General features: G+C 37.4%; 6 protein-coding genes and 1 non-coding gene across 9 annotated transcripts; 3 read left to right on the top strand and 4 right to left on the bottom strand.

The window, feature by feature from the left end:
• Window positions 1-423: 423 nt before the first annotated feature.
• LOC121782279 (DExH-box ATP-dependent RNA helicase DExH9-like) lies at window positions 424-9,544 on the top strand. The gene is made up of 14 exons (XM_042180041.1): window positions 424-854; window positions 1,446-1,646; window positions 1,743-1,961; window positions 2,413-2,748; window positions 3,302-3,406; window positions 3,513-3,623; window positions 4,073-4,323; window positions 4,986-5,109; window positions 5,190-5,472; window positions 5,546-5,700; window positions 6,123-6,272; window positions 6,374-6,606; window positions 7,697-7,961; window positions 8,706-9,544. Exons 1-14 carry the CDS (start codon window positions 579-581, stop codon window positions 8,982-8,984), a joined length of 2,988 nt encoding a protein of 995 aa, XP_042035975.1. The 5' UTR covers window positions 424-578; the 3' UTR covers window positions 8,985-9,544.
• A 2,418-nt stretch (window positions 9,545-11,962) lies between these two features.
• On the bottom strand, window positions 11,963-13,851 carry LOC121781864 (transcription factor MYB90-like). Its single transcript, XM_042179566.1, has 3 exons — window positions 13,383-13,851; window positions 13,157-13,286; window positions 11,963-12,524 (listed from the first exon to the last, which is right to left on the bottom strand). Exons 1-3 carry the CDS (start codon window positions 13,489-13,491, stop codon window positions 12,104-12,106), a joined length of 660 nt encoding a protein of 219 aa, XP_042035500.1. The 5' UTR covers window positions 13,492-13,851; the 3' UTR covers window positions 11,963-12,103.
• Window positions 13,852-13,899: 48 nt separating this feature from the next.
• On the bottom strand, window positions 13,900-18,969 carry LOC121781863 (glutamate receptor 3.2-like). The gene is made up of 6 exons (XM_042179565.1): window positions 18,071-18,969; window positions 16,489-17,831; window positions 16,126-16,403; window positions 15,951-15,982; window positions 15,473-15,867; window positions 13,900-14,589 (listed from the first exon to the last, which is right to left on the bottom strand). The coding sequence occupies exons 1-6, from the start codon at window positions 18,315-18,317 to the stop codon at window positions 14,116-14,118; spliced, it is 2,769 nt and encodes a 922-aa protein (XP_042035499.1). The 5' UTR covers window positions 18,318-18,969; the 3' UTR covers window positions 13,900-14,115.
• Window positions 18,970-19,415: 446 nt separating this feature from the next.
• Window positions 19,416-19,487, top strand: TRNAE-UUC. Its single transcript has one exon. It is a non-coding gene; the product is annotated as a tRNA-Glu (tRNA).
• A 1,044-nt stretch (window positions 19,488-20,531) lies between these two features.
• Window positions 20,532-24,407, bottom strand: LOC121781676. Its single transcript, XM_042179387.1, has 2 exons — window positions 23,494-24,407; window positions 20,532-21,274 (listed from the first exon to the last, which is right to left on the bottom strand). The coding sequence occupies exons 1-2, from the start codon at window positions 24,082-24,084 to the stop codon at window positions 20,912-20,914; spliced, it is 954 nt and encodes a 317-aa protein (XP_042035321.1). The 5' UTR covers window positions 24,085-24,407; the 3' UTR covers window positions 20,532-20,911.
• Window positions 24,408-36,380: 11,973 nt separating this feature from the next.
• On the top strand, window positions 36,381-40,773 carry LOC121781604 (putative late blight resistance protein homolog R1B-16). Its single transcript, XM_042179330.1, has 4 exons — window positions 36,381-36,519; window positions 36,574-36,734; window positions 38,308-40,518; window positions 40,605-40,773. The coding sequence occupies exons 1-3, from the start codon at window positions 36,381-36,383 to the stop codon at window positions 40,510-40,512; spliced, it is 2,505 nt and encodes an 834-aa protein (XP_042035264.1). The 3' UTR covers window positions 40,513-40,518; window positions 40,605-40,773.
• A 1,267-nt stretch (window positions 40,774-42,040) lies between these two features.
• On the bottom strand, window positions 42,041-64,422 carry LOC121782887 (nuclear pore complex protein NUP205-like). 3 transcript variants are annotated; one of them, XM_042180874.1, is made up of 45 exons: window positions 64,160-64,422; window positions 63,741-63,836; window positions 62,526-62,600; window positions 61,885-61,989; window positions 61,687-61,806; window positions 60,561-60,720; window positions 59,838-59,923; window positions 59,602-59,724; window positions 59,298-59,525; window positions 58,087-58,176; window positions 57,764-57,925; window positions 55,789-55,905; window positions 55,487-55,693; window positions 54,758-54,859; window positions 54,521-54,664; window positions 54,104-54,234; window positions 53,909-54,028; window positions 53,623-53,746; window positions 52,704-52,901; window positions 51,685-51,803; window positions 51,436-51,586; window positions 50,310-50,422; window positions 50,114-50,195; window positions 49,915-50,001; window positions 49,743-49,820; window positions 49,348-49,515; window positions 49,075-49,167; window positions 48,902-49,012; window positions 48,637-48,807; window positions 48,268-48,323; window positions 48,119-48,191; window positions 47,846-48,036; window positions 47,614-47,740; window positions 47,466-47,543; window positions 46,197-46,361; window positions 45,471-45,641; window positions 45,249-45,383; window positions 44,546-44,689; window positions 43,922-44,041; window positions 43,714-43,809; window positions 43,495-43,620; window positions 43,313-43,413; window positions 42,813-42,932; window positions 42,604-42,736; window positions 42,041-42,334 (listed from the first exon to the last, which is right to left on the bottom strand). In XM_042180874.1, the coding sequence occupies exons 1-45, from the start codon at window positions 64,298-64,300 to the stop codon at window positions 42,242-42,244; spliced, it is 5,631 nt and encodes a 1,876-aa protein (XP_042036808.1). In that variant the 5' UTR covers window positions 64,301-64,422; the 3' UTR covers window positions 42,041-42,241. The 3 variants fall into 3 exon arrangements, with proteins under 3 accessions (XP_042036808.1, XP_042036809.1, XP_042036810.1); XM_042180875.1 differs by having other exon boundaries at window positions 43,714-43,800; XM_042180876.1 differs by lacking the exons at window positions 61,687-61,806; window positions 61,885-61,989; window positions 62,526-62,600; window positions 63,741-63,836; window positions 64,160-64,422 and having other exon boundaries at window positions 59,838-60,026; window positions 60,561-60,682.
• Between the last annotated feature and the right edge of the window lie 845 nt (window positions 64,423-65,267).

The following is a 65,267-nucleotide window of genomic DNA, read 5'->3' as shown; positions in this document are numbered from 1 at the left end:
TAATTTTAAGTTGTATTTTTATTTTATGTTGTAATTTTATTTTATTTAATGAAATGTGTTTTTATTAATTGAATTTGTTGGAAATAAAAATAAAAATGAAATTGAATGAATAGTAAGTTAAGAGATGATTAAGAGACGGATAAGAGATGGAGGGTTGCAAGTTCTGTCTCTTAGTTAAGAGATGGAGTGAAAAATACAGTGGGACCCATGAATAGTTAAGGAATAAGACGGTTAAGAGACGGCGTTGCAAATAGCCTAACGGGGGTGCTGTCAAAACTTAGCATAGTAGTAATATCGTTAACGAATTCATAATTAAATTTGAATGTAATTACTAATAAGTTATAACAACTCAATCCACGTAATTAGTATACCTAGACTAGGCTAGGTATACTAAGTATACCTAGACTAGGCTAGGTCCAATACCACCAAACGTCGTCGTCACCTATAATTCTCCAACAGCAGAGGGCAAAAAACCAATTCAACGAATTTCTCCGCCGCCGCCCCTCAGCCACCGTCGCTAGAACTCCTCGCTTCAACACCTTCTTTCTCCTATCGCGGCTTCGACTACTAGTAATTATATGGGTTCAGTGAAGAGAAGGACGTTGGAGGAGGCGACGGAGGGCTGCGACACTCCGCCGCTGAAGCAGCGGAGAGAGAATGGGAATCGTGATGAGAATGGTTTGATAGATGAACCTGTAGCTTGCCTTCACGAAGTATCGTATCCAGAGGGGTACCAGCCGCTCGCTTCAAATAATCAGCAGCGTGAAGCAAAGCCTGCCAAGGAATTCCCCTTTTCTCTTGATCCTTTTCAGCTGGAAGCTATCAAGTGTCTCGACAATGGAGAATCCGTCATGGTATTAAACACGCCGCTATATGGTTCATTATTTTTTTTTGTTTCATGGAAGGAGGGGAGCAGCAAATATGAACTGAAGTAATTGATGGAAATCATTTTTTCTTGAACCAATAAGTGTTGATTGCTTTGTTGTTTGGCCAAGCTTAGTTTAGAGAGCTTATTATAAGCTCCTAATACTTTCTATAAGATGTTTCATGAGTTTTATCAGACGTAACGTTGTTAGAGCTTATATTGTCAAAGTGTTTGGATAATCTAGCTAATAGAGTTGTGAGTTAGAGAGATGAAATTGGAAAGGTGTATATTGAAAGTAATAAACTTTAGTATGATTGTTTTTGTAAAATGACTGTCAGTTAGTATATAAGATTATGAAAATATAAGTTGTGATTGTGGAACTTTTTTTGGGGAGCTTATAAGTTTTTGGAGCTTATTTTTACGGCTTATACCTGTTTAGGAGCTTATTTTTCCAAACACTTCTCAAGAGTTTATAATCTTAGCCAAACACCCTCTATATCTATTGTATTGACAACATGTGTTATATTGTGTGAGAGGTCCGTTTTTTATGGGACAGAATGTGGTTGTGAAATGTTTGTAGGTCTCTGCACATACATCTGCTGGTAAGACAGTTGTGGGCTTGTATGCCATAGCGATGTCGTTGCGCAACAAGCAACGTGTGATATATACATCTCCAATTAAAGCTCTTAGCAACCAGAAATATAGAGAGTTTAAAGAAGAGTTTTCGGATGTTGGGTTGATGACAGGTGACGTCACTATCGACCCCAATGCGTCTTGCTTGGTGAGTTTGCTGATACTTACATATGCAGATATGCTTAGTTGTCTATGTGTTCTTTCTTGTAGTTTGCATAGATTTGATTTTGGAATCTCGTTTCAGGTTATGACCACTGAGATCTGGCGAAGCATGCAATACAAAGGATCAGAAATTACTAGGGAGGTGGCCTGGATTATTTTTGATGAAGTACATTACATGAGAGACAGAGAGAGAGGTGTTGTGTGGGAAGAGAGTATTGTTATGGCCCCGAGGAACTCCCGATTTGTGTTTCTGTCTGCCACAGTGCCCAATGCAAGGGAGTTTGCTGATTGGGTTGCAAAGGTACTTGACTTGATTCACCACTTTGCTTAATGGAGTATTTAACAAATGCTGTGCTTCCAAACACATAAATCACAAACATGTTAATATTAAGTCTTATCATATTCATGTCATTTTGTGTTTTGTATCAACCTGTCAAAAATAATAAAACAGTAACCTGCTAAAAACTCAATAACCTGGTAGTGAATGATAACCTGCTAACAATCTAATAATTTTGATAAAGACTAGTTCGTGACACATGACATGATTGCACAAATTCCTAGCCCTACTCAAAATTATAAGAAAACTATGAGTCTATCTATGCTCATCTATTATATTTGCATGGGGATGGAGGTTCCTTTGAGATTCCTGCATATGTATGATAGAGATAGAAATACCTTTTTTCAACGCATTGATTATGTTGCAATGTTTTCTCTCTTGCATTGTTGTGCTAATATCCTCATTTATAATCCAGGTGCATCAGCAACCATGTCATATTGTTTACACAGATTATCGGCCAACACCCCTTCAGCATTACGTCTTTCCTTGTGGAGGTGATGGTCTCTACTTAGTGGTTGATGAAAAGGGTAAGTTTCGTGAGGACAGCTTTCAGAAAGCTCTTAATGCTCTGATTCCGGCCAATGAGGACAGAAGGAAAGAGAATGGGAAAGGTCCGAAAGGTTTAGTTGCGGGTAAAGCTGGTGAAGATAGTGATATATTTAAGATGATCAAAATGATCATTTTGCGCCAGTATGACCCTGTCATATGTTTCAGTTTTAGCAAAAGAGAATGTGAATTTCTTGCTATGCAGGTAGCATTCTTTCTTTACATTCTTTTGAGGCTGAATAAGATGGATTAGTACTACCTTTTAAGAGTAACCAGTCACCTTTATAATTTCATGAACAGCATATTTCTCTTAAATGTGCAATCGTAATGTCAGTTCATATTATAAGAAATAGCTGAGCCACTCCTGACTTAAATTCAACCTAAATTATCCTTGCCGTACAGAGTGCTATTGTAAGACTGCCAACTCTTTTATCACATCATCAGAAATATAATGCTAGATTTTTAATACCATTTTAATTATATCTAGCTTGTAGACCGGTGCTGTAAAGATATACGTAGTTATTATTGCGCCGTTCTAGTCAGTAGATACTTACTAAGTCCCATTCAAAGTGACACATTTCCTTTTTTGGATATCCCATTCAAAGCGACACATTTCTATAAATAAAAACATCTCTCTACTTTATTCTCTCTCCACTTAACAGTTATCACACAATAAAATCTGCATAAAATCATGTGCCCAAAAAGAAATGCTTCACATTGTTTGGGATGGAGGGAGTAACATATTCTATTTCTAATAGATGGCAAAAATGGATCTAAGTGATGAGGATGAGAAAGTAAACATTGAAACTATTTTCTGGAGTGCTATGGATATGCTGTCGGATGATGATAAGAAGCTGCCACAGGTTAGATTATTTCATATCACATCCAATATAAGACGTATTAACCATTATAATGAACATACTTCTTACTATGTTCTTGTTCATGTCTTCGTATGTTGACCAATCCTAGGTTTCAAATATGCTGCCCTTGTTGAAACGAGGCATAGGTGTACATCACTCTGGTTTACTGCCCATACTGAAGGAAGTCATTGAAATCTTGTTCCAGGAAGGATTTATCAAGGTCAGTTACTCGATAGGTGTTTATGATACTTCAAATCACTCGTTTGTCTAACTTCACTTCTTTGCTCAGAAATAGTGTTTGAGCCTGTCCGTAATATTGGCTCAAGTTTGTGTTTTCTTGGGTCTGGAAATTGAAAAGGCAAGCATTATCTCAATAAGTTTTTTAATGTACAATTCTATAGTGGTACAGGACCCACCTTCTGTATGTTGCATACTTCCTGTAACCTATATAGTTTTCTCTGATATGACGCAAAAAAAATCTATATGGTCATACGTATGTTGTAAAGGTGCATATTTTCTAGTAATGGCTGTGAGATGTTGATTACCTAAATTACTTATGAATTTTCTCTTGCACATTGTATGCATTGCAGCAATAATTTAACTGGCGCTGTGTGTTGTTTTTCTCTCATGCATTACTTCTGATTAAGCCTTTTTACCTTCTGTCTTCAGTGCTTGTTTGCCACAGAGACCTTCACCATTGGGCTAAATATGCCTGCAAAAACTGTTGTCTTCACTAATGTTCGGAAATTTGATGGAGATAAGTTTAGGTGGATATCCAGTGGGGAGTATATACAAATGAGTGGCCGAGCTGGTCGTCGTGGAATTGATGATCGGGGTATTTGCATCCTTATGGTTGATGAGAAGCTAGAGCCTTCAACAGTGAAATTTATGTTGAAAGGAAGTGCAGATTCTTTGAACAGGTGCTTTATCGGAATTGTTATTCAGTGACATGGTTATGGTATAATTATTAGTTAAAAGCAACAATATATTTGGAGTATTGCATGAAGTAGGCTTCATTTTGAACCATCTTCTCGAGCTGTCTTTTGCTGTGTATTAAAATGAATGTCTTTCAAGAAACTGTTATAATTAACCTGTCCTGAGTTCTCCTGATCATGCGAATCGCCTATAATTAACCTGCTATAAATTCTTATAGTTAGGGATATTCCAGTTCGAACACATTAGCTGCATACTTTAAGGTGCATAACTACACATTAATAAGTATTAATCTATGTTCTAAATACAGATTTAGACACTGCTGTAAATTAATGGCTACGACAAATTTGTTTATTGTATAGATGTATAAATTTGTCTCATTTGTACATTACAGTTAATTAGTTATTGCTCAGACAAATAGTCTGATTGATTTTAAATTGAGAATGGTTTTATATCGTGTGATTGCTTTTAACTACTTCTTAATGATGAAAATATATACTGGTATTCACTTGCTTCAATAATTCTTGATCTGGATACTGACTTTAACATTAGTCATTGAAAACACTCAAGATTGCTTTTGCAATTAAAATTCGTTGCTTGGATATAGATCTAATTGCTTATATTATGGATTCCTTCTCTTAATATGCAGTGCGTTCCACTTAAGCTACAATATGCTTTTAAATCAAATACGAGCTGCAGATGCGGATCCTGAGAATTTGCTTCGTAATTCTTTCTATCAGTTTCAGGCTGATCGTGCCATTCCCGATCTTGAGGTCAGTTGGTATATATGCTCTTTTTAAATTTTAGTCTCATATGTGCAATCATATTCTAAGCATATAACTTTTCCTTGCAGAAACAAGCAAAGATCCTTGAAGCAGAGAGGGATTCTATTGTAATAGAAGAAGAAGATAGCGTGGAAAACTACTATTCTCTTCTAAAACAATACAAAAGTCTGAAAAAGGAAATACGTGATATAGTTTTTTCTCCAAAAAATTGTTTGCCTTTTCTGCAGCCTGGAAGACTTGTTTCTATACAATGCACAAAGAATGATGATGACTCCCCATCATTCTCTATGCAGGATGAGGTCACATGGGGAGTAATCATAAATTTTGAGAGGGTTAAAGTAGCCTCTGAAGGTAAGATGGATTTAAGTTATTTGTGGTCTTTATGTGTATTCGCTCACTCACTAGCCTTACTCTTGTGACCCAGATGATGCAAACAAGAAGCCCGAAGATGCAAGCTATACAGTGGATATTCTCACAAGGTGTAGAGTGCATAAGGATGAAATTGCTAAAAAAACAATTAGAATCGTTCCCTTAAAGGAGTCTGGAGAGCCTGCTGTCATTTCGATCCCTATTTCACAGGCAAATTATTTTCTATCCCATAACTCTTACATATCTTGTGGTGGAATTTGTTTTTCACATTATGTGATGTGATTTATTTTGGCATTTACTTTTTTACCTGATGCTGCTGAACTTAAATAGAGGGTGGTGTTACAGTGGATCTGAGGAAAGATTTATGAAGAATTATAAATTGGTCAATGACCTTAATTTTTAGTTTGGAAGCTTTTTAATTCAGTTAACTTGTTCTTTCCTTGCTAGGAAAGTATTTATATTTTCCATAGCACTCCAATATGCAGATCAAACTTTAAGTGATTTGTAGTTTATGATGTTATAGAATAAAATACAATGTTTTTTCTTTTATTTTATTGTATTTATTTTGTTGATTTTGCAAGTAATTTGTACTTTTCCTTGTGATGACATTTCATATGATGTCTTTTCATCAGATTGATAGCTTAAGTAGTGTCCGGCTAATAATACCGAGGGATCTTCTTCCATTAGAGGCTCGAGAAAATACTTTGAAGAAAGTGTCTGAAGTTCTGGTAAGATTTGCAAAAGAAGGTGTACCTATTCTAGATCCTGAAGATGACATGAAGGCAAGTCAGGAATTCAGTTTTACATTATGGTTCTGATACTCAAGTATTTAGAAGTTTTTAATCTAAATTAATCTGGTCAATTAATGTTCTAAAATCTCCAGGTTCAAAGCAGCTCTTACAGGAAGGCGACACGAAGGACAGAAGCACTGGAGAATCTTTTTGAGAAGCATGAAGTTGCTAAATCTCCTCTGATTGAGCAGAAGCTGAAAGTCCTGCACACGAAGAAGGAACTTACAGCAAAAATTAGATCTCTTAAGAAAGCAATGAAATCTTCATCTGTGTTGGCATTCAAAGATGAATTAAAAGCCAGGAAAAGAACTCTTAGGAGACTGGGGTAAATATGACTTAACATCTATGTCTCTTTTTTAAAACAAAAATCTGCTATTTTCACCTTTATCTGGCTGATGTGGACATATATCTAGGGAGAACGATTGTCCTTTCCAGATTGATATTGTTTTGGACTTTGTTACAATGCTGTGCTAGCTAAACTAGTTCAGTCTTTTCTTTGTTCTCTAAAATATTTGCCTTATGATTTTACACCTCAACCAAAATTAAAATACTACTGATTTATGAATATAGAATGTCTTGATAAACATCTCCTAGAAACATTGCCATTCTTCTCTATCTGCATCTGTTATATTGTTTCTCAGAAATTGGCTTCAAAATCTGTGTAAAATCATTTTTTAGAACATAACAGCTTGGGAGTTTGCTTTCAAATTTCTCCTATTCTAGTGACATACGTACTAATGAAATCTGGCAATAATCTGACACTGAATTACCATAATAAATGGTGGAAGGACGATACATTAGCTTTAAGAGTTTATCATGAAAATGCAATTGTTTCACTGTGGAATATTTTCATTAACACGCCTATTGTATATTGTTTTTGTCTATGCTGTTCAATGTTGTTCTATGGCAACAAAGTTGGAGCCACGTGTTGTACTTATTTATATCATGCTCCTTGTGCGTCATGTGAATTCAATAAGGTTTCATTTGAATGAATTAGATATCCATTGCAAAAATTATATTGATTAGTCTGTTTTGGATCTAATATTAACCACTCTCATTTTTAAACTATTTCTGAGTTGTTTGTCTGGGTGGGTTTGATTTAACTAACTGGGTAGAGCTAAAACCCGTCTCCAATTCCTTTTCCCACATCAAATCCCTTGAGTTCCATGCAATCTAACTGTTCACTGAAACTATAATATTATGCTTGAACAAAAGCTTGTTAATTTATAAACAATCTATTCTGTGTTTGCAGTGCATAAATTGCTATGAAGTTATTACATGCCTAAAAACCCTTTGTGCTATGGTTACTCTTGAATCTTGATTCTTTCTTAGTGATAAGTTCTTCATATACTGCTATTGCTATAAATAATGATTATCTATATCAGTCTTAATCTGAAGATCTTTCAAATACACAGGTATATTACTAGTGATGATGTTGTTGAACTAAAGGGTAAAGTTGCTTGTGAAATCAGCAGTGCGGAAGAGTTGACATTGACAGAACTCATGTTCAATGGGGTTCTAAAGGATATAAGGGTGGAGGAGATGATATCTCTTCTGTCATGTTTTGTTTGGCAAGAAAAACTGCAGGAAGCTCAAAAGCCGCGGGATGAGCTTGAGTTGCTTTTTATGCAACTACAGGAGACAGCACGTAAGGTGGCTAAGGTTCAGCTTGAGTGCAAGGTACCTGTTCACTTTATTCGTAGTTCTCCTAGAGATTGATTCTAGTATTAGTTTCTGTAGTTTCTTTTATGCTAACTCCTTTTTTCATACTTAATAGATTGTCTAGAGTTGTTCTTAGAAAGCATAGAAACTTTATTTTGTTAAAAAATATTAGTCCGTGTGCCCACAAGGAATTGAATTTTGATAGGAGTAGGATTATCTAACTAGTGGGAAAGAGGGCAGTGACTCGATTATGGTCTAGTTGGTGACTTGGAGTCAAACTCCATATGCATAAAGCCATAAATTGATAACCTTTACCTCCCTAATCAGTGGCTGTGGTTTTACTTGGTTTACAAGGTGTAATGGTTACAACACGATGACCATTGCTCTAACTAATTGTTGGCTTTGTTTTGTTTTGTTTTACTCACTAATTTATGGGCCATTGTCAACTTTCTGTGGAAGGTATATGCTCCTGCTTTTATGATAGTCAAATACCTAGTTTAATCTTTGGATGGCAGGTCAATTTTTTTTGTAACAGCTTTACATTTCGAGGGCCTCCAGTATAAAATAGGAAATGACTCAACTTAGTTGGGACATCCCAAAGAGGAATACGATTCAACTTAGTTGGGACGGAGGGAGTACTCTTTTTTAATGAGTGAAATGGTGGAAACAGAATTTCAATTTCATGCTGATGGTTTCTGTGACTGTTTAAATTTGAATAAGATTACCTTCACCTGTGTCATCTCAAATTTTTATTTACCCCAGGTACAGATTGATGTTGAGAATTTTGTGAGTTCTTTCAGACCAGACATCATGGAAGCTGTCTATGCTTGGGCCAGAGGATCTAAATTCTATGAAATTATGGAGATGACACCTGTTTTTGAGGGCAGCTTGATCCGAGCAATCAGGAGACTGGAAGAACTCCTTCAGCAGCTCATACTAGCTGCAAAATCAATTGGTGAGACAGATCTTGAAGTTAAATTCGAGGATGCTGTCACCAAGATCAAGAGAGATATCGTTTTTGCTGCATCTTTGTACTTATAGACTATAGACGACTTGGAGTAATTTTTATGCCATGATTCAGCGGGAGAGCGAGTGTTCAGTGTCGTGTGGGGAAGAGAACAAATGGTAGTTCCTCGGCTCTGGAATATAACCAACTTGTTGAATGAAAAGGAAAATGAATAATCTGATGGACCAAAAAGTTGGGGAGAATCTTCATTGTTGGCATTGGGGACAAGCCGGCGTAAGTTCCCCATATTCCAGAGGAAGGTGCTATGTTCCAGTCTGCAGAAGGAAGAGAAATGCTTGCTGCAAAGTTGGGAAGAAAGCTGTTGCCATATAAGTTAAGCAATTTACCTGAATCTTGTTGTACTTGTCCTGTTTCACTATAGGTTTAAATTAATAGTAGCTGCTTCCTGTTCCATAGATTATAAGTGGTTTTGTTATTTTTTGTTTTCATGTTTCTCCACATCTTCTGTTGCTGTTAAATGCTGTTAGAAAAGGAATCAATTGTTAGAGTTTGATGGTAGATTTTCCCATTGTGCTAGATATGACATAATATAAACTGGTCCAGTTTCATCCAAATTCATTATGTTTCTTGGGCTGATTGTTGTAGTCGAGCAGAGAATATTCTGGTAGAGAAACGAAACTAACAAAACTTTCATAAAAACTAATCTACTAGTAGAATAAAAGGCATGTATAGTCTATCTGAAGTTACAATTTGTAATGTATTAAAATCAAATTAGTGCATAAAATAAAACAAATAACGCTCTAATGTATTAAAATCAAATTAGTGCATAAAATAAAACAAACAATGCTAAACATGCATCAAACGAGCATGCTGCTCACAAATGATGCTCATATAAGGCATGTGTACTGATAGCTTTGTATATAGTTATAATTTAATAAATACTTTTATATGTTTAATTATAAATGACAATTGAAATTTAAAATAAAGAAATTATAATTCAAAATATAGCATTAAAAGAAGAAAAAGAAAATGAAATACTCCAAAAGTTTATTTCAAATTCAACTTCATATGAGAATAACTTTGTAGTAAATAGTTCACACGAGTAGAAATTAGCTGCAATAACTTTTTTTTTTATAAACTAACTCCAAAAGTTTATTTCAAATTCAACTTCTTATTTTATATGGGAATAACTTTATAATTTAAAATCTCCTTTTTTACAAATCATATAATCAAAATAGAGTTCTCGTTATGCTCTTTGTCTTGATATGCGTATTATATATTCTTGTTTTTTAAATATATAATATTTGAATAGAGAAAAATAGAGAATGAAAATTGTTTTCATTTGAAATTAGCATTTCACACTCCTTGTGTATAAACTCACAAAAGAATATGCATGTAATGGCGGGAGTTTCAGTTAAATTGTATAATTAAACTGTTTAGATATTATTACATTAGAAACCAATTTATAAATATTAATTAATTTAAAATGAATCAATATTAATCAGTCTGCAACAACTTAGAAACATATAAATTTTAAATTAAATATATGTAGACTTATGAAAAAAATATTTTTTTATGAATATTGTATAATTATTCAAATCAAGCTCCAAATAATGTGAAAAAATTCGTCATTAATTTTTCATATAAATTTTTATTGCTATAGAACTATAAATAAAACTAAAACAAATCGTTAGTTTAACTCAATTTAATTTTAAAATTTAAAGGCATTACATGTAAATACAATCTATGCACAATTATTTTTACTATTTTCACCAAATAACTATATATACTCTCCTAGTCTCTCTACAGGTTTGAAGATTTTATGGTTCGTAATGTCAACGAGGGATAAAGAAACGATTGTAGTATTATTAGTGAATAATGTGGCTCAAGAAGAAAAACTCATTGAAAATATTTTCAAAGTGGACTATTTTTTCTGGGAATCAAAATGAAAAAAAAGGACTATTTATGGGAAGCAGGAAGTATATGGTAATATCAGATATAGCTTGTTTTCATTATAGTAATATTCTCTCTATCAGATTTTAAGATGAGTGAATGAGATTAAACCTTACTAATTTCAATAAATAGTAGACAAAATATCAACAAAGGGGTAAAATCGTCATTCTGTTATCATATCATAATTTTCTTGTTTTTTATATCAAGATAGTGTATACAAATATCAACACAATGACATGAGTCTTTCAATGCAAGTACACGAAAATATCAACACAGTTTTATTGAGATTTTACATGCATTATATTGAAATTTTTTGATGTATTTATTGATAAAAAAATCTATTTATCAACATATACGAAAACTTAAATAAAAATTATCAAATTCCGTCATCCGAACATTGTCGTAACATATGCAATTGAGATCTCGTTAGAATCCTTATAAAATTATCTTTAATTTGATATATTTTTTGCGAAAAAAATAATTTAAATCGAGAGAGTTACGTAAATTTAAAGTTTTGATATAATTTTAATAAGAGATAATTGACATTAATACATTTTAATTTTATTTAATAATTAATTTAAATTTAAAATATAATTTGGCATTATATCAACTAAATCTCCTAATGGTAAGAATTGATCTTGGATTGACAATTGAATACGTCCCTTCTGTCTATATATCTCTATATATAGTTTGGTGACTCTCAATCACATCAATAACTGAGTTTACAATATTCTCTTCTTTGGTCTTGTGCTACAATATTCACATCAAAATTCACTTATAACATCCTCACATGTAAATCTAAATTAAGTAGCATGACAAATTTTAATTTTCGTTGTAGATTGGTCGTGCCTATGCTACATAAAAAGGGTGTAACATTCCCATAAAGATGGCCGCTTCCTAATGATACAATACTATACATATTTCACCATTAGTTCCTGCACGCATTTACTTCATACTCCATCTGTCCCGTTAAAAATGAAACGTTTTCCTTTTTGGATTGTTTTATTAAAAATGAAACGTTTCCTAAAATAGAAACAATGCCATCCCTACTTTTTTCCTCTCTTCATTAACTCACAAAATAACACCGCATAAAATCACGTGACGAAAACCAAATGTTTCGTATTTATTGGGATGGAAATAACTAAAAAATACAAAGTAGTTTAATTTATCACGTAGCAGCTCACTAGCCTGAATTAGAAAAATTGAAACCCTAATCAACATTAATCTAAAAGGAAATGAATCATTGATCCTCTCCAAAGTTGAGAAGCTTCCAAATATCAACGTCAATGGAGAAATCATAGAAATCCTCCTTTACATCATCACCTTCATCTTGTTGTTTGTTGCAAGCATCATGCATTAATCCCTTCTCGCCGTCGTCGTCGTTATCAGCGGCTATTTCGAGCAAGTTGCTCCACCACCTCGTGCACTCATCTGCGTCGTGGCTTTGAGATGTATCCGCGGTGACTAGGCCCGTCTCGGGGCGTAGGGCTGAGAAGGTCCGGGGTCGGGGGCGCAAGATGTTGCTGCGGGTGATGGATTTTTGGCCTCTGGCCCGACCCGTTAAGGCCTCTGCTGCGACCCTCTTCTCGATATGGCTGTTCCAGAAGTTCTTGATGTCGTTCGCTGTCCTTCCCGGTAGCCTACCCGCAATGAGAGACCATCTGAAATATGAAGTATACAAATTGAAATATTCTAGTAAAAATTACTATGAAATATACATAATGATTTCTTCCATTTTGGAAATAAATTTTTAATGTAACATGTCTTGTTTAGCCAGGAAAAGGAAAAGTTTGTTTTAAATGGTGCATCACATGATATTCTTTCCTAAATCGGATATCCTATTGGATTTGGATACTAGTCTACAATCAATGAAAAAAACTCAACCAATGTTAAATTTGCATTTAAGACAATTTTAAGGGCTATTATCTAACTTGTTGGGCTCCCGAACATGCGTGCATTTATGATCATCACATTGTATATATTAAACCCCTTTTTTTAACGTCGAAGATTAAAAAAATTGTCGGATTTAGAAATTCTTTTAGTTTCACACAAAGTGCAAAATTTCAAGGCGTTTATGATTTTTAAAGATCTGAAAATTATTAGTACGTGTGAAATGTTCATAAAATAAATTAAAAGTTGACATCAAATTAAACTTGTCTTCCATAAAATTAAGTACAACTAAATGTAATTCTACTTATAATTTTATGGAAAACTTCTATGTAGAGAGAGAGAGAGAGAGAGATTAAAAGTTACTCAAACAAAACAAAAAAAAAACAAAGTGAGCATAGCATGCCTGTTGCCTAAGAGCTTGTGAAGCCTAACAATGAGATCGACTTCGGCATTCGAAAATTGGCCTCTTTTGATATTAGGCTTCAAATAATTCAACCATCTTAACCTACAACTCTTCCTGCATCTGTTCAGCCCTGATACATACATTCAAAAATAAAACAAATTTGCATTTCACATATACATATAGTTCTCCAAAAAGTGAAAGAAACAATACAATCTAATCTAATCACCTGCTCTAAGAGGAACAAGATGCCACTTCCCTTGGCCATAAGTCTCAATGCATTTCCTAAGGAGAATATCTTCCTCAGGGGTCCACATGCCTTTCCTCACTCCCTCCATTGATTCACTTCTCCTCCTCCTCCTCTTCTCTCCAACCTATGTTATATAGCTTTAGCACGTGATGACACAATTTATGGAGCATCTACCCTATCTGCTCTCCCCCTTCGGTGTTTTATGACTTGCACATATCACCCCAGACCATTTCCGAATTTCTGGTAACTGCTGAAAACGACATCGCACTCATCCTTCTTTGCTTCATCAAACTCTCCGTCACTGAATCCATCAATAAATGCCTTCCTCCTCGACAAACTATGCAAATCGGTAATAGCTTTGATGGTAAAAAATATTTACTCCACCAACGACTTTTGGCCGTTGGTAAGTTTTACCGACAGATTATTATCCATTCGTCACATTAGTATGTTTGTATGACCATATAGATTGTCGAGGGAGGTAATTAGAAGCTTATAATTTTAGCCAAACAAGTAATTATATTACTAAACCATACAACAGTGTAAAAATTATAGATTTTGCATTGAAGCAAAGAGTAATAAAGCACCATACATATATACCTATAGGGTTGCATTTTACTTACTTTCCCTGCATTTTACTTATTTCCAGTGTAGTTTAGCTAGAGATCAGGCTGTTGTTGGTTTCACAGAAAACTGTTGAAACAAATTCCAACGCTCAACGGAAGTAGCCATTGCCGTTGTGCCCCTCGTCCAATTCTTCCTCCCGAACCTCGTTGTGCGATTGCTGTTCCTCTCGACTACTCCTGGATAGCATTTCGATGTGCTTTCTTTTCATTCTGCTCTTCAACGAGTCTTCTTTCTCATCGACAAAAGACAAGAATCTTCTTATTCGTACGGACGGTGAACTGGCTTGCGCGGAGGATTCTGACAATTTAGGAGAATGCCGCCGGAACTTACTGCAAATCAAGCAGAAATAGATGAAGACGGCAGCTAAGCAGGTGATTCCACATATTAGGAAAAGCCCCCTGAAGCTCTTCAGGTGAAGCTGATCAGTGTTATCAGAGCTTTTCTGACCGCAAGTTCTTGTATTCAGCCACCTGTCGTGTATCGTTTGAAGCTCGCCACTCTCTGACAGAGATAAAATTGCAGTGGACATGTCCATAGCTAGAGGAGAGTCTCTTGGAAATGCCTACAAAAGGAAGCATGCACAAACCAAATGGGAAAAGAACGAGACAAGAAAATTTCCATCATATATGTTGCGCAAACTTATAACGAAAACAGTTGGTCATACATACATGTTTGGAGAGGGATCAGACACCGACACCAATTACAAGATCAAGTATCGATAGCTAAATTACAATTCGAGTTCCCAAGATGCTAAACCGTAGAAAGAACACGTGTATACATACTAGAGCGTTTTCCAGATAATGTTTTCACTTCAAAAACCTTCAAACTTAGGAAAAAGTTTCATTTATGCCCTGCTTTACAGAATCCGGTGACAGTTACCAGTCAATTTGCCAGAATCTACATTATCCAATACAAATTGTACAATGTGACGGCTATCTAAGAAGCTAGCAAGGTGACTCATAAATCAAACTTTTTTTCCAAAATCGAGGGTTTTTAAATTAAAAACCTAAGTTGGAGACCCAAACTATAATGAACCCTGATTCGTATGTGCAGAAAGATCAGAGGATCGCTTCTTTCAGAACTCCGGGAAATATTTTTAGTTAGCAACAAGGAATTAAGTGCTAGCTCTACAACTTAAATCAATGAAAACAGTCCTAAACCATTTCCATTCTCTTTTTTTTCCAAGTTACCAAATGATTTATTTTGAAAGAGTTCAAGAGAAGTAAGTAATTTTTCTCTGCTAATTGTTAACAATCATGTATGCACGGTTCAACCGATTGAACTGGAATGTTTTCTTATATTGATGAAAGCTACAAGAATGCACGCTTCCACGTTGGCATCAGTTAGTGATATCTTTATGTGACATTAACCTACAAGAATGCACGCTTCCACGTTGGCATCAGTTAGTGATATCTTTGTGTGACATTAAGGTTAGAAATACTCACAAATCCCCAACCGCTTTTTGTGAACTCTTGTCCAACAGTTTGGAACATGCAGTAGTTTGAGAGGAACAAGTCCACGTATGGACGCTCATCGACGACTGCAGCAACTCTTCCTCTGGTAAGTGCATCTGCGTATTCTTCCGGCGAACCGAGAGGTACAAGTCTAGATTTGGCAATGTTTAGCTCGTCGCTAAGATAACTTTCGGCAAAGGACCCCACTTGAAACCCAATATGGTCATTGCTTGTGGTCAAGGACTCAATCCCCCTAATGGATGGGGCTAATTGTTGAACGGTGAGAATCGAAGTCAAGCTTGCAGTGTAGCTTGATGTAATTATCAAGACCACAAAAAGCCAGAGGATTAAAACCATACGACCAAGAGTACTCGTCGTATTTTCTCCTGAAAATGCAAACGTCATCGAATGTCAGTGAAAAAAATTATGCTACTGCCAAGATATTAGCCTAAACACTGTTGATACTTACTGTGTGCAAAAAACATAGTTGAAAAGCCAAACCTGCAAGGTGAAGATAGAATAATACTGAGTGTTTAAACTACCAAAAATAAATAAACATAGCTTAGAAGCACGCTCATCGAGGACTCGTGTAAGAAATAGATTGTCTCTCCTAGAGACGATGTTATATTGGCTTATATTCTCACCATAAAATTGTGAGGAACTGTTTCTTTGGAGGACCACGAAATTCGTCATTTATTCTGTGTTCGAGGATCCAAATCACCACTGCAACAATGACGAAAAATGCCGCTGTAACAACCCACATCAAGGGACTGAAAGGGCGCATGAAAGCCCAAGGGCTGGAGTTCATTTTCCTGACTGGCGCCACAACAACCAGCCCAGACTCTATATAAGGCTGAGTGAAGTCCACTATCTTGGTACGGTTGGTAACGATTGCTATATCACCAACGACTGCATCAAAGACCTGCACAGAAGCAGTTGTAGAACACAAATTCAAGTTCATTTTCGAGGATTAGCACCAGATAACATCAGTTACAAGTTACACTTACATTGGATGTGACCAGCCTCACGAGCTCTGCATAATTAGGATTCTTGTGTCCATCCCCATATAAGACAAACTTATGAGGGACCGCATATGAAAGCAAGTTTATGGCAGCAACGAATACATCTATGCAGTATCCACGAATCTCATTGGTTTTTTCATCCTCCGAGACAAAAGCTTTGTAACTGACCCTCTTTGGAATTCCAATTCTTAACTGCCTCCCATTATGTGGGAAAACCCACCCTCGTGGCTTGTCCACTGTTTGCCCTGGCCACACCGTGAGGTCTAATTGTTGGCTAGAACTTGAATGATTACGTTCTTTGGTGTAAAGAACCTCTGGAGGCACAACCGAAAGGCCAGAATAGTTAGACCAGTAACCTATTTGCTTGTAACTCCTCCCAACAACATTAAGTATATCAAACGCAGGATGCAATACGGATTTATTATCCATATCAAAGGCAATCGGACCAGTTAAACCTGTCATATTGATATGTAATATGTTATGAAGCAGTTGACTCCCTCCATCAAATGTGCTTAATGCACCAAGGTTTAGGGTCCCTCCTCCCAAATGACTCAAGTGTGAGTCATTTGAGAAAGAGACGGTACCACCATGATCCAGCAACGTTTTTACCGCATTAGCAACCATCCAAACAGTATCATAAGCATATAAGCCATAAGGATTGAAGCCAATAGAACCATTGCTTAATGTTTTCCACCTAGACAAGAATTCACTTTTCCTCTTAGAATCTACAGTATGGGGCCGGAGTGTGAGCGCTCCTTGAATGGATTTAGCGGCTTCTCCAGAAACAGGCCTTGAATCCAACACAGTGGACATCCAAGCAGTAGCAATCCAAACATATCCCTTTCCCATCATGCCAAGTTTATTGGCCAGATCAAAAACTTGAAGTCCAATTATAGAGTAGGCATGCACAACAATCACTCGGGACTCCATCACTGAAACCTCAACTAAAGCATCCCTGATCTCTCTGCGAGTTGCTAAGGCCTCCGGGGGAAGCACTGCTTTGTAAGAGATTTTGCAACGCCTCTCGGCAAGCTTATCCCCTAGAGCTATGATACTTCCACGGCTCTGCTCATCATCTGTATAAATAGTTACCACCTCTCTGTAACCAAAGTAACTAATCATATCGGCTATGGCTGTCATTTGGAAAAGATCATTTGGTGCTGTTTGTATGAAGTAGGGGTATTGAAGCGACGAAAGGCTGGGGTCCAATGCTGTAAACGACAACATTGGCACATGGAGTTCGTTTGCAAGATGTGATAGAATATGTGCCATCCCAGAGGTTTGTGGTCCAATAATTGCAACCTTATTAGTCTCCATGTACTCCAGTCCTGTGTTTAGATTCGCATATAATCTTAACTCCGTTATACACTTCAAAAAATTCTCATCGCAAGAACATAAGAGTAACATTAATTAACTCATAAACAATAAGGTAAACACGCTTTCATCCACATATTCATAGAAACTCAAACACACATATATGTGGATTGAACATAAGAGAAACATTAATTAGTTCATAGAGATTCAGATAAACATACTCACACAAACACAGCCTTATCCATATATGTACCTCCAATAATACCAAGGAAGCCACTGAAATTTGAATCATGATATGAAAGAACAAGTTTTCTTCCTCCAAGAATGGTAGGGTCTGAATTGACATCCTCAACAGCAGCCTCCATTCCAATCTTTGACACCCCCCCATTAATAGTATTGAACGAGAAAATGGCACCTATATTCACGTCATCTGGATTCAATTCCTCCTCTGAAAACCCCCCAACACAAAGCAGAGCTAAAAGCACAACCCACAAATTCATCTTCAGTGGTATAAAACCAAACAACTACCAAGCCTAAAATGGAGCCATCATAACAAACCACAAAAACAAGTGCCAAAATTCAAGAATTTTGTTCGAAAAAGCATGTTAGGCCCACCCCACCCAACACAAAGAACTAACTTTAGAGATGGAAATGAAGGAATAATATAATTGACACATTTTATAACATAGCTATTTAGAATCCTCAGACTGGGGCCATGGCAAAGCTAAATTTAGATTCCTCAGAAGTCAGAAACAGTCCACAAAATCACTTTTTTACACAAAAAGAAGGGGCAAGGCTCTACACGAAGAAAAGCATAAACAGAAGCAGAGCTAAAAGGGCATGTGTTTCGACGGGAAAAAGAGAGAATTGGCACATGGTGATGCAATGAAGAGTGGGATTTGAGTTAATTTTGTTATATTTAGAGATATTGATGGAGTTTGCTGTGCTACTAAACTGACATTTCAACTTTTGGCCGAGGGTGTTGCGCGCACTCATCGATGATGCATGCCCAATTCCCACCAAAAATTTGTCTGTCATGATTCCAGTCCCACTCCATTGCAAGGGAATGATGATATCATGTATCATCAACCATCCATTTTTTCAGCGAATACCAGATTTTTTTTTCATTCGTTGGTTCTTTCTTTTTGATTAAGCACGTTTGTTTTCTTTCTATTTTAGAGCATCCACGATGGAGCGCCATAAAAGGGCGTCCTAAAGCCCGCCCTATGCACCGCCACGTCAACATTTTATCCTTCTATCATTTCACCTGCAGTAGGGCATCGTCCTAAAGGGCGCCCTAAGCATTTTCTTTTATTTAAATATTTAAATAACTATAAAAATTGGGAAAAACCTTCATTTCATTTATAAAATTAATCATCTTAATAACTCGAAGAAGCAAATTCTCGTTTCACCGAATTCTACTTTTTAATCATAATTTTATTTATTCATTTTCTCAATCATACTAATTAAATATAACCTTATTGCGAATAAATTCGTGTAAATCTAAAACTATTTAGGGGCCTACTTTAATGAAGCTAACAAATAATTAGTAAGGCACTAAGCATTTTTAATAATTAGTTTTCAAAATATCTCAACTAGTGTTTGTAGTCCAATGGTTAGGATAATTGCCTTTCAAGCAATAGACCCAGGTTTGACTCCCGGCAAATGCATTTTTTTAAGGAAAATGCGTTGCATCGTCTACATCGTCCGCGTCACCCACAGTGACGGACGATGGCGCGCCCGAGGCATCGGGCGGCCTATTGTCCACCCCACTGTGATGCTCTTAGGCGCTTTCACCATTTCATTCATTAAATTTACGACTAATATTTTTTAATTATTAAAAATATCTTTATTTCGCAATTGTCACTTTTGATAAGAATGGTCATTCTGAACATCTTCTTGTTTAATCAATTTTTTACAAACTCAGAAAATTTTTACTCCCTTCCTCCTCAAAAAATAATCTTATTTTATCATTTTAGAATTTCCACCTAAAGTTTCTCTCTCATACTTTACTCACATTTTCTCATCTTTCTCATAACTTTAATTATCTTTATTTCCATATCTCTCTTACTTTACTTTTTATCCTCTTTCACTTTACCAATTTCTTATTAAAATCTATGTCGTCTACAAATGAGACTATTTTTTGTGGGCAGAGGGAGTATATACAACCCCGGGCCACAAAAAATAGACAAAGTTATGACATGGGTTTTATGCATTAATTAGTAAAGTAAGAGAAAGAGAAAGGGAAAAAGTTGTGGAAGTAGTGTTAATGGAGTGTGAGGTCCACATTTAGAATGACGTGCAAAGTTAGTATTTGTTTAGAACTTTACATATCTGGAATTGATCTAAGTTTTGTTGACATCCCAAAATAATAAAGTAGTCTATTTTGTGGACCGAAGTAGTAATATTTTTTTATGTGTTTGCTTTTTTACCTTACAAATAAATAGTCATTCTTCATCAATTTTAGATTCATACGGATGCGTGGAAACATGAATTAATTATTCTAAGATCAACAACAGAATTAAACAGATAAGAAACGTTTTAGTAATTAAAAGCTGCACTTAGACATACAATAATAACAAGTTGCATAAGAAAATGACAACACCCTAGGAATCTAGTTATTAGTCATCACAGAAAAAAAAATGCATTATTTCAATAACAAGTTGCATATGAAAATGACAGCATGCTAAGAACCTAGGTTGTTAGTAATCACAGAAAAAAAAGTTGCATTTGCAACACTTAATCCATTGCCCAAGAGTTCTGTTTTGACTTCAACAAAAGCAATAGACTGAAAAAAAATTTAAGATCAAAATTAAACTGAAATGAAATTCTCACTCTAAACGATTACAAGCATGAAAATCTCAACTGGCCTTTGCAGAGCTTCATTTGGAACCCAGGCAATATCATAATGTCTACAGATAACTGAGAACCTGGAAACCGAGTCTCATCAGGGGTCGTTCAAAGGCATAACATCTGTTCGAACACAGGACTCGGTCGATTGCTTATCACCACGCACATATTCTAAGTAAGTGCATCATGCTTGCTCAATCACTGTTACTTCTTGTGCGAATTGATAGACAGACAAATGAAGATTTCAATCTGTTTTCGTGCAGTGTGCATCTGTTCCATGCTGTGTGCATTGCCGGTAGCCCATTGTGCGAAGGAACTCCCGTATCTCATGTGCACTACTGTTGCTCGCTTGTAATAAACGCTCGTCTTCTTCATATATCAGGTGTGGAGCTTCACTCTTCTTTCTCGATAGTAATTTTGAAGCGCCCTTGAGGACTTGATACTCCCAACCCTGAACGTCTATTTTAAGCAAGAGGACATGCTCAGAGTCTCGGATTACATCATCGAGAGGAATGGACCTCAGTTGAAGTGCAATCTCTTCATTGGACTTGAAAGCCATCTTGGCACCAGCGGCTGAGACTGCACTGTTGTCAAGCCGACCAACCAACTAATAATTTACATGTTGACAAGAAGGATGTGATTATCAGCAACAAAGACCACCGACTGACACGTGAATGAAGAAAACTTGATTTATATAATTTTCAGACTTATAACATGTATAGGACAACACTCAGTAAGAAAATTATGACTTCTATATTCAAAAGAGACAGCTAATCAGGGAAAAAAACGCAGTTGAAACAGATAGGCAGAGCCGCCTCAATGCCAAATATGATACATCACTCACGAAAAAAACATGCTAAGGAAAAATGAAGCCTAATCAGCGTAGTAAGAAATCCCACCTAGCTCAAATATAGTCCCCTCTAAGCCACAAGATGAGCTCCTGATATAGGGATCCCTGCTTTTCTCCCGAGCACCTAACCCTAGTTTGGCGCCTGACCACGCCGTGGTGTGCTACTAGCTATCTAATTTCTCACGTCTTTGACAAAATTGATCTTAGAACTATTTAATACTACTACAAGAGAGTGGTAGACTGTCATAACTGGTGCCCTGAGCCCAACCAATCAGGATTATTGGTCGTCACCAAACACGGGATATGTTGCCCTTAATAACAAAGCCATAAGAAACTAAGGTTCGAATTAGAGATCACCATTGACACAGACCCTATAACTAAACCCATGTCTCTCACTTTCTTGCATCCATCTCCACCACACTATATCTTGAACATGCTATGCCAGGAAAAGGATTCACTTTGCTACCATGTCATTATATCTCTTAGCATCAAGACATAGGAGCCATATCTAATTTATAAACACAGAGTACAACACACATGTAGAGCATCGACAGTCAACACCATAGCGAAGGATAGAGCATACATAAAAATCTATGCGTAAGACAAGCTTAACATATCAAACAAACAAAATTCCAAGAACATAGATATTCTACAGTTCCCCATAAGAAGGTACCGGCTAAACCTCGTAATTACATAGCAACTTCCTAGAAAATTCAGAAACCTACCAAATCTCACAACTTCAGCATATGAAACTCACACAAGAATAGCGTTCCTTACGGAGAAATTTCGAAATATGGGTTTAAATTCGCTGACCTTTCGAGATAAGGGATTCAATTCGCTTACTTTTCGAAATATGGGTCCGAGACATGCGAATTATTCAGAATAAGGGTTTTACACCTTTTTATATTTATTCTCTTCATTTTTCTTATTATTTCCCTTCCAATAATTGTAGATTTACTAAACTATCCTTTAACTCATCTCTCAAAAAATTCATTTTACCTCCCTCCAAATGATTTGCGCTCCACTCTTAAAAGTCAATCTTCTCTCTCAAATTCTCACGTTCACGCCGCCTCCGCCTCCGCCTCCACCTCCACCCTCCACTTCGCCGCCACCTCTTCCTGGCGCCTCTTCACCGTCTTTGCCTCCACCATTCACCACCTCCGCTTCCACTCTTCGCCGCTCTAATGGCCAGCGCCTCGATGCAAGACGTGTCCAGCGCTAGGGCTCTGTTGCAATCGGCGATGGCCTCTACGATTCGTCCGGCCGATCGGAAGGCCGAGGCGCGGTGGACGTAGCACTCTGACAGAAACACATGCGGCGCGCCCCGATGCCCGTCAAGGATTTTCGTGAAGTGTCTAACGGCTTCGGAGTAGAGTCCTGCGTCGAGGGCGGCGATTGCGGCCGTCTTGCGGCGGATGAGGAGCTGGATGCGAGATGCTCTCGAATTCGGTCTTCGGAGGCCTCTTCGGCTGGTGATTCTCCACCTCCGCTTCCACTTCCACACATAAATGATGAAGAGCGGCGAAGAGTAGAAGCAAAGGTGGCGAAGGGTGGAGGCAGAGACGGTGAAGAGGCGGCGGCGAAGTGGAGGGTGGAGGCGGAGGCGGCGTGCGCAAATCGTTTGGAGGGAGGTAAAATGAAATTTTTTTGAGATGGGTTAAAGGATAGTTTAGTAAATCTATAATTATTGGAAGGGAAATAATAAGAAAAATGAAGAGAATATATATAAAAAGGTGTAAAAACCTTATTCCGAAAAATTCGCATGTCTCGAAACCATATTTCGAAAGGTAAGCAAATTGAATCCCTTATCTCGAAAGGTCAGCGAATTTAAACTCATATTCCGAAAATTCTCTTAAATTACCAATCTAATCCATTCTAATCCAGAACAAGCTAGCTCTAAATCCAAACCGTATTGTTACAAAAGCAATCAAACACATTTGACAATTAGAAGAAGAAAATACACGTAGAATAAATACCTTGTGGAACGTGATGTTGCCGGAGTGATCAGACGCAGCGGCTTCAAACAGCTCAACCAAATCCCCAACTCGATTGAAATAAATCCCCTCACAAAGCTTCTGCAAATTCTCAAAAACCGGCTCAAACGCCACCACTTTAAACCCCATAACCGCAGCGGCAAAGCTGGCCATCCCGACATTAGCCCCAACGTCGACGAAAATCCCCTGCCGATTGCGCGCCTTCATCTCCCCGAGAAGCTCCTGCACGGTGGCCGAAATGTCGGGGCGGCGGAAGGGCTTCCCCTTGAGGATGCGGACGATGTTCTTGTGGGGCTTATCGGGCAAGGTTCCGAAGTCGGAGAGCGAGTAGAGGAAGGGGAACTTGAGCCCCTCGACGGTGTTGGCCACCACGGGGTGGGCCTGCGGGGCGGCGAGGCAGTCGAAGGGGTTGATGGCTCGATCTGAGAGGGAGTGGATGGGGGATTTGGGGGTGGGGGTTTGGGAGGAGAGGTAGAGGAATGTGAGGAGGACGAGGGAGGTGGAGATGAAGAGGAGGAGGTTTTTGGGGGTTAGGATTATGGTGGATTGGGTTCGTCTCCACGCATTCGCCATGAATCGGATCTTGCGCAATCGAACTGGAATCTAATCTCAATTCGGTAAAAACGGAGAAACGGATCATGAACTACACTCAATTAGTTGTGGGGAAACTCGAGTAATTGAAATGTAGCCGATCTCAGGAGATGCCGGAGTCTTGCTCGCTCGGCGATTTTATGTTCGTGATTCAAATCAAGCTTCGAAATGGATTATTAATTCTTTTTTTATCATTTAATACTCTAATAAATTCGAATTTAAGTATGTAGTTGAAGAAGATGATATGTTTGTGACTACAAACGATGATGTAATTTGGGGATTTGATGATTTAGATGATTAACAGTGTGCACTATCAAAGGTTCATTGGAATTGGATTATGTATATCCACAACCTACCTTATTACACTAAAGTCTCAATTTGGTCTTTAATATATTGCGTTTTTTTATTTTGGTCAAAAACATTATCTTTTGAATTATTCGGTCTCTCACATTTGAAATCGGATCACATTTGGTCCATTTTGGACGATTCCGTCAATTTTTTGATGGTTTTAATTATCGGGTCACAAATCCGTCGCTAATCCGTCACTAACTGGGAGAAACTGATCCGTCACAAATCCGTCACAAATCTCAGTGATAATCATCAATTGCGTATATAAGAATGATACCATCAATTGCGTATATAAGAATGATAATCCCAATGAGAAACTAACAAAAACACTAATCATCAATGGACGAAATTCTCCATGAACTCTTCCCTTCCATCGCAGTCGGCAAAGATGTCGCTTCCCCTTCACTAGATCCAGCCACGGGCGTCCAATCCAAGGACGTCGAAATCGCGGCGGATATCAACTCTCCGCCCGGATTTACCTCCCGCCCAACGCCGATCCAACCAAAAAGCTCCCGCTTCTCGTCTACTACCACGGCGGCGGCTTCATCGTCGAATCCACCTTCTCCCCGCTCTATCATAAGCACCTCAATCACTTAGTCACTCAAGCCAACGTCGTCGCCGTCTCGGTAAATTACCGATTAGCCCCTGAATTCCCGCTCCCGATCGCGTTCGAGGATTCATGGCGTGCTCTCAAGTGGATCGCCGAGGGCAAGGAGGAATGGATCAAGGAATACGCCGATCTGAAGTGTGTGTATTTACGCGGGGACGGCGCTGGCGGGAATATAGCACACAATATCGCAATGCGGGTTGGAGAATCCGAAGGGTTTCAATTTGGAAGGGATGTTCCTGAATTGCCCCGCCTTTGGGGCGTTGATCCGATTGGGCGCGAAACGGCTGAGGAGTTCAAGAAGTGGCTGGATTAGTGACGGATTTTGTGACGGATTACTGACGGATCAGTTTCTCCCAGTTAGTGACGGATTAGTGACGGATTTGTGACCCGGTACTTGAAACCGTCAAAAATTTGACGGAACCGTCCAAAATGGATCAAATGTGATCCGATTTCAAATGTGAGAGACCGAATAATTCAAAAAATAATGTTTTGGACCAAAATCAAAAAAACGTAATATGTTAAGGACCATTTTGGGACTTTAGTCACCTTATTATAGAAGCATGGTGAAGTGATTTTAAATTATGACCCACCTTGTGTAGTGGCTCAGATCCGCATATAATAAGGATCCTCGGCAAGGAGGTTAAAATAACATGAGCGCAGCGCAACTACTAGAGTAGAGGCCAGTTCGACTTCGACATACTGCACTGCAGTTAGGCCATCCACAATAGGAATAGCCCAGCAATAGCCCAGCCATAGCCTAGCCACAAACTCCTCCTGCCACATCATCAACACTAAAAATCCTCCTGCCACATCATCAAAACAAGCAAATAACCCAGTCATAGCCCAGCCATAGCCTAGCCACATCACTAGCCACATCACTAATAACAATTATATAAAAATGAAATAATTAACAATCACACAATATACGGAATTTAATTTACGAGACATATACGGGAAACATTAATAATACTATTAAAATTTAAAAAAGTACAATAATTTAAAAAAATTATAATAATTAAAAAAAGTACAATAATTCACTCCTCGTCTCCGTCGTCGTCTCCTCCGTCGCTGTCTCCTCCGTCGCCTCCGCATGCTTAAAAAAATTACAATAATTAAAAATAAAAATTCCGCTCAGCTGTGCGCTAGGCGATCCGGGCGCTGCAATAGCGCCGAGCGGATCGCCCAGCGCACCGCCTAGCGCCGCGAAACTACCGAACGCTCGGTGGTTTTTAATTCCGAAATCCGTTGGGCGGTTGCAATGGACCGCCTAGCGCCGGCGCTCGACTAGGCGGTGCGCTAGGCGCCCTTGCGGATGGCCTTATGTTGGATCTATCCAAAAAGTTAAAATCTCGTATTTGGGTTAGTGGCGAGTCGTATGCCGTATAGTATGAATCTCTTTCGCTAATATGATGTTATGGTTGTGGTATTTATGGGGCTAATTACATTTTCGTACAAAATGTTTCACCTTTATTTCAATTTAATACAAAAATTACATACAAAATTTTTTTACTAAGTTATACAAAATAATACATTCCGTCAAGTCCACACTAACACCATTACTTCTAATTATATCATACATACAAAAAGTTTCATCAGTGTTTCAGATTTGTACAAAAACAATTTAATTAAAATATTCAATTAATTATATCAAAAAGTTATTTTTATTACTCACAAAAACACATAGAAAATATTCACCACTCTTCACCATCAAATTAGCAAATTGCATTTTATTGTCTAAGGTTTCTCATATAACAATGGAGAATACAACTAAAAAATATTAAACCTTTTTTTTAAAAAATAAATATTTAACGGAATGTATTAACTTAAAACACTTAGTAAACTTTTTGTATATAATATGTAAACTTAATAATTTTTGTACTAAATTGAAACAAAGGTAAAACATTTTGTATAAAATATGTAATTACCCCTCTTTATGGGCACCTTAAAATCGAAAGACCAAAATTGGTCTTGAACATATGCTCATTTTACGATTTTGGTCATAAACATTATCTTTTGAATTTTCGCATCTCAAACATTTCAACTCGGATCACAATCGGTCCAGAACTAACTTTTCTGTCAAATTTAACAATCAACGTTTTTATTTCTGATTTTGACCAAATGAAGTCGTCAAGTATGATTATTAACTCCCTAATTATATCATTAATTATTTTAAAATGGAAATCATTTAAAATACAAAACAAATTACAAAACAAATAAATATTAAAAAGGGAAATGAAAAGAAAATGGAACGATTTTCCAGTGGACGGAGGTCTTGGCGGGGAGGGCGGGGGGAGCGGGAGGCGACGTCGTCGGCGACCTCATGCCAGTGGTTGCCGCGGAGGTTGCCGCGGCGGAGGGAGTACCACTTGTCCTTGTAGGCATTGATGAGGGCGACGGTCTCCTCGGGGTGATCCGAGTTGAAATGCTTGAGATGCGAAAATTCAGAAGATAATGTCTATGATCAAAATCGTAAAATGTCTATATGTTTATGACCAATTTTGACATTTACTCTAAGAAAGAGATGAAGAATGAAGAAGCTAAAAGTATCAACTGTGTGGAATAAATTCCCAATGGATGAGTTGGATGTCAATTAATCCCTTCAATCTTGTTATTGTAGTGAAATCTTGTGATTTTTTATCTACTTCACTCATTAATTATGAGACTATGAGGTCATTTTTATAGTACGCAGAGTTGGATTAGGATTCGAAAAATCTTAGTTGGTAACCAAGACTTATAGACTCACTATTGCCGCGGATAGTTCATGCTAAGTGTTTTCCTTAGGCACGGGCCTTGCAACCCTTTTCGCTCTATGGTCTTGAAAAAATGAGCACGGGACGTGTACTCATGTCATGACACACACGGTCCATGCACTCATGTCATGACACGCACGGTTCATGCATAAGTTGCACTGAGCCTGGGTCACTGAAATGAGCACGGTTCTTGTGCTCCAAACTTAGGGACACCTGTATATTCATTGAATATGGGGCTGGGGGTGGATCGGTATGGTATACCATACCGAGAACGTCATATTGTACATCGTACCAAAAACTACGGTATGACAGAATATCATATTGTTACCTGTTAGAAATAATGGGATGAAATTCCCAAGCCGTGTACAGGAGGTACTCTAACTATTACAATTGAAAGGAAACTTGCAACAAAAAGATGAATGAAAATTACAACGGAAATAAAGCAAACCAAATTTATAAGTCGAGTCGAGAAAAGCCCTCTTTCCGCAAGACAAATTACGCCCCGGCTAGTGCTCACGTAATGGCGTATTGCCCCCAAAGATAAAACGACTTCCTCCTAGCGTGTAGAAGCACCTCAAACCCGCTAGGCACCGGCGAACTTGATTGAGTTCCGAGAATCGAGCTAGACAATGCTCCTATATGTGAACTAGGATGTAGAGAGCTAGAGAAGAGAGAATGCTTGTTGTGGTGTTCGTATTTCTCATCTATCAAACCCACCTATTTATAGGTAAGGAGAGACCACTTCAAAAGTCTTGGCATTAAGGATCCCCATAAACTACATGGAGGTTACCTTAAGTTGAAAAGCCAAAAGACTTAAGAAAATGAAAGGCTTTGAGACCCTTCCAATTTCTCACATTTTCCACATGATTCCAACAATCCCCCACATTGGTTAGAGCGCTGCAAGCTCAAACCAACACCAGACACAAATGCATGCATGCAGACTCTTTTGCTCAATTCTCGAGAAACAATATTGCATTTGGAATAGTAGCTTGGGGCTTTGAACTTTCCATAGTCAACACTATCGGGCATACCGGCGGCCTGGTGGACGTGATGCCTTGAACCATTCCTCCTTGGTGTATACCGAGACAATAATATTGACACAATATTATTTACAAACTCACCAGTTCTCACGTTTGTGTCCTTTACTGACCATGGAACACCACTTTGGATTCATAAGTGATTCGCATGTTGAAGCGGCTCACACTTCTTCACTTACATAGGTGATTCTTTTCTAGGTATCCTGCAATACCCCACCTCCTCGAGGTTTCTAAGAATCATTAAAAGTCAAAACTTAGCCTCTTACCACAAGCAGGTTACAACACTCAATGCTTTCTAAAGAATGGGCGAAGATTAAAAATCTTCCGAGTGTTACAACTAGATTCATATAGCTTCGTTTTCCCATTGAACCAAGCCCATGGGATCTCCAATCGTATGGTTGGGTTACCACTATAATCATCTTTTAAGATGTGGTTTTCAGTCTCATTCCTTTTAGCAATTTATGCATTTGATCACGGTTTAAACCTTTTGTTAACGGATCCGCTAAGTTATCCATTGACCTTACATAGTCAACTGTGATAACACCACTTGTGATCAACTGTCTTACGGTATTATGTCGCCGACGAATATGTCGAGACTTACCATTATAAAAGCCATTTTGTGCTCTACCTATAGCTGCTTTGCTATCACAGTGTAGCAATACTGCGGGCACTGGCTTCTTCCAACATGGAATACATTCTAGGAAATTTCTGAGCCACTCGGCTTCTTCCCCTGCTTTATCCAAAGCGATAAACTCAGATTCCATGGTGGAACGAGCAATACACGTCTGTTTCATTGATTTCCACGAAACAACACCACCCCCCACAGTGAACACATACCCACTTGTCGAAAATGAGTCTTTTGAATCAGAGATCCAATTTGCATCACAGTACCCTTCAAGTACTTGGGGGTATCTTGTGTAATGCAACCCAAAGTTAATAGTATACTTCAAGTATCTCAAAACTCTACACAAAGCTTTCCAATGTTCCTTACTCGGGTTACTCGTAAATCAGCTCAACTTGTTTACAGGACAAGCAAGATCAGGTAGAGTACAGTTTGTGATAAACATCAAACTTTCTATGATCTTTGCATATTCTTCTTGAGCTATAGGCTCACCCGTGTGCTTACTCAAATGCACGTTGGGTTCCAATGGAGTCTTAGCTGGCTCACAATCGAACGAGTGAAATTTCTTTAGCACTTTCTCAATATAATGAGATTGTGTCAGAGCAATTCCCTCATGATTCCTTTTAATTTTGATTCCGAGAATCACATCAGCTAAACCCATATCTTTCATGTCGAAATTTCTCTTCAACATATTTTTGGTTTCGTTGATAATGGCACTATTGCTGCCCGTAATCAACATATCATCTACATAAAGACACGCAATAACAAAACCGTTATCTGTGTTCTTAATGTAAACACACTTATCGCACTCATTGATAGTGAATCCATTTGCCAACATCACGTTGTCAAATTTTAAATGTCATTGTAATGGTGCTTGCTTCAACCCATATAATGACTTTACCAGTTTACATACTTTACGCTCTTGCCCAGGCACAACAAACCCTTCGGGTTGTTCCATATATATTTCTTCTTCCAGATCACCATTCAGAAACGCAGTTTTCACATCCATTTGGTGAATATCGAGATTGTGCAAAGCAGCAATCGCAAGAAGCACCCGAATGGAAGTGATTCTCGTAACAGGTGAATAGGTATCAAAAAAGTCATACCCTTCTTTCTGCTTAAAGCCTTGGACAACTAGGCGAGTTTTATACTTATCTATAGTACCATCGGGCTTATATTTCCTTTTCATAATCCACTTGCACCCTAAAGGCTTACAGCCTTCAGGCAAGTCTACTAACACCCAAGTGTTATTTCTCATGATGGATTCAATTTCACTGTTGATAGCTTCTTGCCACCACGCCGCGTCTGGGCCAGACAGAGCTTCCGCCAATGACTTTGGTTCGTCATCCAACATAAAAGTTATGAAGTCAGGACCAAATGTTTTAGCAACTTTAACTCTTTTACCACGTCTTGGTTCAACATCCTCAGGACTTGACCTCGTCCTTTTTGGAGGATTAGAACTAGTGGATTCATCCATCATTCTTTCACTAGAACGATCCTCTTGCCTCTTGCAAGGGTATACATTCTCAAAGAATATAGCATTCCTTGACTCAATCGTTGTTCCTTCAGCCACGCCAGGCACAGCTGACCTATGGACTAGGAAACGATAGGCACTACTATTAAGTGCACAGCCAATAAAGATGCAATCGACTGTTTTAGGGCCTATTACAACTTGTTTCGGAGGTGGCACTTCTACCTTCGCTAAACACACCCACACTTTGAGGTATGAATATGAAGGTTTCTTCCCTTTCCACAACTCATAAGGAGTCACATCCCTATTTTTTAGTGGAATTTTATTCAGGATATGATTCGCTGTTAACACAGCCTCCCCCCACATGTTCTGGGATAAACCAGAATTAATCAACAGAGCATTCATCATCTCTTTAAGTGTTCGATTTTTTCGTTCAGCAACTCCATTTGATTAGGGAGAATATGGAGCCGTTGTTTGGTGAATTATACCACTTGCATGACATAATTCTGCGAACGGGGCTACATACTCACCACCTCTATCACTTTGAACACACTTAATTCGACAATTAAGTTGATTTTCGGCTTCATTTTTGAAGTCTTTAAACGCTTCAATTGCCTCATCTTTACTTCTTAATAAGTAAAGGTAACAATATCTTGTGCAATCATCTATAAATGTGATGAAGTACTTTTTACCACCTCTAGTTTGCATAAATTTTAAATCACATACGTCTGTATGGATTAACTCTAGAGGTTTTGTGCTCCGTTCTACCGAGCGAAACGGTAGCTTGATCATTTTTGCTTCAACACAGACTTCACATTTTTCTTGTGAGTTAAACTTATCTACTTTTAGTAAATTAAGATTTACTAATCTTTTTATAGCATTTAGATTTACATGTCTCAATCTTTTATGCCATAAATCTGAGCAATCAAGCAAATAAGAGGATGAGTCATCTTTCTTATTTCTTAATCCTTTTCCACGGTGAATGACCGTAACATTCAGCTCAAAAAGCCCATTCACTAGGTGACCTTCACCTATGAACTTTTCATACTTGGTCAATATAACCTTTTCACACTCAAATTCTAGTGAAAATCCATGATTTACTAGAAGTGAGCCTGACACCAAATTATTTCGGATGTCTGGGACATGCAGCACATCCTTGAGGGTAAGAACCTTTCCGGATCCTAATTTTAGGAACACATTACCCACACCAACCACCTCGGAAGAGGCTTGGTTTCCCATACGTACTTTTCTACCTCCAACAGATTTGTAGGTAGAAAAAACGCTTCTCTCGGAGCACACATGACATGTGGCACCCGTATCAACAAACCATTCATTTGGATTGTTACCATGGTTCACGTCGGAGACCATTGCGACCACCTCGTGATCATTGTTGTTTATAACAACACGTTCAAATAATTTGCACAATATCGTCTCCAACAATAAGTACACAATTATATAGAACCATATGTGCATTGGTATATTCAACACCACAAGCATCTCAATTATTACTACCAAGTCAAAATTGGTATTGCTTGTCAACTGACAAACGATAAACACAATTCTCAAGAGAATAGATCTCAAGGAATTAACCATTTCGTAGCTCATGAACATTGGTACTGTTCGTTTCTTCATTCCAGCTTTGGTGTTCATGTTTCCTCCAACTTCAATTGGTATAATCCTGTCTTAGAAGAGTACACTAATTTGTCTTGCGATTGTTAGAAATAATGGGATGAAATTCTCAAGCCGTGTACAGGAGGTACTCTAACTATTACAATTGAAAGGAAACTTGCAACAAAAAGAGGAATGAAAATTACAACGGAAATAAAGCAAACCAAATTTATAAGTCGAGTCGAGGAAAGCCCTCTTTCCGCAAGACAAATTACGCCCCGGCTAGTACTCACGGAATGGCGTATTACCCCCAAAGATAAAACGACTTCCTCCTAGCGTGTAGAAGCACCTCAAACCCGCTAGGCACCGGCGAACTTGATTGAGTTTCGAGAATCGAGCTAGACAATGCTCCTATATGTGAACTAGGATGTAGAGAGCTAGGTGGTGTTCGTATTTCTCATCTCTCAAACCCACCTATTTATAGGTAAGGAGAGACCACTTCAAAAGTCTTGGCATTAAGGATCCCCATAAACTACATGGAGGTTACCTTAAGTTGAAAAGCCAAAAGACTTAAGAAAATAAAAGGCTTTGAGACCCTTCCAATTTCTCACATTTTCCACATGATTCCAACATTACCTTACTATTATTGCAGTACACCACACTTTTACGGTATCCTAAAGTATAGTACAGTATACCGTAATATCATTATGCAAAAAAAATCTATTTTATACAAAAAAAAATATTTAATTGTGGCATTGTGCAGAGTTAATTAGCATCTAACAACTTTCCATTGTATATTGTAAACACATCTTGGCGGCTCCCGCTTTGCCATCTATTTATTCATCACACACGTTACTTATCCGTTAAGTTTTACGACTGCCACTTTAACCTAACAACCGTTTCAAAAAATTCTAAAGACATGAGAGGCTTATCATAAAAATAATACTATTTGGCCTTAAAAAATTAATATTTTCATATCAAACCGTCCATCCAAATTAGTATACGCCCTTCGTCCCATCTCAAATATATATTTAACTATTTTTCAGCACGGATTTAGAAAAATAATAATAAATAGTTAAAATAGAGATAAAGTAATAAGGTTTGCTTTCTCTCCACTTTAACTATTTATTATCATCTTCGCAAAACAACGGCTAAAAAGAAATCAATCACTTGAACTAGGACGGAGAGAGTACAAAGTACTAATAAAAATAAAAAAGTTTATCTAACAAAACATTACTCCCCTCGTCCCTTATTAGGAGTCTCATTTCTCACTTTAGTTTGTCTCCAAATATAGGTCCCGATTTATTTACACTATGAAAAAGTATTTCACCCATATTACTTGATCCCACTTTTAGTTAATATTACTTGATCTCGGCTATAAGAGCATCCACAAAGAGTTCCGTCGCTGGCCCCCGTTTCGTTCCCGAGGGACGAAACCGCCGCGGAACGCGTTGCAGCGATGCGTTCCGTTCCCAACCCGTCGTCGTGCCGTCCCATAACCCGTCGTCGCGAGACGCGGGACGGGCTGTCACGCCACGCGCTTCGGCGACGTGGCGCGCCCTGCGTCGAGCGTGACGCCCACTCGCCAGCCCGCGAGTGGGCGTCGTCACGTGCTGATGCAATAAATCTTTTTTAAAAAAAAAATTCAAACGGTAATATTACCGTTTATTTATATCCGTTTTTCTTTTTTTTAATTTTTTTATTTTTTTACTCTATAAATACTCTTAATTCATCCTCATTTCACATACAACTACACATATATTCTTCCTAAATCAACTTCATTTCCTTTCCAATTTTCATCTAACATCTCATCAAAAAATGTCTGGCGACGGCAACTTCGGCGGTGGCGGCTCCGGCGGGTGGGATCTCAACACGTTTAACGATTGGGAGACCATGTACAACACACTGGGTGGTTCCGGTTCGTAGACGCCGGGCACGGCGGGTTCGGCGACGCCGGGTGGGTACCAACAACCCACTTTTGACGTGGATGCATACGCTTGTCCCTCCGCCCCACGGTATTCGCAGGGATTATCCCAGATTCGGGAGGATTTCCCCGTTGAACACACTCTGAGAGTAGGCTGAGGCGGGCGAAGCTCCAGGGCGGAGGCGGGCGAGGAGGAGGAGGAAGAGGAGGATCTAGGCCGGCATCCGTACAGCAACAACGAAACGATGGCGGTGTACAATGCATGGATCACCGTCTTGTACGATCCCATCGTCGGGAATCAACAACCCAACAAGTGCTTCTGGGAAAAGGTCACCGAGATCTACCACCAGATTAAGCCGAAAGGGTCCCGGAAGCGCACATATAAGATGCTCCGCTCTCACTTTCGCCGAGTCGACAAACAGGTCAAAAAATTCTGCGGCATCTGCTCGACCGAAGCGGCGCACTACCAAAGCGGAGCTTCGAGAGCCGACATTCTGAGGGCGGCTTTGCGCGTCTACAACCAGGACACCGGTAAACAATTCAAATATGTTGCAGATCGTCAAGGAAGAGGAAAGGTGGGCCGGCGGTGTCCGCTTCAGCTCGGGCTCAACCTCAAAGCGCACGAAGCACACAGCAAGTGGCCAATATTCGTCTGGTGACACCGGTGAGGGCAGCGGCGGACAAGAGGGTGCACCGCAGGAGTTTGCTGGTACGGCCGGCGATGACGGGGGATCCAGCCGTGGGCGCCGTCGGCCGCAAGGGACGAAGGCGGCGAAGGCGGCTAGAGCAAGGAAGGGCCGAGGCGAATCAAGCCAGGCGGGCTCGGGGGAGGCTCGAACACCCTTATGGCGGCGTACATGACCACCACAATGGCGGACACTTCCCGCTTCTCGCCCTCCCAATATGCAGCCTGGTGGAACGGAATTGTGCATATGGCAGCACATCTTGGCCTTCCGACTCCCCCTCCACCTCGACCGCCTTCGGGGGATGATTCGCCGGCGGAGTAATTTTTTATTTTCTTTAAATTTGTATTTTAAATTATGCAACGTTTAATTTTTTAGGATTTTAATTTGTGTTTTTTATTTTTTAGAATTTTAAGTTGTAAGTTTTTTTTATGTTGTGTGTTTTTTATTAATGAAGTGTGTTTGTTTTAATTGAATTGGGTTGGAAATAAAAATAAAAAATGAAATTTAATGAATAGTAATTTAAGGAACGGTTAAGAAACGGATAAGGAACGGAGGGTTGCAGGTTCCGTTCCTTAGAGCATCTCCAATGGCGGACGTCCGGTCGGACGTCCGCGACGGGCGACCGGGACGTCCGTCATTGTGGCGTCGAAGGTCGGATACGGACGTCCCGTGAGGACATCGGGTGTCCTCGGTCGTGCGGGCGACGGGCGGGCGGGCGTGCGTCCGCCATTGTGGAGTGGGTCGGACGTCCGGTAATTAATTTTTTTTTTTTTAAACTCTAGTGGGAAGGGCGGATTGTGCAGGGGATGTCCTAGTGACGTGGCAGTGGGATGGGAAGTCCTAGTGACGTGGCAGGAGGTGTTTTTGGGATGTCCTAGTGGATGTCCGAGTGAGACATCCGCCCACTGGAGATGCTCTTAGTTAAGGAATGGAGTAAAAAAGTACAGTGGGGCCCGTAAATAGTAGTTTAAGGAACGGTATAGCAACCGCGTCGTGGATGGCCTAAATATACTCTCTCCAACTCACCGAAGATGATCCATTTTCGCACTATTATAAAATGTAGTCAACATACCAATCCGTTGCCCTGCCATTTGATTAGTCGTTTCCGAATAAAAATTTAAAAATGCGTAAACTACAATTATAATAGTTAAAGAAAGAGCTCCCTCAGCTAATCAAAAAGAGTTGACTAACCTCTTAATTTGTCGGTGAGAGAGAAAGAAAAATGGCGGATGCTGCAGTAGAATTCTTACTGAACAACCTCAAGGATCTGCTGCTCAACCACTCTCATCTCCTCACCGACTCGAAGCAGCAGATCGAGGATCTGCAGACCGATCTCCGCCTCTTCAAAACGTTCCTGAGGGGCTCTGTGAAGAAGCGGAGGGAGGACGAGGAGCATTCGAGATGTGGTTTATGAGGTGGAAGACGCGATCGACGCCTTTGTCACTCATGTCATGGACAAGAAGCCAACGACTTCGTTGCTGCTCAAATTCTGGAAGCCTTCTGTCACTCTCGAGGACATTGGCAAGAAGGTGGAGGTGGTGAAGGCCAGGCCCTCAACAACTATGCCAAGCTTGAGGTTGGTTATACTTATACACCTTTTTTTACTTTCATCTTTGCTTCTTTTTTGGATCCTCCAACGCCAGTTGATTTCTTTCGATATTTATGCTTTGTGAATTTAATTAATTATAACTGCTTTGCCAAAAACTTAAACAGTATGGTTTACTTGAAAAGTGGCTAAATGGAAATACAAAATTTGAGTTATGAAGACAGTTTTACACACACATATATGATGACTGGTTGTCCAAAATGTCTAAATTAATGTTGTAAGAGTAAAAGTTTCCACTTATTTCAAAGTAAAAGAAATACTACTATATTTATTTATCTCATACTGCCTTGGTAGTCTACATTCGACTTGGTAGCAATAGCTAAACAATGGTGGCAGGTAGTTGTAATAGAAAGATATGATCATGTTGGGACGATGATTGGTGGGTGGGAAGGGGGAGATGATTAGGGAGGAGGAGGAGAGGGAATTTATTTTTTTAGCTTAAAAAAGGTTCATATTTTTGTACTATTCATCCTATGTGAATTCACTCTTTTTGTTTTCTACAAACTATATGATGCTAACTACTATTACTAGTGGTATAATTGCAATGTTTTAAAAAATTGGACTGGATCGGTCGGTTCAACCGGTTCGGCCTTGGCTGGTGCTCTAAAGAAACCAGTGGACAGTTGGGCAATTTTGAACCGGCAAAAATCGATGGCCGATTAATTAAACCGACATTTTAATTTTGTAAGGTTTTCTCAAAAAAATTAATGTAAATTGAACCCCTGACCTATATGATGTGCATATGACAGATTCTTAAGCTAGCTTAATCATTCCACCACCTTCATTAATGAGATAATGTCAACGTTAATTGTTAATCAATCAATATTAAATATAATTTGCCGTCAGTTATTATTCCACTCTTAAATTGTTAATTTGCGTGCCAAAAAACAAATGTTTCATATTTATTGGGACGTAGGGAGTAGTCAATACAATGCTGATACAATGTAAATATGAAATTGTATTGACATTATCATGACATCGTGTTGATATTTTTAATATAATATATTGATGTTGTGTTTTTAAATCCTAAATTGATAGTTGTTAGCATTATTTTTTTAATACTAAAAAATGAAAAATAAAATTACACATGATAATTTATAAACCATTAGATCTCTAAAATCTTATAATCTTAAATTAGTTCTAGTTAGCAATTAAAGGATGAGTTAGCATCACTGCATTCAAGATTATAATAGTACCTATGTTTTATGTATTAGTCAACTATATATACACATGGAAGTTGATCAATTAAATTTTTTATCGTGGAAGTAGGAAACAATATGAACAATATATATTGCTTTTTATATGATTTTGTGATGGTCATGAAAAGAAGCATTATTTTAGTTATAATGATAGAGAAAATATTTTGAGCCACTCCATGAAAAGCCAAAGTTTTAACTTACTAATACATCTTGGCACTTGAGATATTTGTCATAAAACATTTAGACTACTCGATCTTTTGAATTACAAGTTAACTAGTAGAATGCACTAATTTTTGCAACTTCTTCCATTCAACATTATCTATGTGCATTGATGTGTGAAATAGGTGGTTCGACCGCCAAGACAGAAAGGCGTGGTGGGTTTCACAGATGTGGCAGAAGAGGTAGTTGGACATCTCACTAAAGAAACCAACTATTTTGATGTAGTTTCTTTGGTTGGCATGTTTGGGTTGGGCAAGACTACATTGGCTTGGCAAGTATTCAATAATCCTGAAATCATCTACAAATTCCCTGTCCGCATATGGCTTCCTATCTCCTATAGTCTCTCCAACAAGGACATCTTTCTAGCCACTCTTAAAGAGTTCACCGCTATAAACGAGGACCTATGTCGAAAAGACGACAAGGAGCTAGCCCAAATAGTTGCTTCCTATCTCGAGATAGCAAGTTTTCTAATCGTGTTGAATGATGTCCGGAGTCAAGATGATTGGGACAGACTCAGCACTGCTCTGCCTCCGAACAATACCAAGGGTAAAATCTTGATCACTAGTCGTAACAAGGCTGTTGTCACACATGTTAGTCGCCAAGAGTCTCGCAAGGAGTTGCGTTTCTTTACTGAAGAAGAGAGTTGGCAGTTGCTTCGAGTGGAGGCACTCTGCAACCAAGATTGCCCTTCTGACTTGGAAGATGTTGGGAGATGGATCGCAAGAAACTGTGGAGGACTTCCGCTTGCAATAGTAGTCATAGGGGGCATCCTTGCAACGAAACTTTCAGCCTCGGATATGGATGCAACGAAAAAAGAATGGGAAAGCATAAACACGTATCTCACAAAAAACGACCCTGCAGATCGAATAAAGAAATTTATATTCTTGAGTTATGATAGATTGCCTTACCACTTGCGCGCATGCTTTCTCTATCTTGGCGTGTTTCCCGAAGACTATGAGATTCCCGCAACAAAATTGATCCGCATGTGGATTGCAGAAGGATTTATACAGCAAAACAATGACTGCAGTCTAGAGGAATGTGGAGAGATGTATTTGGAGGAACTTGTCAGTAGAAACTTAGTCACAGTTAAGAAGTTTAAACCGAATGGTAAGGTTAAAACGTGTCGTATTCATGATGCCTTGCGCAACTTCTGCAAAGGCGAAGCTGGAAATGAGAATGAGAACTTTTTCCAGGAAATCGAGTCTGGCAATGGAGGTTCGGACTTAGATAAGTATCGTCGTCTTTCTATTCATTCCAATGGTTTGAAATTTATCTCTTCAAAACCTTCAGGTCATCGTGTTCGCTCTTTTATCTGTTTTTCGAATGAGGAATGTAGCTTGCCCTCGGAAAACATTCCATACTTCCTCGTGGCTTTCAAATTGCTTAGAGTTTTAGAAGCGAAACCCATGAGACTCGCCAAAATTAGCAATGAGATGTACCAGTTGGTTCATGCAAGGTACATTTCGTTGTCTTTGGATTCGTCGACTCTTGCATCGAAGTTCAGCCACCTTTGGAACACACAAACTCTCATAATCGACACGACATCTCATACTCTTGAGGTCAAGGTGGATATATGGAAGTTGACGCAGTTGAGACATTTTAAGACAAATGCATCTGCTATCTTGCCCAAGCCAAGTAAAGATAGCAAATATGGCGTGGAGCTTCAAACACTGGGAACAATTTCAGTTGAGAGCTGCACGACCGAACTTATTGAATGTGCTTGCAATTTGAAGAAACTGGGCATTCGTGGGCGACTAGCCTTGTTTCTGGAAGGAAAGATTGGATCCTTTGATAGTTTGGGGAAAATAAAAAATCTTGAAAAGCTGAAACTAGTAAACTACGTAGGTCCTAAAGCAGCTGCAGAAGGCCAACTTCGTTCGCTTCCTCAATCTTACCAATTCCCTTCTAAGTTGAGGAGCCTCACACTAGTTGCTACTTACCTCAGTTGGAATATCATGTCAACCCTCAGCATGCTGGACAATCTCGAGGTGCTTAAGTTGAAAGATAAGGCGTTCATGGGGAATACATGGAAGGCGGATGATGGAGGTTTCCGTCGTCTTGAGTTCTTGCATGTTGAAGAGACGGATTTAACCGTGTGGAAGGCTTCATCCCATCATTTCCCTAAGCTTAGAGGCCTTGTGCTCAAGAAGTGTGAGAAGCTTCTCGGAATTCCAATTGGGCTGGCTGAGTTAACTAGCCTTCAAATGGTGGAGTTGTTCTACTGTAAACCTGCAGCTGCGTCTGCCAAGAGGATACAAGAGGCGAAGAAGGCGACGACGCAGCCACAAGGCTATGCATTCAATCTCTCCATTTTCCCTCCAACCGATTGATCACAGGTCACATTCCTTTCCAACTATCAACACCTAAATTATACTACTAGTATTTGATAGTATATGTTAATATCAATTGCTGATGTTTGCAGGGGTACCACTACATGACTAGTTGCTGCAGTCTGGCTTGCTAGAAAATGCTACTTTCAAAGTAGTCTTCACTTGAATGTAATAAGTTATGTTGAATAACAAAGTATTGCAATCCTTGAAAAACAAAGTATGTAGTGATTGTGTTGAATAATCATTGTTTATTTTGTCGTATCATGTTTTCAGATTAACATATCATGTTTTCGAAGTGATTCTGATATGATATATTTGTAATTAATTATTGTAAGGTTTCATGAGACCGAAGTTTGTACAATTTGTTAAGAGCATCCACAGTGGTGCGGATGTCCCGACGGACTTCCCAAAAACACCATCAGCCACGTCATAAGTACCTCCCACTGCACTGCCACGTCATAAGGACATCTCATTGCACAATGACGGACATCCCCAAGGACATCCCGGCAGACATCCACAAAAAAAAAAAATCGGGACATCCGCTGGGACGTCCGTCGTGGTACCGCAATGACAGACGTCACGACGGAAGTCCCGGAAAGCCGATGATGTGCGGTGTCCGCAGCCGACGTCCGCGTCCACCCCTCCCTCGCCTAATGGCGGACGTCCTGCGCGGATGTCCGTCACGTCCGGCGGGACATCCTCCATTGTGGATGCTCTAAGGTAACCCTTGGACTTTTATTTGATTTCTTTTCTTATTCTAATTTCAATTTTCTTGTAGTAGTATTTAGTAGATTAATCATGACAATGTTCTTAGGCACTACGTAAGAATGTTCTTCTAAGCTTACTTTGTTAAATACGTAGCAGCTTAAATAGCTTATAAGCTTGTTCCGTTTGATGGCTTATGGCGCAACCAAACATCCTCTAAGCAGCTATTCGATTTATTAAACAAAATAATAATAAAATGTAATATAAGATTGAGTTGTAAGATTATTTTAGTTGGAGATGAATAAGTTATGAAATTATCCATCTAAAATTGAGTTATGAAATTTAAGGAATGTGATCTGTTGCTAACTTTTCTTAAGTTGCTAACTCATTAATGTAGTGTATTAAAAATATCAACACGACGATAATGAAATGTCAACATAAACTTAAGTTGATATTTTAATACATTGTGTTGACATTAATATTTAAATGTCAACACAGTTTATTAAAATGTGAACATAAATATGTGTTGACATTTTAATATGATCGTGTTAACATTTTAATATGATCGTGTTGACATTTTTAATATATTACGTTGATGAGTTAGCAACGGATCACCCTCCTGAAAAAAATTCAATCTTATAAACCAAACATAATCTATATTTAATCTTGCAAACCAAACCGCCACTAGATAGATAAATAGTCCCAAAGTAGACGAAATTGAAAACTCAAAAGTGATTTCATATTATCCATCGAGTTTTTCACACAAAATTCAGAAATTGACTTAGCTGTTTGAAAATCTTAATTGTTTAGCAAGCAAAATACATTCAGAGGAAAATTAGAAGGGGCTCTTCATTGTAAACTCAATAAACCAATACAATGTTACATAAATAGAAGCATAAATCTATATTTGATTCATACAAAGCCATACAAAGTTATTCTATTCGATTGAAGGAGATGGGATAAATACAAAGCAGAATGCCTTCCCACGTTATGACATACAAAGAAAAGACTCAGTAACACACCTTCAAACATCAAGAAGATATTGCTTCTGAAGTGACATTTCCTTCAGTGATCGGGCCAACCGACGGAAAACTTCAAGGCTGTTCCCTGTTTTGTCCTGCGATTCAACATTCAACGTCAGACCCAGAGTAATAGGAGGGAATTACATAACTAATTAGATAAGTTACAATAGGTGAGCAAAGATGAGTTTAGATTGCAAGAGGCTTGGCTCTGGTTTTACGATTTTCTATCAGGATATAACTGATATTAATACTTGAACCATAATCACCATAGCCTATTCCCAGCTTCAGCAGAGACGTAGGAAAAATCAACAAAATTACTGAATTGAGAATTCACCACGGCAAAATATCAACTTAGGCAGCATACCTCACTCAGAGATTCAAGTCTCTCAAGAACTGAAACTAGTTCTCCACAAAGCAAAAGCATGTCCTCTTTATCATCTAGCGAGGTGTCATATGTGATTGCCTTCTGAGAGTGTCTATAATCATGAGCATTTGAACTGTATGTACACAGGAAAATGCATCAGCGGAACATAAATTAAATTAGCAGCATCAAGAATAAAAAAAGTGCTCTACCTATCTTGAAAATGAACAAGGATGATGTTCATCAAATTTTGTGATAGCAGAAGCAATAGCATGATAAGCTGACTCCTGTGTCCAACGATCCGGCACATACCCACCATTGCAATATACCTCCTGCCCATGTGGGAAAAGAAATGAGGTACATGTACTGCTTTAAAAAAAGAAATATGGTACATATATATACACCATCTGACAGATCCACCATGACTAAGTCAACTAGCAATTTATAAGGGAATAGTTTGTAGATCATAAAAGATCAAATAGATATTAAATCTCAAACTGAGAAGCATTTGTTTTCTGCAGTTCCAGTTCTAAACCATAGCAAGCAGAAAGTTCCCACAGCTATATGATACACAAACATACACAGTTATTTGCTTGCACAAAATCAGATGCCCTGCTTCAAGGTGTTTTCTCACTGCCTCTCTCATTGTGTATGCGTGTGTCACTGTGTGCGTGCATAAGAGATAGATAGACAGAGACAGAGACAGAGGTACCTTTTTTGGATACTTTCAGAGGATGGAGCATAATCTTGGGATACATATAAATTGATGATTTCGTCAACTTCTCGTCTTGATAACTCATTGATGTCTTTAATCTAGAAAAACAGAAATTACAAACCTTTTAATGTACATATAGATAAACTATAAAACAAATATCACTCGATCATTCTGCAAACCTTGTTGAGCAACAAATATTTTTCCTCTGCAGCTTTTTCAAGTGCAGAAGCTAGGATACCAAGGAAAGTAGCTAGCAAAGCTAGTGTAGGCTGTTGGGATGCAGAAGCAGTAGCACCATCTGAAACCTAAAGGAATGCAGAGTAAAACATATTTCATCATTTTGAAAATCCAGATTTGAGAACAAAACCAAACGAATAGCAGGTTATAAATTTACCCACCTGCAGCCTTAGAGACTTCTTTGTAACAAGAAAATAAAGGTAAGAGCTCAAACTAAAGGAGAGACGGGAGATGCTAACATCAGCTTTCTGCAAGTTCTGAAAAATTATGTCATATAGAGAAAATAAATAAATATCATAAAAACTCAAGATGTCTAGATCTTTCATGACTCCATCCATTAAATTACTAAAAGTAAGGAAATCTAACTACCTCTGATCGTACAGATTGTATCGATGAGAAAATGTCTAGGTCACGAGAAAAGAGAGAACTCATCATTCCAAATAGCCCTTGAACTAATCCATATTTGTCACTCTCCTCGTATGGCCAAACCTTATAAAAGTCAACAATTTATAGTCAGAGAAAACCTCTTAACAAAAATTTACAACTGTTGAATCCTGAAAGCCAGTAGAGAATAATTGAGGAATAAATGTTAAATTTGTATGCTAGTCGGTTAGCATCTATAATACTCCCTCCGTCCCTCTGTAGCTGAGTCGTATTCCTTTTTGGGTTGTCCCACTGTAGCTGAGTCGTTTCTTTTTTTGGCAAAAAGCAACAACTTTTCTTCTCTCTTACTTTTCTCTCTCTTACTTTATCTCTTCATCTCTCTACCTTTTTCCTTTCTACTTTATTATTCATTTACTCACCTCACTTAACACAACTTTTCTTAAATCTCGTGCCGAAAAGAAACGCCTCTACTACAGAGGGACGGAGGGAGTACAAGAAATGCAACCTATACTATCTGGACAAGATACATAAACACAACAATCACATGCATCTCTTGTTGACATTCTAGGATAAGATTAAGTAAAGTAAATACATCTGGATCTTCTTTACCTTGCTAAGTATACCCACAACGAGGTTGATTATTTCCATTGTAAGTTCACTGGCATCTAAAAGATCTTCCTGGAGGATTTGATCAAACAGTAGTTGATGACCTTTAATGAATTCTATGATTTCACGAACCACTTTATTTTTCACCTGTAATACACTGTTGAATTAAAAGGATGTACTAGGACAGTTCACAAGAAAAAGGGGAGAAACAAATTGCCTATGACAGCCAACTAAGGTAAACTGAAGAAATGATAAATCAAAGGACTGGAAAAGCTAAAAGCATTTCAAATACAATGCATATGTTTATGACTGTTTCGGAATAAAAAGTTTTCATGAAGACAACATTGACCTTAAACATATACTAGTCATGGTAAGCTGCAACATGCACCAATAGGCCCAGGGATGCCGTTGTTTTAAATGCATTTAACTTTATCAAATTAACAAACATAGTGCCTCAGTGTAATTGGTTGAATGACAAAGGCATGCTACTAGCTACTTTTACAACAACATTGCCTTCGATACTAATTAACTTTATGTGGACTTGTCGAGAAATCCCAGCCTGAGTGCAGGACGTAGAAATTATACAAAATAGTTTGCACCCTTTCTTAAGAGCGTAGAGGATGAAACTGTATAGTGCTTATCACAAACGGTTATTGTATATAATGCATAATAAGTCCATTTACAAAGATTTGTTGAATTGTCTAACCTCAAGGAACTCAGATGTATCAACCAGTGAAGTTATCGAAAACAAGAATCTCAGCGTAGGAGCAATCACCATTCGCAGTTTATCAACATCAAAAGAATTCTTCCCGAACTTGTTGTCAAGGCGCCTCATATTTCCCTGATGTAGATTAGTAATTTATTCAAAGCCAATTAGATTAGACGTTCTGATGTACTGATGGGAAGGATAAGAGAAGACATGACATACCTTAACAGGTAGATGTAGAGCTCTGCAAGAAGCAATATGCTGCAGAGATCCCATTGAAAATAAATGCTGAGAACCCAGTCGTCCGTATTTCTGGCTTATTCTCAGAAGCAAAGAAAGTTCTGCTTCAAGAGTACAGAGGCGCTGCATAGAATCTAATGAAAACCCACCATCCTGAATAATAGTAAGAATATATAAGGAAGAAATGAGCTTAGAAAATTCATAGGCTGCAAATAGAACAGCAATACAAACATGGCATGCATATCTCATATACAACTGCCTTGCACATGCACACTGTATAAAGTTAATACACCTGAAGTTCACTTTGAAAAGCTAAAAGATAGAAGTGTGGAATTTTTTCATGTGGTTCCTAATTTTGAATAGGCACAAGCAATAGAAATTCTTCTGAATTTATCTAGAATAAAACCAAAGTTTAAGACTCTTACCATTATAGTGGATTTGAAAATTGAGAGTAGAATTTAGAAAAAAAATATGAGGTTTTACATTATTAACATTCATATCCTCTATCTTCTTTCTTATTGGTGAGAAGGAACTTGCTGTTTATTCTTCAACAAAGAAAAATATTACAAGCACAACATATGTACTAAGGTTGTTCAAGTCATCAAAACTAAATTGCATGCCTAAAAGATAACAAGACAATATTAAGAGTTACATCAAAACAATATTATGCATATATTTTTCAAAATGGAAAAGCTTAGGCTCCTTTACCTGACAAGAAAAATTACTTATGCTCGTGAAGCAACTCCTTAAGAAACCTCTAGTCTCAAGTTGACTCAAGAAAAACTTATCGTGATCTACTCGGACGAGTGCATCCAGGACATACAATGATATAGTCTTTATGGATTCACTGCCCTGTGTAGCATCTTTTATTACCTATATATAAAAAAGAAAAGTAAATAAATAAACGATACAAATCAAAAGGAAGAAGAAGTAGGTAAAGGCTCAAAACATAAAAATTAAAGAAAAATAAGTAAGATCTGATTTTTCATTTACTTTTAAGAGGCAATTGGAGAGGAGACGAAAATGTAAAAAACTTGCACCTTAAGAAAACTATGCACAGTAGCATTGCATATTTGCAATCTTTGGATAGGACAGAGTAATGGTCAGTTCCCTCCTGCCACCCACCAGACATAATACTTGTGTGTTCTCACTCACTCATCTATTTATTTAATTAACAGCTTCATTGAAAGGAATCTTCCTAGTTTTTGTATTCTTAGGTAATTTACCAGCTTTAGGCTATGTCTAGAAAATTGTGCCATTTGATAAAGGAATACTGTCCAATTGAACATAACAGACTCATATACTATCTTGCAGATAGTAGATGAAACTAAGATTGTGAGAAATCATCGCAATGCAATATAGAAACATGGTTCCATTATAATTAAACCTTTTAAACTCTATAATGTATCTGCTCAACCATTATGAAACAGCATCAATGAGAGATAAAAACGGTTTATACTCCATGCTCTAAAATGTTCTATCAGAACAATTAGAATAGTGTTGTAAATGGCATAACCCATATTGAGCGATTCAAATTTGAAATTATGATAGTAAAACTTTCTTTTACACAAGTTACATGCCCAGGAAAAATCAGGAGAAAGAGGATATCGGACAGTCTACAATTAGAACTAAGCCAAGTTTTTCTTTGGAATGTAGCATCAATTTCTTAAGAAAAACATGACATCATAATCTACACCAATTGTTGAGGTCTTGAGGAATGATTAACTTATTTACCCAATCCTTATCTGCAGGTTCCCACATACAACAAAAACCAAAGTTCATATTTCCTACTTATACATAGTGTCAACCACACCTTCCATAGTTTATTGATCTTCTTCTCCTGGCATTAAACTATATGTCATAGTTATTTTACCCTACTTATGTTCATCATTAGCAACAAATGGCAAAACATTAATCAAATAACATGGAAAAAATAGAGAGTACAAATTTCAGAGAAGATTTTTGTGATTATCCAACCAGATTAAGAATGGGCTGGCCTTCCTTTCTGAGGATTGAAAAGTTTGCATGAGCTAATTCAGCTTGATCTTTATCAATCTGTAAGAGATGTGCTCCGGTCAATATAATGAAAATGCTGGAAATAAATATTTAAATTATGAATCTGAACCTTTTCAAGATCTAATTCTTCATCTTCTTGTCCATTTTCGGACAAGAACTGCAATATTGTTGCCGGAACATCGGAATCAAGTATGTGCTGACTGTACTGGAAATAGCTAAGAAGCAATGCATATTGGCTGGATTAAGAAATAACAAAACTTATTCAAAACTTATTAGTGTTCACTTTTCATTTCTAGACATTGCAATGAGGAGGGAGTATTTTCTTAGTCAGATGTCATTACCGCCTTCTCAGTGCTTCTGAAGATTCATGTCTAAGAATTGCCATGATTAGCTTGAATAAAATAGAGCGGCAAGCTCCATTAGATAATTGTTTACTCATGATAATGTCAAGACAGGTGACGGTATCAGATGATGAGTCACTAGAGAAGACAAATCTCTCATCACGAAGTTTTGCCATGCAAGTGAGACCAACCTTGAAAGATGCAACAAATCATCAATATACATTCAATATATCAGAAATAAACTCGAAGAAGCTGACTTATTTGGTTTATAACCTGGGTCAATATCTGAGCCATCTTCAAGGAACAGTCAGGAGCACCAGAGAAGTTCAAGGTAGCATCTAGTAACCTGTTCATACGACTCTAGAGTGAGTACCAACACAAGCATACCTTAGTAGATAATAAAATGGAAGATATGGACCTACTTGAATAGAATATCAGATCGATTCTCAAGAAATGAGATCCTTTGAGATGCAGCTATCTGGAGGTAAACCAAATAAGATCACAACCAAAAAATAAGGAAGACAATTAATAAAATTAAATAGGAAGGAGGCAATAAAAAAATCAACTTCTTAAATCAAAACCAACATTTTCCTTTACCAACTTCCAGGCATCTTGTCACCTTAAAATGCTAAGGATCAACATCAAGAAAAAGAAAAATGGCAGGATTGACTTTATGCATATACAAAAGTAACAAAAAAGTTGCCCCCAACTCCCAGAGCAAACTCAGTTTGTAATAGAGGGTTCATGATTAAAGCGTATTGTAAGGAAGATATGCATAAGATGGAGCAAACCTCAACAATCTGCGACCAGCTTGTTGACATATGTAGCTGGGCAGCTTGTTCCTCAAGGTTCTTGTTGTATTTCCATCCCCATCTTAAAAGTTGTTGAATAGCTTCCCTTATTTCGCTCAACTCAGCTTCACCCTGAAAAGTACTTGACTGGGCATCGTACAAATTGAATTTCTGTCAAGAGAAGTTATAACCAATTTATTAACTTTATTTCAATGAAATCACAAGTAGACGAGTCGAACATGAGGAGGTGGGGACGAGAAAATACCTGCCAGAGTCTATCTCTAAGAGATGCTAGGTCAATAAGGCGATCTCCACGTTCTGAACTGTAATAGACACTCCTTCCTGATGTAGTTGGGCTGGAGAGGATATCCTCAGCCTGCAAAGCATGTGGCATTAGATAAAAGTAAATATACTACAGTAAAAATTGTTTCACCTTACCAGGGATGAGTATTTTGCACTAGAAACAAACTGCGACGACTTCAAAGTGATATCAGGCGACTCAAACTGGACAACACCAAGCAACTCGAGCACCTATTATCCAAATAAGGGTTAACCAACAAGTGAGTACATTTTAGACAAGCACTGAACCCAAGTAATGAAGGAACTGATTACATCACTATGTAATTTTCAATTAGTGAGGTAAAACTGGAAGAACATACGTCCAGAAAAAAATTACTTATCCTGACAAATAGTATGATAGAAACACATTACCTTACTTTTACTGATGGGATAATTGGATCCATCGAGATCAATGCCATATTCCGCATGTCTTTGGCCAAACAACTCAGTGAGAATACTTTGGCAGGCTTCATGATGATTGCGATCTAGTATGTCTGCTGAGTGTAATTCTACAGCTAAAAGCTTCAACAACCAGGCTCTCTACAGGAGGCAAGAAGCAAAATTAGCAAGGAAGCAATTACTTGTTCTGAGGTCTAGCACCATTTAGTAAGTTTTGTTCTACTTTATATCAAATCAAAATAGAATATTAAATCAGAAACCAATCAACCATGCATTGGCAGTCGGGCACATGCACAAAAAGAATAGAAATAAAATTCGCATATGCATATTACAGATGAAGATAAAGATGGATTAGTCAGTAATAAAACCTGATGGAGTGAGCTGATCCGAAGCGCCTGGCTGCTGCTTCTCTTTGGAAGGGGAGCAACACCAATTGAACTCAGATGCTAGATTTTAGGACATATAATCAATATAATATTAGCCAAAGCCTCCTCGTTGACTTAATAAACAAATTTGAACATATCATGGCAAAGGAATTACCTTAACAAAAAAATGGTACTTTTTGGTACACAGCAAATCCATAAGAGGTGCAGAAGTCAATGGATCCACGCATAGTTCATAAAGGAGCTGCAGAAAAGTACTTAGCTTATGCTGACAAAAGTACAAAGCAGATGGTTCTACAACATCCACGTCACCGAGTCATTGACAAATAGCACAAACATTTATTAACGCTCCTAACCTGAAAGCCGAACTCATGAAGCAAAGCATTGACATCTGGAATCAAAAGTTTGTCCAGAATTCCAAGAATGACCTTCAAACAACTATAAGACACAATAAAGCATGTTATATGTTTAACAAAGTCAAGCAAAAAGAAATCAAATCAACCTACAAATAAGTGTAGTAGTGTATTTTTAGTGAAAATAGTTTTAAAAAACCTGTACTGAAACTTTGGTTGAAGCAATGTCCTCTCAACCGGGCCATCAATGTCAAATTTAAGCAATAGATGAGTGATATTTGGAGCTGGTCTACTGATATTGTCGATAAGAAGCTGCATTCAGAACTTTAAAGTTTTGGACTCTCTAGATGGATCATAATAGATACAGCAAATTATAAAGAGAATTAAAGCAAATTTAACCAACTCTTTAAGATTAAGCAGTGTTAAATTCTGATGTGATTCTCTTTTGTATAAGTGTTTAGAGAAACAATAGTTATGTGCTTTGAGGCCATGAAACAAAGTAACCCTTAGTTTCTGACATTACGGCGAGCCAATTAGTTGTCAAGCATTAGTTGAAAAAGGTTTCCTCAGGAGGTTGTGGGCGAGTAAATCAGTTTCAATTCAATCAATCTTTCCTGCTTCTGTGGTCATACAAGTGTCTTTTCCAGGTATTCTTTTCTTTGATGGGATTTATCCAATCGTGTTTCTTCGACAAGAGCTAGACAAGTCCGGGACACCCCCATTAGCAGTTTGCAATGGTGGTTGTCGTAGTGAGTTTGTTAAAGGGCCCTTGTTCCTTACTCCACGGACATAGGTGTGTTTGGTTGTACTAGGATGCCCCATGTCCCTTCTCTCTTTGTTGTTTTGGTTATTTTTTCTCTCCTTAGGCTTTGTCCTAGAAAACCTCTTCTGTAAGTGTGGTTATCCCATCCGCAGTCATTGGCTTTTCCCGAAGTTGAGTCATTTCCATTGGGGTATGACAGAGTGTTGTTTTAAAAGTGTACATTAAATTCATTACTTAAATTAATTTACCCATTAAAAGAAAATATGCAAACAAAACTAGCCAAGTCCAACTATTTAATGATTGCAAGCTACATGCGTCCTATTCAGCTGCATGACCTAAAATTCTAACTATTATGAACACATTAAAGCTTCTCTATACTCTCTATCCCCTTGATGAAATTCTTGCCTCTTTTTCCCGTTTAATTTGGCCCAGTTCACAACATGAAATATGAAATAGAGATTGGTGCTTTCAATATTGTTGATGTGTTTTCAATATTGTTGAATCTAAGAATGCATAAAAGGCTTTACTGGCATAAATATATTTTTTTAAAAGGGGGGCTTACTTGCATAATTAGGACACCAGGATCTGTACCGCTGTCCTCAATTATTTGACACTCTTCAGATCGCATCTCTAAGCAGGCAGCATAATCCTCAATCAAAGTACTAGCAGTACCAGATTTCAAGAGCAACTGTGAGAGCCCAACCATACGAGAACTGCATCCATTAAGATTTAAGACAAATAGTCATAATCAGCAAGTATTTTCACCTTAAGATTATGATGCAGATGAAAATAAGGGAGATTGAGCAATTGCCTTAGAATACTCAATATTTTAATGGAGCATAGCTGAATCTGCAGCAGAAAATCATATCGAACGTATTCAAGTAAAGCTACAATTTGACTATTGTCTTGAGAGAGAATGACATCCAAAGGCTGCATCAAAGAAACATTCAGAGATTTTTCCACTCAGTGCACTGGCTTATATTAATAAAGTGTTAGCGCGAATACAGATGTTCAATAACATAAGGTTGAGCATTAAATGAAGATCACCTATGGCACGCAACTGAGAGGCATAATAATGAGAAAAGGAATATAAATTAATACAAGCAATGAAAAGCTAATTAAAGGTTAAGCATTCCGTCAAGAAGAAAAAAGAGTTGTAGATTTCCATTTCATTTCATTATTTGTTAGTGGAAGCGGAAACATTACTCCTCCTACCACTACTAGATGGTTTGGTCTAGACATGTAGTTTTCTTTACCTGGCGTAGCTGGACTATTAATTATTTCTCCACTGAAGAGCATGTGTATATTTCAAAGGTAGGCTAAGACTGAAAGCTTCAGAGAGCATTGAAATAAGAGCTCCATGTCAGGAACTGAACATATCTCTTAAATGATTGCTCATAACTTAATCCAGGAAATCCTAATCACAAAAATTAGGGGAAGGTTCTGATGGTGCCCTCATCAAATCAAGGAATTTTTATAAGGACTCACCATTAGAGCTTGAAATTATTCCCTTAGATTGACAAGCTTTTTCAGCCGCACTGCCTCAGTATATTGACGTAGTAGTGTAAAAGCAGGGGTATTTGTGAACTAACGGTAAAATGACTATAGAATTAAATGAGAGAAGAATTTACCTAGTTAGAACTATTAAAATAGTTCAGAACCTTGATACTGATCTAACAGTTTTAGGTCAAAATTATGTAATTAACTCATAAAAGAAAAAAAGTTATTAAGAGTTGTCAAAAAATAAAAAGAAGCAGCAGTTTGCCCCATAAATCAACAATGAAATATAGTATTGAATAATGGGCAAAAACAAGAAATAGCAATAAATACCTGATAGAGGGGGCGCCAGAAGTCAGAAACATTTGAATCTTTTTCCATAACAAGAACCACAATTTCCAAACAAAGCAGGACAGCCTTTTCAAGGAGATGCCCGTAAATCTGATTTGTACGTTCTGTGATTAGAAAATTAACTCCTTGTAAAACAATCCCCATTACATTCCGAAACAAGGTTTTCCCACTCATAAAATCCTGCATAATAACCAATAAAAACCTAATGAGAAACTTTTCAACCCCGTAAGAATAACAGAATACAATTTACCAGTTTTAATCATAAACCCAAGTGTTATCAGAAGTAATATTAAGAAAGGCAAGCACAAAATGGAAAATGATATACAGACAATACAAACACACAATACCCAAATCAATAATGAAGATTAATTTAGTGAGCTGGTTAATAGTTCTTTTTCCCATGCAGTGTGCAATTTAATTTCAAGCTTTAGCATTTACGTAGTTTAATTTATAAGAATACAAATCTCACAAGCTTTGGGTTATTTCAAAACAAGGATCTCTAAGAATTTACTATAGTCAACATGAGAGAATATGAAAAGCAGACAATACAAAAACACTATCACCCAAACAAAATGACAGAAGCTATCATTTTCAATTATGTAACAGCATCCTTGTTGGTGAGAGTATAATAATCTAATACCACTCACACACATAAGTTACAGATTGGTGAATATGCATCAGAAGAAGAAAGAGCTTAAACACTTTTAGCATTGCAAATTTTAAAATATTTGTCCGTGGTCCTTCATATAAAGCTGTTTGCCAAATGTAACTCTTTAAAAAAGCAAACAAATTTCAGATTTATCATAAGAAAAATAAAAGCAGACTGGCAAAATTGAATGGAAAGTCAGCAGTTCAACAAAGTACCTACAGATGATCTGAGAACAAGCAAAAAGGCTAATACCTTCATAATTTCTACAACTGGAAGCTGCATATGAATTGGATAAGACTGCCGCCCCGATGAATTTTGAGATTCATCAACAATAGCATCACTATCTTCTTCTCCTACATCATACATGCTCAACATCCTACACATGATAACATTTGCAGAATGGCATTACAAAAAATAACATCCTGGAACTAAAGTAGAGAAATTATAGCAATGATAGAAGTTAAAAACACATATAAAGAATCAGATCTCAAAGTAAATTTTAGTGAGGCTGCTTAATCCAGGAATTGATCGAACTCACATCTGAAAATGCTTAAGACATGCTATAACTAGTTGCCACTTCTCAGAAGGATCTGCATAGGCTCTCTGTGGGAATGGGCCAAATACATGATCATATACAAATCTGAAGATGCCAATGAATCTGGTAAAACAAAAGATAAAAATGTTAATAAGAATTTTACAAGTTTTACCATAATAAATTTTGGACTATGAATACCTATGCCCTCTATCACTGACATCCTGTTCGTCAGAAACAAGAGTATTTAATAGATTGATGAACGAGATAGTGGAAGGATATTGCTCTCCTCGAGCTTCAATTTCATTCAGCTCAAATCTCATATCATACACCTGCAACAAAAAAAGTAACAAGACTCCAAATCAGATAATAGAGCAATTAAAATGAGAGAGTAAAGGAAGATTGATTTGAGTTTGTATGCATTGACTACCTGAGTTTCACATACGATTTCAAACGAAAGACTACACTATCGAATAGCTTAAGGGTGTAAAATCAACCCATTGATTAAAATTTTGGTCATGAGAATGTGATACTCAAGAAAATATTGGGTAAGTTCTATTATCAAAAGAGATTATATAAATTTCTGGGTAATATAAGCAGAGAGGCAAAGTAATTCACCTGTGTCTCCATAGTTTGTCCAGTGTATCCAGCATTGGGTGCAACAACAACAGGTAAGTCGTACTGCTCCAAGAACCTCCAAATTGTTTCTTTCATAATAGGAGATACATGAACAAATGTAGCAATGGCATTGCGCAAAGCACCCTATCAATACATGCAGAAGACATTCAGGAAATCTTAACTCGCTGGAGGAATAACATTAAAAGGTGAGAAAAACTCTAAAACTGCGAGAAGAACCTTGAGATAAGGAGGAACATTCTCATAACTGAGGAGTTTGAACAGTGGCTCGATATCAGTAAACCAGTTCTTCCTTTCACTGGGATTTCCATTTTCCACAACCTATATCACAGGGAAAGGATAATAAGCAAAAAAACAAGCAAACCTTCAGTTTTTATTTACAAAGTATAAACATGACTTTGGGAAGAAAAAAAAATAAACAGTTCACAAATCTTGTACAAGATATATCAGTACATAAACACAACCAAAAGCTTCTTCAATAACAACATAATATCTTTGATTGATCACAAAATATGGCCTGTTACAGTTTCAGTCAGCTGAGACTGCTCCTTGGAGTTCTGATATTGTGTTATTAAGCTACTGGGGAAAAAGATAGCAGCATGGAAATTTGCTATTTGAAAAGAAGAAAAAATTATCTATTGGACTGAATGGAAGGAGCCAGAAGTGGACAGGACATCCAGAGGAAAAACAAACAAAAGCAAGGCTATAATTAAAACAGAGCTAAAAACATCCTTTCTTCCCCTCTACAATGATACAGGTTCCTTCCTTATATTAAAACATCCTTTCTTCCCCTCTACAACCAAATGGATCAAGAAAAATATAACCCTAATGATGTACAAGCTAAAAATCATTTAGTCCATAAAGGTAAATGCAATTGGAAAATTGTTGATGTTCTTCTGGTAAGTGGTCAAGACAATGGAGTTTAAACAAAGTGATATAAAGCTTCACCTTTTTCAGAACACTCAAATACGCAACTAGTGCTTTGGAATCGCCTTCTTGAAACTCTGGCAATACTGCCCCAGGAGTCTGAAATGACTGCTTAAACTTTTCCTCATAAATAGATAAACAGTCGAACAAAGTACTCCACCCAATAGAGCGAAATATTTTCCCCTGAAGCAACTCAAAAACTTTGGAAGCGCCCTCTGGAGTACAAGCCTAAAAAAGGAGGCAACGCTAACCGAGTAAGGAATGGAAATGAAATTACTGTAACTTTATTTTTATTTTCAGCCAAAAGTGGACAGGGAACATACCAAGGAACTTAGCATCTTCAAGAATGCCACGAGCGTTTGAGAATTGGTATGATCCTCACCAGAAAACTTAACAAATGTCCAAATAACATCATTACCAGACAGTAATTCAGGTTCTTTCTGCAGAAAGTAGTAGCACAGGTAAAACAGTCAGAATTTGAAATAACACCATCAAAACAAAACATCTTAAATGACTAAACGAGTAAACTAATTATTGGTCTTGCTAGCAACATGGAAACATAATCATGTGAAGTCAGAAATATTTAGTATCAGATACAGCAAAAAGTAATAGAGCCTAATTATCAGTTGAGAATAGATAAATAGGATGTTAGAGACACTTGAGAGCCTAAAAAATTAAACATCAACCATACAAATATGAACTTAGGTGGATACAAATCAAACAATAATGCAAGCCAATTCAAGAAGCTTGAAAGTCATGTTCATGACTGTGTTCAATTCATAAATTACATCCACCAGAAAACCCAGGTAGCTTAGTTCAATTAATTACTTTAGTTATATGCATAAAGATCAGAACAACATCAATATCAAAGATGATACTCCCTCCGTTCCACGGTAGTTGAGTCATTTCATTTTCTGCACTCGTTTTGAAAAAATAATAATAAATAGTTAATGTGGAGAAAAAATAAAGTAAGAGAGAGAATAATGTAGAGAAGAGTCTTATCTACATTATTCTCTTTCTTACTTTACTATTTCTCAACTTTAACTATTTATTACTCCCTCCCTAAAGAATATGCACTTTGAGGTCGGCACGGGTTTTAATGTAAAATTGGTAAAGTAAGAGAGAGGTAGGAATAAAAAGTAAATAAAGTATTGTTAGTGGAGAATGGGTCCCACCTCATTAGAGAGAGAAGAATTCCAAAATTAGAAAGTGCATATTCTTGTGGGACGGACTAAAAAGGAAAGAGTGCATATTCTTGAGGGACGGAGGGAGTATCATTTTTCTAAAATGAGTGCAGAAAAAGAAATGACTCGACTACCGCGGAACGGAGGGAGTACATAACTCTTTGGACTTCTTTGCTTCGGTTGAAATGGGTTGATGGACTACTATACTATAGGATAGTCATTCATTCACTTTGACATATGACACTTGGGAGGATAACTTGACGTTAGATACTACTATCTAAGAAACTGATAGACTATTTGGTTCATGTGAATCTTGTGGAGGGAGGTGTGACTCGCATAATCCACCACAAACAATGACAATATTTCTTTGAAAATGAAAGTGAAATCACTTAATTGGTCCTGAAGATTCCTTTTTTGGCAGCTGAAAAATTATACAGCGGGTCTTGATGCACTGCACCAAGGACTGGAAGCAATAAGAGGAATTAGTGGAAGTCCACATTATTTTATTCTGGCATAAATAAAATACTAGTTAGAATAAGTCTGGTTCAGTCTTAATGGCCGATAGCTTTAGCAATAAATTAGGACATCCAACACGCATCAGGATAGACGAGGAAGATTCTGCTTGAGAAATCGGGGCTGGTGCTCTGTACACGATCTGTTTTCTATAATCTGATCACCTTTGATACCATCTAGTTATAGAATAAAAGTTGGACACATGAGCTCACCCAAACCAATGCACAGGCAGGTTATCATCAAATCCATAGTTCAGCCAAGAATGTTCCCAAAACTACCTTCCGCTCTCACTAGAGGAATTATGAATTCTAGACTTCTAGTCATGTCATTCACCCTGATGAACAGCCTGACCACCTTTTAAGCAACCATGAGCTACTTATTTCAGTCATTTTTATCAAAGTTTCTCATTGTCCTCTTGTGCAGTTAAGCTGGATGGGAAGTTTTCCAATGAACTATTGTCATTTTGTATTTTGTTCATTCTATTACTCAAAGCAAATAATATAGTTTGTTTGTTCATTGCTTGGTTTAATAGTATTATTTCCATCACAAACATACTCACCAAATTTTCATGTGCAGTAAGGAGAGGAGCAAGAATGTACACCTGATATATTTCACTGACAAACTCTAGAAGAGAGACAAAAGGTTGTATTGCAATTTCAGAAGTTTCTTGGGGAAGGGCACTGCTCTCTATCATCTGGTTATGAGTGCCAGCAGCGCGGTACGGACTCAGCATGGCCATAGCCTTCTCTTTTGTTTCTTTGACCTGTTAGAATAAATTAGCATCAAAGTAAAAATTCCAACATTATCATAGGAAGAGAAAGATATAAATTTGCACTTGGCAAACTTAGAAGCCTTCATAGTCCAAGGTAATTTCAAACTCTGTTTTAAAAGTTAACGAATCTAACAAAACATAATACAACGAACCTTGTCCCTGGCAAGTGGATGTGAAAGAAAGCATGTCATTAGCTTGTGAAGATAAGCATTGTAGACATAGACCATATCCTCATCATCATTCTGTAAAAAGAGACAAAACTTAAGTTGATGGAAAGCTCAAGAAAGAGATGGGCAGCACAAAAAGAATCAGGAAGGTACTCTTAGTCAAACAAACATTTTAACATCATTTTCTTTATCGAGTACTGACAATCTTCATATTAAGAGGGATAATATAGTATAAGCCATAACAAAAGAAGTGAAGACAAATATGCAGATGAAAACACAGCAGAAAGAAACACAAATGCAGAGGAACATATATATAAGCAGAGGGAAATACAACTTCATGCGGGAAAGGGAGGATGAGAGAGCCCAGCGCTAAACAACAATAATATTCACTTACTTCCAACTTCCGAGAAACATCTACCAAACTACTCCACACACAGACAGTATGGAAAAGACTCGAGTAAATATCAATCAGTTTATAGTGTCTGACTAAGAATGGAAAAACATTGTTGGAGCAATTCATAATCATACCAAATATGCCATACTGCCTAAATACCAAATAGAACTATTGTCCACCCATTTCAAATATGACATATTGAAGTACTTAGTTACACAAAAAACATTACTCAAAACAAACAACAAAGCATGGGCACCCAAAAGCCATAACTCCATGAATGACAACTGTAAAGCCCACCAAAGATGAGATACACCACAAGTGGCTCATTGCAAAGTTTTTTAGAAAATGATAACTCACACGTCACAACTACATACAATTAGGCCTTGAAAAGATGGTTCCACAAACGTGTAAAATATGGAATCAAAGACAAAGAAAAAGGAAATGAAAAACGAAAAATCATATTCCTATTGGCATTGTTTAAAATAGATTTAGGCTTGAGCTGCTATAAAACCCTAGCCACTAGTAAAAAAACATATACGTATACAGCAAAGACTTAGGAGCTAGCATCTATTTAACATCCAACTTTAAATGATTAAAAGGAGATTCTGACTTGCATAAAGTAAATCAACTAGAAAACACCCAGTGATGCATCCATCCACATTTGAATACTATTTTACGAGATTAGGAAGATTGTCTTTCTATGAAGAGGAATCCATATGCAATTCTAATCTTTACCAAACTAGTCTTAGGATTTCATAAATGATATATTTATTGCTACATAGAAACACAAAAAGTCACCAACCTGATAAGCTGCAGATCTGAGAACCTTATCGAGCCAAAATTGGAAGACATTATTGGCAAAAATGACTTCCAAGCATGAGAAAATACTTTTCATATCATTGGAAGAAGTACTAGTTGTTATCTCTTTCACATCATTTCCATCTTGCACCAACATCAAATGTACAACCCATGCAAACCTTACACAATTAACAAAACCTTCAACTAAAGGATCATTTCCTGTAGCCATCACCTGAAGGAACCATTAGATCAAGTAAGAATCATATGACACACAGATAAATATCAATAAAGTAGGTTAATAATCTTACAATCTCATTAAAGCCATGCCTAAATGAAGCATCGTGAGATAAGACTGACACTTTGTCAGGTGCTGTACTCAAAGCATCTGATATGAAAGCAATGACAATAGAGAATAGAAGGCTGTATATAATCTGCACAGAAAAAGAATAGAACTCCATATCTCCAGCAACAAAACAAAAATGAACAAAATAATCATAGGAGAATCGTTTACAGAGCCTTATAATCATAAAGTAAGATTTCAGACCTGATGCTTCATAGTATCTGTGGCCCCCGTGTATTCCAAAGCACATTCTCTTAAAGCAAAAAGTATATCTTTAACATCTTCAGTGCCTGCATGTAGCAAATGCAGTCTTATCATTCACTCTTGCAAAGCTCTCCTCTTATTCGAGTTTGGATGACATGACTTGAATAACTTCATAGCCATAGGCATGAACTGGAAACCATGTAAGATGTGGGGTTAAACATTGATTATCTGAATTATTAAGTTTCAATAATATAGAGAGAGAAACCATATATGAATGATTATGAGCTTTTGACTCTAAAATTACTTGGAAATTAAGGAGACTAAAGAGTACTGAGTAAGGGTATACATTAGAGGCATGCAATAAACGATTGAGCATGTCATATAATTTGCAAGAACTACAAGTTGTGTAGAGCGTGTGAGAGTAAGAGATATACATTAGAGGCATGCAATAAAAGATTAAGCATGTCATACAATTTTCAAGAACTGCGAGTTTTGCAGAGGGTGTGAGAGTAAGGGATATACATTAGAGGCATGCAATAAGCAATTAAGCATGTCGTATAATTTGCAAGAAATGCAAGTTTTGCAGAGCGTGTTCTATATTCATAAAATTTGCACTTAAGCTGCAGCTGAAGGAGATTCCAAACATTGTAATTACAAATGGAATCGAAATCACAATAGCAGCTTAAAAGTAGTTTCAGCAGAAGATATCCTTCTCAGCCTTACTTGCACGCTCAACCAAAATTGAAAGAACAAGGCAATGACCAAGAATGAGCCTTTCCCTAGAAATTACAGCTTTTCTCTCCACCAAAGCACCCCTGGAGTCAAGAATGTAGCTCTCAGAATTGGGGCCTCCTACACCTGTTGGGTCTTCTCTTTTCAGTTCCTACTTAAGAGAAAATCATGTGATGAACCTAATGTTTTTAATAGTGAAGAAGGGAATAGGAAGGGAAGGAGATAGTAACAAGCAAGAACACAAGGAACATGGAAAATGTAGGAGTCCTATCAGGAAACACAAAATAGAAGAAAAAACTGCACATACATCATCTTTTCACGGATCAACTGGTAATATAAAACCTTTCAGAATATCCAAATCTTCGTTAACAAGTAACTGCATTATTCTGTGTAAAATCTGGGTAACAAAGAAATAGTGGGAGAGATAAGATCACAAAAGCCTGTAACTGCAGACCTTTCACTGCTGACTTGCAAGGAACTTAAGAACAATAAACTCAAATAGGCTGACTTACATTTCAATCTGTTCCACAAAATGATCCTTCACTGAAGTAAGCTCTAGGTTTAAAAATATTACACCAAGAAAACAATAAAATCTAATGGGTCTGGCTTGCATTTCGATCAAACATACTGGGCATATTACATTTTGCTATTTAAATCTCTCCATAATCCATATATATACACCTTTTTTCCACGCCTATGTTTAATTCTTATATTGACCCAACTTAACATTCTGATTGAAGATCTGTATCCTAATTCCTACATAAATTACTAAGCACCAAAAAGCATACCTTGTTCCATCTACATCATATCAATTTTAGAGGAAAGCTGGGGACAGAGAACGCACTGCAAGATTGGGATACGCTGAAAGTTGAACGTTTTTAATTTAATTCATTAATTGTTTACATGCAGGTCCTTAATGTGCAAGTGAGTGCAACATCATAAACAATTTTTTCTAACACAGTAAATTGAAAATTTCTAAATTTGAGAATCTAAACAAAATATATCAGCAAAGGGGCTTGAAATCAAAATTGAATATCAAAATGACCAAATACTGATAGAATACACACAGAGAAATTACTTCATCTGATGAATAAATCTTTGGAAAAGAAGATTAAACCTTTATAAGTGAAATAATCCGCTTTCTAAGTCCAGAAGCAATGAGATCTTCTAAATAACTTTGAATTTCTGCAACAAGATCAGCTTCAAGACCCTCGAGACCCTGATCAAGAACAGTAGCCTACACAAAGCAAACAGTAATAGCAATTAAGAACACAATAAGAGTATTACTAGGGATGCGAGGAAGAAGGAACAATACCCTCAATAGCATGTAAAGTGATGTAAGTAGATCTCTTCTCTCCATATACCAAAGTCCCACGCCAAGACGATAAATATCTAATGGGTCACGACCTAGCAATCCCCACTGCAAGAAAACAAAAGATAATGATTTAAAGCAACAAGGAAGAGCAGAGATGCTATATGCAATTCAAAATAGTACTCCCTCCGTCCCTTTGTAGTAGAGGCATTTCTTTTCAACACATGAATTAAGAAAAATTGTGTTAAGTGAGTTAAGTAAAGGGAGAATAAAGTAGGAAAGGAAAAAAGCATAGAGATGAAGAGAGAATAAAGTAAGAGAGAAGAAAAGTGTTGCTTTTTTGCCAATAAAGGAAATGACTCGGCTACAATGAGACAACCAAAAAAAAGAATACGGCTCAACTACAAAGGGACGGAGAGTATATGATAACAAATATATCACCGTGACCTCTTTATCCAAATAAATTCCATAATTTCCTCATCTGATCTTTCTTCGTTTTTCCCTTTTTTCATTGTTCCCAGCTATAGGCTGGTTTCACCATATTTAAAACTTGATATAACTAATAACAATTTTCAAAATCCAGTTCTAGGCAACACAGCATTATTTTCTTGTGAACATCTACGGACAAGAAAATCAAATGTTACCTCTTGATTGGAAGACACTAGCAAACGCACGCATTCTATTTCATTGAGATGGAGATCTTCGCTAATCTTTAAAGCCTGAAGATCATAAACAAGTAATTATTTGAAAGGCAGAATGAAGTGAAAGACTTGGACACAATCACATATCAATACAGTTTTGCAAATAAAAAAGGAAATAAGAGCATGTAGGGTAAAAAAATTGGATTACTGTCACAGTTATAGAAACCAGCTAATCAACCAATTAGGATTTAAGTTTGCTGTTAAGCATCAATGCAAAATGTGAAAGTTCAGCAGATGGTAGTATAAGCAGCATATGATAATCCTCCATCTCTCGGCTTATTGGATAAGCGATCAGCTTCCATGATCTCTTTATGATCCCTAATAATTTAAAATTCCAGAAAGTCCAACACATTACAGCTAAAAAAGGCTAGAAAGGACTAAGGGGTGCAGATTTTTTATCTTACTCAAAATAAGGGAAAACTATTCTCCTGTATCTTGTTATCCAAGAAATGTTTGAGGATCAGATGCTGAATGACAGTTACTGAAACCATAGCCAAACATAAGCATTTGCAATATATTTAAACATTAAGAGTTGCAACTTCATGTTATGCAACATTCTATTAACTGTAGTCACATTTTTCAAATGCCATTTAAACCACATTCTGCTGGGAGTAAAATATGGGAGAAAGGATGGTTTTAGTTATATTGTGAGGAGCAGATCATAAACACGTGACAACTTGAAGGTTAGTAACTCAGTAGATGAGAAAAAAAAGGGTATGTCACATTGTAAATCCATGAAAAGATTGTGATATATTAAGGCAATCAACCCTAACTTTACTATATCTCATAGCTTAAAATATTATTGAATCATATTCTGACATCAATATTTTCTACATCTAAGAATTCATCTAAGTGACAAATATAAGCTTATTAGCATATTTCTAAATCCATAATGGAGAGTTGAAAGAAACATGTTCACGAATCACGAGATAATATGAAACTATAGTTATGGACGTCCATTTCTTGCTAAATAAATCAAGTTTATAATGAACGTTAGTTTAATAACTACTTGTCTTCATTAACCTCAATGATTCACTTATTCATCCTAGCTTTTTCATAAAATTCCTCAATCTCCTCAAGGTGGTCTGTATGTTTATTCCAATCCAAAAGTACAGATTCACAACTTTCGATTAAGATAAAAGGATGGTGGAAACTTACTATCTGAACATCCTGATCATCGAGAGAGATTGGCGGGGAATCCGGCAGTCTGACTTCTTTGGACTGGACTTGAGCTCTATCTGACGCTTTCGGAGCCTACAAATTTTGACAAGATAAACCGTTAGTATAAAAAATACAGGAGCTGATGCCAGATAGACAGATGTATGAAAATCTTGCCGCTGTTGTATGCTCCTAACCCAACTTTTAAGGGCCCGGCATTTTGTTTAGAAAACTCATAAGATGTTTCTACGTAGCGCATCGAGAACAACCCTAAAATCAGGTGTCATAACTGGACATTTGATTCATGAAAATGCAGGAAGTAAAATGAAGATTTCTGAATCTCAAATTCTCGTAATTCAATGAGCATATGCTAGCCTAGTAGAAATGAGAAAATTGAAACATATGAAGTAAGAAAGTACCGGGTAGGAAAGTAGAGATTTGAGGGAAGGGAGCGAGAGGCGGATGGCGTGCATCAGCTCGACCCTCTGGGCAGCGGGGGGCGGAGTCCGCGCCAGCAGCGCCGCTTCGATTGCTGACAGTAGCTGCTTCGCGGACACCATTGCTGAAGGATGGAAGCGGAGATTTCTGCTGCGTTGGAGTGAAGAGAAGGCGAGGCGAGGAGCAGCAAGAGAAGAGGGTAATTAAGGGCGGGAAAAGCCCTAATTCAGGGTTTTAGAATGACTATGCGAGCTCGCAGCATTCTCACTCTTCTGATATTTATATTCAGAATTTAAATTACAACTCCGTTTTTTAGTTTCTTAATTTCAGTTTCATATATTCAATATGATATTTATAAATCAATTCTATTTTGCTTTAGTAATTTAATTAATTAAAAATTAAAGAATATGTATTGTACCATAAAATTGAATGAAAAAAAGGGAGTACAAAAATTACATCATTCATACTTTATTGCAGATGCATTGTCCGCCTTGATGGGTGTCATCTCAAGGGACAAGCAAGGGGTATTTTCTTGATCGTCATTGGTTTGGATTCAAATGACCAAATATTTCTCATTGCATTTGCTGTCGTGCAAATTGAGAATACTTATGCATGGAGTTGATTTATGAGGCTTTTGGTAAAAGATTTAGATATTACTGATTCCCGCAGTTGGACCTTCATCTTAGATAAGCAAAAGGTACAAGTAATGTTTATACTTCATTTTATATCTAGGACTATATTGACATATATTCTAATTTTTCTTTTGTAGGGACTTATCAATGCAATTAAGAATTGTATGGCATATGCACAACAACTTTAAAATGCAGTTCTCTTTGCAGTACATTAAAAGATAAGATTTTGGAGGCATCAAGATCGAGTAATACTTTGATAAAGCAATGGAAGAAATTAAGGACACAAATGAGGGAGCATACAAGTGGTTGATCGAACGCACCAACAAGAAGAATTAGAGTCGTGCTTTCTTTGGATTTCACGCAAAATGTGATATCCTCGTGAACAACATTTAGAATGCTTAAATAGAGTATTGTTATTTGCTCATGAGAAACAACTGCTTGGGATGTTGGAGTGTAT

This window comes from Salvia splendens, chromosome 20, assembly GCF_004379255.2.
Source record: "Salvia splendens isolate huo1 chromosome 20, SspV2, whole genome shotgun sequence".
Lineage (NCBI taxonomy): Eukaryota > Viridiplantae > Streptophyta > Magnoliopsida > Lamiales > Lamiaceae > Salvia > Salvia splendens.
This window is presented reverse-complemented; position numbering and strand designations above follow the sequence as displayed.

Excerpts from the sequence above, each read along its gene's own strand:
- LOC121782887 (XM_042180874.1), bottom strand. The coding sequence starts at position 64,300 with ATGGTGTCCGCGAAGCAGCTACTGTCAGCAATCGAAGCGGCGCTGCTG. Across the intron at positions 46,362-47,465 it reads GCCAGCCCATTCTTAATCTG|GTAATAAAAGATGCTACACA; the intron begins GTTGGATAATCA and ends TTTTATATATAG. Across the intron at positions 42,335-42,603 it reads GACTTGAATCTCTGAGTGAG|GACAAAACAGGGAACAGCCT; the intron begins GTATGCTGCCTA and ends GTTGAATCGCAG.
- LOC121781676 (XM_042179387.1), bottom strand. The coding sequence starts at position 24,084 with ATGGCGAATGCGTGGAGACGAACCCAATCCACCATAATCCTAACCCCC. Across the intron at positions 21,275-23,493 it reads GCAACATCACGTTCCACAAG|TTGGTTGGTCGGCTTGACAA; the intron begins GTATTTATTCTA and ends GTAAATTATTAG.
- LOC121782279 (XM_042180041.1), top strand. The coding sequence starts at position 579 with ATGGGTTCAGTGAAGAGAAGGACGTTGGAGGAGGCGACGGAGGGCTGC. Across the intron at positions 3,407-3,512 it reads ATGATAAGAAGCTGCCACAG|GTTTCAAATATGCTGCCCTT; the intron begins GTTAGATTATTT and ends GACCAATCCTAG. Across the intron at positions 5,110-5,189 it reads GTGCCATTCCCGATCTTGAG|AAACAAGCAAAGATCCTTGA; the intron begins GTCAGTTGGTAT and ends TTTTCCTTGCAG.
- LOC121781604 (XM_042179330.1), top strand. The coding sequence starts at position 36,381 with ATGGCGGATGCTGCAGTAGAATTCTTACTGAACAACCTCAAGGATCTG. Across the intron at positions 36,520-36,573 it reads CTTCAAAACGTTCCTGAGGG|GTGGAAGACGCGATCGACGC; the intron begins GCTCTGTGAAGA and ends GTGGTTTATGAG. Across the intron at positions 36,735-38,307 it reads ACAACTATGCCAAGCTTGAG|GTGGTTCGACCGCCAAGACA; the intron begins GTTGGTTATACT and ends TGTGTGAAATAG.
- LOC121781863 (XM_042179565.1), bottom strand. The coding sequence starts at position 18,317 with ATGAATTTGTGGGTTGTGCTTTTAGCTCTGCTTTGTGTTGGGGGGTTT. Across the intron at positions 16,404-16,488 it reads TGAGGCTGGTCACATCCAAT|GTCTTTGATGCAGTCGTTGG; the intron begins GTAAGTGTAACT and ends GCTTCTGTGCAG. Across the intron at positions 15,983-16,125 it reads CAGTTCCTCACAATTTTATG|GTTTGGCTTTTCAACTATGT; the intron begins GTGAGAATATAA and ends TTCACCTTGCAG.
- LOC121781864 (XM_042179566.1), bottom strand. The coding sequence starts at position 13,491 with ATGGAGGGAGTGAGGAAAGGCATGTGGACCCCTGAGGAAGATATTCTC. Across the intron at positions 13,287-13,382 it reads TCTTGTTCCTCTTAGAGCAG|GGCTGAACAGATGCAGGAAG; the intron begins GTGATTAGATTA and ends TGTATGTATCAG. Across the intron at positions 12,525-13,156 it reads CACAAGCTCTTAGGCAACAG|ATGGTCTCTCATTGCGGGTA; the intron begins GCATGCTATGCT and ends TTCATATTTCAG.